This window comes from Suricata suricatta, chromosome 1, assembly GCF_006229205.1.
Source record: "Suricata suricatta isolate VVHF042 chromosome 1, meerkat_22Aug2017_6uvM2_HiC, whole genome shotgun sequence".
Classification (NCBI taxonomy): Eukaryota; Metazoa; Chordata; class Mammalia; order Carnivora; family Herpestidae; genus Suricata; species Suricata suricatta.
In genome coordinates, this window is record NC_043700.1 from 49,342,145 (window position 1) to 49,413,907 (window position 71,763).

Here is a 71,763-nt window from a genome sequence, read left to right on the forward strand (position 1 = left end):
CCTGCTCTGAGGAGGGCTGTGCTGATAGGTTAGAGTTGTTTGGTGTGGTCTGAACTCCAGAAAGTGGGGAGCTATGAAGAAAGCTGCTGCCTGGAGACTACAGGTTGCTCTGTGGACCTGCTGAGGATGCTGGGAGCACCTGGAGAGTCTCAGAATCCCAGCACAACCCCTGTTGGCCTCCTGTCCTGGGGGAGGAGACAAAGGTGCATCTCAGCCCAGGGGGTCTTCATGGCCCTGCACCCAAGAGAAAGAAAAACTCATCTAGGCTGGGTCTACTTCAAGTCCGGCAAGAGAGCTAAGCATCAAAATTCTCTGCTTCATCAACTTTTTAAGACCTTTAAGGAAAAGATACATATATAGATATGTATTTGTGTATAGTATACCTATATATACATATATATGCCCAAGATTGGCATATTTATGTATCTAGCAGTGATTCGTAAGCTTAGAATGCAGTTATGTGATCATGTACTTCAACTGGGCTCCTTAGTTCTGCATAATTTGCAATAATCTCAGAATCTCAGATCACCTCATAGTTTATGTGGTTTCCAGTGTGTGCTCTCTCTCTCTCTCCCTCTCTCTCTGGCATTTCATAATCACTATAATTTTAAGCAAATAAAAATGAAGCCCTAAAAAATAAGGAGGTGTCATAGGTTAGCCTCCATGGTGAAATTGGAGGGGACCCTACCACTGTGTGAGCCATCGCATTGCACAGGGCTTTTTGCTATGTTGATGCACTAAAAGCCCTACATAGCCCAGGGGGTTTGAAAAGTGTATGTTCACTCGAAGGCCCATATTGGCCCCATAGGTTACCAGTGAGTGTCCCCAAATGCTGAAGGAATACAGTCAGCCCCTCCCTCCTGCCCTTCTTTCATAAGTCTCCCTCAGAGCCCTCTTACAGAGCCACACCTTTTAAAGGCATATATATGTATATAAATGAAGAAAGAAATGTAGCCTGTCCTTGACCTCAGCCAGGCTGGGCCAGGGGAGAAGCTGGGGCCATAGGTCAGATGAGGGGAGAATGACACATTTGTTGGAAGCATGCAGCAACAGAGGAGTCAAGGAAAGGGAGAAGGCTAAAGGAGTTGAGTTTGGACAAACAGCAGACCTGAAGCAGTGTGCATATAAGGATGTGCCTGAGGGAAGGAAGACCTTTTGGAATGAACACCAGAGGTGGGAGCAGTCGGGCACAGGCTGGAGAAGTGGCTAAGAAGAACAGTATGATCTGGGGCCAGGCAGCACCCAAGCTGAAGAAGTCCCTTCCTCGGGTCCTAGGTTGGAAGGAAAAGTACTCCTTAATACCTTGGGTTCCTACGCAGACTCACATGGAGCTTCCCAAGTCCTGTGTCCAAGGTGACAAGAGAACCACTGTGGACCACAGGGTCTTACATCTTTTCAAACCAAATAACCTTCCCTTTCTCTTTGTCCCTTCTGGCTTCTTAAAGGAAAAGAAAGTAATCTTTTTCTTTCCCTAAAGACGGGGATCATATAATCATTTTCAAAATAACAAATGGTTTCACTCTGGTCCTAAAACACAGAGGAAGCCCCCACTGAGCTCTGACAAAGTTCTTTCTGTAGCATGGAGATTTTGGGGGGCGGGGGGTGGGGGGCGGGGAGATACCCCTACTAACACTGAATGAGCATTCGCAAAACTAAGCTCTGGGGCACTTTCAGGAAGCTTCACCTTGGGTCTGGAATTCCAACCTGTTTAGCTCAATAGGTGTTTGGCTATTTGTAGAAACTAGCAAACTTTAGGCACAGCACTCAGTGAATAATTTGAGATGTGCTATATTTTAGAGTATTTAAGAATCCAGACTTGATTTCTTGAGTGTGTTCGGGAAGGGAAGAACTTTGCACATGGAAAAACAGATGAGAAATTTTAAAAGGCTTTTGATAGCTAAGCAACTGAAAACTCCTCCCCCCACCACTGAAAAAAGTTTTTAAAGACAAGTCACATGTTTTGATTTGTTTTCTAGTAAAGACCCTTGTCTTTGGAAGCCAAGACTTCCCAGCAAACAACAGAATACCAGACTCTCCAAGGATACAAACCAACCAAAACATATTCAGCTATTGTTCCAGCACAGCATAAGCAAACTGTTCTCTGAGTCTGGAGAGAGAAGATGAAGGCTATGGGAATACTGAGGCTGAGCAGGAGAAATTATTGAAATAATAGAACCGTATCTGCTGGTCACAGGATGCGCTCACTGAGATTTGCCTTCATTTTCCCCCAAAGGGAGGAAACCAACCAATATTAGTTTGCTTCTTAGAGTAGAATTCTCTAATGGGAGTGAAAGGATTTAAAGTCCTCCCTTCTCACCCAAATATTTGGGGAGGAAAGAAGAGTAGCCTTTCTGGGTGGAAAGACAGGGAACATCTTTCTTGACCCACATAGAAATAACTCTGTATTCTGTCCTCCTGTAATCATTTTTAAAATATCCATTAATCAAAAAAGAGGAGAAGAGCTAGATCACCTTCCCCTTCTTCCGTGGTACATAGCATGGTGCCTTGCATACAGCAGGAGCTCAATCAAAGTTTAAAAGGATTTTAAATAAGAAGCAAACTTGATAACTATAATACTTTTATCCTCAAAGTGCTTTACCAAGATGTTAATTACTTTATCCTCACAACACCCCTGTGAGGTAAGTAAGCAATACTCTTTCCATTTTACAGAAAGAGAAATTGGCCCCAAGAGTGACTTGACCTAGGTCCACAGAAGGATGGAGTCCTGGATATTTTACTTCTAGTGACATGATCTGTTCATGAGAACGTGCCTTTCTTTCCTTGAGATGCTTTCTCTGACCCTTCCATAAAACAATAATGCTCAAATATGTCACTCAGTAAAATTGATTTCCTCTGTTTGAAAAGAATATCCTTTGCTATTTCTGCCCCAGAGTGTGTAGGAAGTAACAATTAGATGGTTGCAAATATTTTCTTTCCACATACTTCCGGAAGACTTCCTCTTCTTTATCACTCTTCCTACCCATCTACTGAGTCATTGTATTCTCTGTGGTTCCACATGTCCATCTTCGAAGTCCTCATTCATAAATGCTATACAGTTCATTTGCCATCCATCCCAGTCAAAAGAGGAATGCCGATGAGAACAGGGAATCAATTGGAGGTCTCATTTATTCCTTCCTTCAGGTAACCACCAGAAATACCTTGTGGAAACAAATAATCCCGGCAGGATTTGGCCTATCCACAGAATGATCAGGTACAAAATCAAACAGAACTCATTACTGAATTCCAAACTATGGTCTGGTCCCTTGTGCTATCAAAACAATAATATTAGTCTTGGAGAACAGAGTCAGAGCAGGTGGGAAAGGAGTTCTTGTCTGGGATCCACAGCCAAAGAGCAGGAGGATTTGCAGCAACAATTAGAACCTGATTGGGTGAATTATCTGTTCCTTTGGGACAGTCTCAGAGGTGCCTTTTTTAAAAATAGAATTTTATATTGAAATACACCTGAACTCCAAGGAAAGGGCCAGAGCCAGGTTGACTGATCTAGAACAGGTAAAACTTCTAGAATTCTCCTCTCCAAGAAGGTTCTAAGAGCCAATAAAAAATCAATGTTGCAGCAGTCCTCCTGGAGTGCTAGTGTTATTCTCCACTGCTCCCACCTGCCCTCACTCTAGTTGAGTCCTAAGAACTTAGCATGGGTTCTTAGCATGAGTCTGTTTTCTTGCTCAAAGGGTGTCTTGGTAGTTGAATTGATAACAGTCAAACCATAGTAAAAAGAAAAAGAAAAAGAAAAAAGGAAAGAAAAAGAAACTCAATTAAAATTTCCAATTCAAATGTTAAGGAAAAAAAATACCCTGATTTGGATAAAAATCAATAGTGACATTCCCCAGCCCATTTGTCTTAGAATCTTTGCCTGCAGGCTCCACTCAAAGCACACCAGGGAATGATTAAAACCCACCATTGGGACGCACATTTTGGCTGACGGATGTTTAAAAAAAAAAAAGTTTGTTTCTTTACTCTGCAAGAGGCAAAGAGAAGGTGAGTCCATTTGATGAGGTGAGCCTCAAGGTTGAAAAAGATTGTGAGGAAGAACAAAAGTGCGGGATATTTCCTAAAGAGCTTTCACCCACCTTAAAAACCACCCAAATACTCCCCATGCAACCATTCTCTTGTCTGCCCAAGGCTAAATGAATATCAGTTTTCAAATTGATCCCCCCATATATTCTCTGATACTTTAGGAAAAATTAACATCGGGACATTTGGTTTAGAATTACAAGTGGCTGGCTTGAGCTAGGTGACCCTCGGTCACCTGACCAGAGTACCATTATGCTGGGTTCACAGTGCTGTGAAGTATCTAAGAACTACAGGTGTGTGAGACTTCTCCCTATCCAGCTGCCCTGCTCATCCAGTGGTCTTCCAGGTTCCACTTCCTAAGTAATGAGGTCACCACTATTCCTTATATGATGCCTTTGCTACAGGCAATAATGACTGAGTCCTCACAGCATCCCTGAGCAAGAGAGAAAGAAGAGGTTAGCCTTCTCTCTCTCCACTTTACAGATGGAGAAACCAAGGCACCAAGAGGTGAAGTGAGTTATCCATGATCACAGTGGGGACCCTGAATCAGCCTGTGATATTTCCTGAACTTTCTGGGTCTAAAGAAAAGCTTGTAGGAAGTCTACAGCTAAAACAAATCTCCTAACCCCAACTCTAGCCTGAGGACCCCAGAGCTATGTTGGGGAATAGAGAAACAGACCAAAAGAGTTCATGAAACAGGTGACCAGTTGTCTATATCCACCATGACATAGGGCCAAACACTGCTTCTAGAGAGATGTTCACTGGCTTACCAATTGGCACTATACCCAAAGGAAATTATTTTTATTGTCCTCCTTGGCGGACTTGTCCTCCATAAGGATGGACTTTAGGAGTAGTCCTTCCTGGATGAGCATGGGTGAGCTGACTGACTTCAGTTTGTGTTGTGGGGTCTTGTGATTCACGTTACGGATTGGCAGGGGCAGGCATCTCCTATCTGGGCTTGCATATTGTTCTACATGGGATGGGGCAGGCCAAGGCAGGTGCCCCTTAGGTTCTGCCTGCTCATTTCCAATTTGGTCTATTCTTAGCCCTTGACACAAGGTGTTGGCCATGTACAGGGGGATCTCCTATGGTTGTCCGTCTGCTGCCCTCAGGAGCTGCCATTAATAGCACTCCCAACCTTTGGCTCCAGTACATACCAGCCATGTCCCGCCAGCCACTGCAAGGAAAGGTACAGGGAGCAAGAAGGCACAGCTTCTTTCCAGGAGGTGGAGAAGAAGCAGATGGTGCCCGAGAGAGTCAAGTAAGGCAGACAGAACCAGGCAGGCAAAGAAATAAAGCTGCAGGCAGATCAAGGCAGTGCCTTTGTCTTTTGATATTTGGCCAATAGCACAAGATGCAGTGTTTTAAGCAAGAAACAAAATTTTTAAAATAGCTAAAGATGGATGAGAAAGAGGCTTGTGTTGTAATTGCAGGAATGCGTGTTTTTCCCCAGCGAGGGGCTTCAAAAAAATCTCTGAGAGGGCAGAGTTTCCTCTTTACAAGTTTTACAATTGGGACAGGCACACATTGATTTAAGATGCTCTGGGGACAGCCTTCGTACAAACGTATGGTTTTGTAGCCTGTGATAGGTTAACCACTGCAATGGGGATGAGGGGATTATGCTATAGACTTTAACCTTGAAGAACTTCCCATTTTATTCACCTCATTGACACCTGGACTTTAATAAGAGGAACTAATGTTGACTTAAATTCACAAATATCATAGGATACTTGTGTGTGCTTCATAAGGAAGGCTGCCCAACAGAATCTAGTAATCAATAAATGTTTGAGAATGAAATGAACAGAACTGCTACCTATAAGGCTAATCCAGCCACTGGGATGAGTCTGCCTATGCATCTGTGTCCTTTTCTTTCATCATTCAGGATCTTTTTCAGGTGTTCTGTGAGCTCTTCAAGACTTTCCTGGCAGTTTTCTAAGTCTACACTAGGAACATCACTTGAAATCTAGGTGAAATTACTTGCAATGAGCTCTTTTTGCACTCTCCAAATTTGCATGCCACCACACCAAATCTGGTAGGGTTGTTTGAACATTTTTCAGTTTAGCAAAGAAATTACAGATTTTAGCTTTTTTTGTGTGTACACAAGGAGTGCCCCCTCATCCAGGCCACCACCTGCAGGTGCTGTCATCACACACAAGAGGCCTGAAAGGGCTCACTTTGAATAAGGAGGCACTTTCCTTGGAAAGGAAAATGCCATCTTGTGTACTAAGCAAATGTTAGGTGACCCAGTTCACCCCATTGGAGCTGGGAGCCAGAGGGTGTGGATGCCATAGACAGAATATACCCCAGGCCCATTCTCCTTTGGGATCTGACATCCTTTTCTCCAGACCAGAGGCTCTAACCTGCATGCTACTATCCTCTCCTTACATCTTTTCCCAGGTAATGGAGAAAATTTTGCTGCAGTCTCGGGGCATCAGGTCTTGGGGCTTAATATAGATCCCTCATTCCCCAGGAGCAAGGAGCAGAGTAGACAGGGAAAGGGGAGGTATGCCCTCTCTATCAAGCACATAAACACAGGGAAAGAAGTTTCAGTGTATACAAAGGAGTGGAACCATGTTAAGAAGTCCTCCAAACAGGATCAGCATCAGAAACCTCTGCTTCTGCCACTATGACTGTGTGGGAGGGGGAAAAGTAGAGGGAGACTTCAGAAAATGATGTCATTTAGTATTTTTTAAAAACCTATAAATTTTTCTAAGAATAGGGCTCCTATTGGGATAGGGTCTGTTGTCTATGGCATGAGATGCCACAAGGCCAATAGAATCATCATCATGGCCATGGTCTAGACAGGTATTTGTACTCTTTTAAGCCATTCTGAGACTCAGAGGGGCCGTGGCTATTGAGGTGATGGTAAGTTAGGCCACCAGGGCCAAAGACTATTGACTGAATTTGTTTCTGGGAAGGTAGATCTGGTAGGAGTTGGGGAGCCCCCGGAGCCATAAAGAGGTGTTGTCCTCCTCGACTGGAAAGGGATATGTTGGCAGCATGTTCCATCAGAGAGATGGAGCCTGTTCCCTATAGTACCCCTGGTTCCCAACTTGTTTGGACAAGTCTGACCCCACAGAGCAAGTTGAATTTTGTGGAGACAGAGTGGAGAGGTGTTTTTGAGATAGGAGAAACTTTGGGGGTGAGTGAGGCCAGTGGAGGCTCATCTGATAAATTTAAACCCTCTTTTCGCCCCTCATCATGGTCTAAAGAGACATGACATTCTCAGTTGGGATGTCACAGACTTATGACAATGATCTCAGAGGACATCACCTGAATGCTGAAGAGAGCAATGTTTCCTTTCATGCCAAGGCCCAGAGAAGAGGCACACTTCCTGAGCAAGGGAGAAACAGAACTTGTAGAAAGAATGCTAACAAAATCAGCCAGACTTTAGCGATAGTACCTATTTCTGAGAATGAAGAGCCAGTCTCTTTGTGGGGTTGTGGGCAGATTTGATGAGGGGAGTGCCAGTAAGTAAAGAGAGGGGATTAGCTTCCTGTTTTATTCTACAGCTCCTGGTACAGTGTGCTCATCTCCCACCAGAGCTAAATATAGAGAGTTAATCAGTTTTCATCAAGCACTCCCCTGGGGTCAGCAGGGGGCAACAGCTCCTATAAGAGGTTTGCCAGGCGCTCAGGCAAACGGCAGGCTAAAAGCAGATTCCTAGTGTGGGATGAGTTCACCGCTGCTCACTGAGTGACCCTGCCACAGAGCAGCCTGAAGGGTCAGGTTTGTAGAACCAAAGTCTTCCATGGAGAGAGACAGACCTCCCAGGAGTGGCCTCTGAGCAGAGGAGTGTGTGGAGTCTGCCAGCCTCCAGCAGCCCCATGGACGGGGGAGGGAGGGGGAGGGGGAGAAGACCAAAGGAACCTACTGGTTGGGACTAGTGGCCAGAGGGTCTCCAGGGTATTGGAAAGCATAAGGACCTGCTGTAGGCTGATGGTACTGAGAAGGCAAATGAAAACTGTCCTCTAGTTATTTTCTTTATGTGTCCCTGCCACCCTTCCATGTTTTTTACTTCTTTCCAGACTTTTCTTCCTTCTTCTGTTCCTCTGAAAAACCAGATTTCCCTGCTCCTGCTCATAATGCACATTTTCATTTTCATCATTAAGAAAGTAACTGGCATGATGGAGAGGTGGGGAGTAATGTTTCATGGGACAAGTGTGCCCTCCTGCCTGAGTCTTGTGGAGCTCAGCCCAACAGAGATCAAAAGAAAGGATTTCTGAAATGCCTGTGGTCTTCTCATTTGCTCCCAGTGGCTAAGAACCCAGAGGGCCCTCCCTGAGTTGGAAGTTGTCACCCCAACTTTTGGTGCTCGAGGTCCACGAATGTTGGTAATTTTCTCAGTTGCATGTAAACATAAATACACACACACATAAACACACACACAAACATACGCAAGTGTGTACATGCTAAATGTGGAGTAGTAGAATACAGGTGACAAATTAAAGCCTGTGACTGTATCAAAATGAAACAGAAAAGGAAAGGACAGGCAAACAAGCCAAAGTGGCAGAGGTCCCAAAGGGATGCACAGCGGACAGTGTCAAGGACCGCTTCAGCGACAGATGTCTATAGGGCTCGAGGCACACACAGCCCCAGAGCCAAGGCAGACAAGAGTTAGGACCACAGTGATGGGATGGCCCCTCTCAAATGGCATCACCTCCTCCAGCCTCAGCAGAGTAAGCAGGAAGCTAAGCCCTCGGCAGGGAAGCAGAATAAAAAGGAAAGCACCTTTGACCAGATTGGAATTCCCAATTAACTACTGAATGGCCCATGGGCCTGTCCCTTGGACGGATGGAGACAGTCCTGCATGGCTGGTCTTTGCCAAGGCCTGGGTATGCTCTGTGCATCATGCTTCCTAGACAGCCGGGCACGAGGGCCACAGGCTCTCTGCACCTCTCCTCCCTTCCTCCTTTCTGCCAGGGAGGACCTGAGGAGACAACTGAGTCAGGTAGGGGGACAGGACAGTGCTGCAAAGTTTAGTAATAACAAAGGAAATCAAAGGGACCTGAATAAAAAGAGGAGCATCCAGTTTACAACTGAAAGGAAATTTAAACCTTGTTCTTTTTTTTCTTTTTTCTTTTTTTCTTTTTAACAGATTTAGTTAAACAATAAAGGGGGTGGGAAGGAGAAGACTTTTTGAATAATAATTTTTTTTAAAAAGCCACAAACATAAAAAAAATCCTCAGATTTTGAACTTCTTTTGAGAATAGTTCAATGTGAGGTCTTGCACCCTAAACAGTTATATCTGGAATTAAAAAAAAAAAACCTCAGCTCCATACAGCAAAGACAAACAGTATTTACTGAAAAATATTGTGTATCTGTATATACATATATATATATACACACACACACAGAGTTATATATAAATATATATATAAGCATGTATATATTTATATATATCTTTTTTGTGGAGATTTTTTCTTTTTGTGATTTTTTTCTTTTCCTTTTTTTTTTTTTTTTTTTTTTTTGTGCCCAAGTAGAGATACAATGGGATTGAAAAGATGTCCTAGAACAGAATATTCCTTACAGGAGCAATACTTTTTGAAAAATAACATTTAAAAATGGTTGAACATACTTGCAACACCTCCAGAAATTCAACTTGGTACAACGTGAAAATAAATAATTGAATCACATCTTCACCCAAATGACGTGCCCCTAAGACCCAGAGTATTGCTGCTGGTATGAGTCTCGCCATCCAGACAGGGGCTGATAGTCAAGCACCATCCCCTTCTCCCTGTTCCCACTCCCAGCACCCTTATACTCCACCTCAGCCATACCCAGAGTCTGTCTTATATCAGTTTTCTACATTTCTGGCAAGACCTTGCAGCAGACACATACACACATATAGACGTGTGCTATGGCACACTCACACACACGCACACACACACACACACACTCACTACACACACAAAATTTTCCACTCAACCCAGATGCACCAAGTGAGCTGAATGACTTTCAGCCAACCACAATGGTGAAAGACAGAAGCACCAAACAGTCTTTGAAATGGGTCAGTTATTACAATTTGACTTTTTTTTATATTCTAATTTTCCTCTTTTGTTAATATTTTTTAAAAGCACAAATGAAAAATGAAGAATTCTTTCCAGATCAATTTAAGGCTTCCCACCAAATGGAAACAGAAGAGGCCTTACACAATATCACATGTGATAAATGTATACCTTTCACGGCCTTAAAATGACAGAACAAATCATTTTTTGCCGGTCACTGATTAAGTATTGTGCCTTTAAATTGATGTCATTCTTTTTGCTACTATGCTGAGTTTTATTATTACTGATGTTCTTTGATTACAGAAATGGAGATCTCCTTTAATTTGCTTTAGAATTTCCTGTTCTTACAGAATTATTGGGGTGGCTTTTCATTTTGTTCTGTGTTGCTGTACACCGGGAAACAAATGTGATTCTCAGTGGGCAAATGCTAAAATGGCACATAGTCAACCTTCAAGTAGCTTCTCCAGCCATTTGGATTTCAAACAGCCAGACTTTGGCTCCTAGAAGGTGCTGATAAATTAGGGGCAAGGACAGGAGACTGGGAGACAAATCAAAAAGGAGGGGTTTCTATGCCTTTGCTTTTGGTAAATTTGTTTTGTTCAATACAAATAATCAGATAGGAAGAATGATTGCTTTGTGGGCTTTTTGTTGGTTGGTTTTTGTTTTGTTTCTAGATTAGTTTCATTTGATTGTTTAATTTTCCCTCTCCTGGTGCAAAAATCACCAGAGAGTTTTGCATGAGAAAACGTGACAGTACTTAATGAAACTCAGCACCTAAGGGCATAAGGCAGTTGAAGGTTTTTTTGTTTGTTTGTGTTTGTTTTGTTTTGTTTTGTTTTGTTCTTTCAATCAGCACCAATCCCGTAAATGATCTACACTTGGTGTAAGGTATAAAACTTTGTTTTTCTTTTGGAGTGGAGACAACTCCTCCTTCTCCACCCTATGAACCATAGTGTGGGATTTTTCAATACTGTTTCTTATGTGTAAAAAACAAAAGAAAAGTTTTCTTTTTGTTTTTACTTACAAAACATAGAGAATATCTTTGTATACATACAGCGACTGGAAAGAAAGCTTATCTGAAGGGGTTGTGACTTCTTTTCTTTTTTTTTTTTGTAGCATTGTTGGTGGTGATGGTGGTGGTGGTGGTAGTGGTGGTGGTGGTGGTGGTTTTGTGTATCAGGGGAAGGGAGGGTTATATTTCTTGTAAGCGGTGTTTACCGCAAACCAAACCTAAAGGTCCCCTTCTCAACTTGGGTCAAGATGCTCTTAGAGTGAAGACTCATACTGTAGCAACTCATAGAGGAGCGGTCCGTCCCGATACCGAATGCCTACTGCGGTGGGGGTGACATACTGCAGAATGTTAATAGTCCTTCTCAACCTCCTGTCTACAAAATGAGCATCCCAAGCGGGGTATCTCTTTCTTGGCATGTCAATCTTAATGAGGGGCCCTTCTGGATGGTAAGGACGCCCCGACGGGGTCGGGGGCCCCATGGGTCTCACTTGGAAAACGGGCAAGCAAGTGTCAGCCGTGAGATCCTCCTGTTGTTCCGTTACGGCTCTGGTAGGCGTAACCTGGGTCCCCCGGTACCCAGGGGTCTGAGGCGCCATGGGCTCAACATCGGGGGGCAGAGGGATGCCCCAGAGCAGCTCGGCACAACAGGAGCTGGCAAAAATCTTAGCTCGCGGCCCCATGGGATGCAGCACACCGTAATATAAGAGCATCAATGCGATCCCAGCCACAAAGCTAATAAAGACACAACACAGTGCTGGCACCGCATAGGAGTCAGTGGTCTCCGGGTTTCTGTAAAAATACCAAAGGAACGTCAAGGCAGCATTCTCTGTCAAGACTATCGTATAATATGCAAACATTCGATATCGAGTCCGCCCTTCCTTGACGTTAAACCAGCAGAAAATGTACACGATCCCTACCACCATGTTGAAGAGGATCTCCTCCCACTTGGACATACAGAAGTCTGTTCCGCCATGGATGATCCAGAAGGCCATGGCACACCAGTGAACCACCACGAAGATCCCGAAGTAGAGCTGGAATATGGAAGCAAAGAGGGCAAAAGAGATAACTCTGGATGAGATGGTGAAGAGGCGCCAGAAGAGGTGGATGAGGGCCCCTCTGTAGCTCATACTCTTCTTGTCGTCCCTGGAGTCCCGCAGCAGCTTGTGATAGGAGGCTAGCACCCAAGCCAGGGACATCAGGGAAGTCACAGAGGAGACACCTGCCAGAAAGACACAAACCCACACAGTCAAAACCTTGGACATCATGTGCAGGGCACAACAGGGCTGCCGGTCAAGGAGATGCCCACACACACCGAGGTCTAAAGGAAGAGGGAGAAAGAAGCACACAATCAGGAATGGGCCATGGAAGTCACAGCTGTTCCCTAAACTGACAACTTTTGAGATTGACTGTTAGTTTTTTAAGGCCCCAGTCCAGAACTGCTGGGGAGCCACACATCAAGAGTGAAGCTGGGGCTGATGTGCCTTGCCTGGGGAGACAAGAACTGGGGCCACTGTGGTGGTTCCTTACATCTGCTGTGGGCTGGGCGGCACATGTTCTTTCTGAAGGGATCATGAGCTTGTGGGGGATCCTTGTCGCACTCTAACATGTGGTCAGGGTTGGTGTACCTGTCATTAGCAGCCTATGTTCTCAGAAGAGCCCGTAAAAGGTATCACTGATGGTGAAGACCGACAGCTTGCTCACTGCCACAAGCTGTACAATTATTCTCTGCTGGGAAGACACTGACATCTCTCTTGCCTTTTCATCAGCTTGCCCAATGCCTCTTAACTGAAACTTTTGCATTTAGCTTCTCCATCCACTGCCTTAGGCTACCCTGACCAAGAACTGTGGGATCTTCTGTCTGTTTGGGTGGCTGCCTTTCTCATTCACTCCTTTCTCTCTCATCCTCACTCAATCCTTACTGCTTTCCCCACCCCACCATGGCTCCAAGTTCTCTGAGGCCTTGATTTGGAGGCCATGATTCTCTGGTCTTTGTCCTGACTCAGGAGTGTTTCTCATGCTTTGGAAACACTATTTCCACTCAGCACCCCTGCTCATCATTCCCCTGCGTTTCAGTGATAACTTCAGTCGCTATGGAGCAATATTATTTATAATGCTGCCTATTTGAACTGAATCGAACTGAACACAACAGTTAGTTACTGGACTCTCTCCAAATCAGCCCACAGCAACCAGCTATTAGTCAGGTATTATCATATAATCTCCTCTAAGGCAAGACTCCCCATCATCCCTCTACTCCCTCACACATGTTCTCCACTCCATCCATCAGGAGCCTCCTTGATTTTCCCTTTCTCCTCAGATTTCAGAACTAAATGCAATTAAATTTGGTTGAGGTCCTGAATACTGTCTCATCAAGAGACTCATTAAACTGCCTTTGATTTGTCTTTCCCTGGGCCCTGATCACTGCCCCACTCCCCTCTAAGCCTAGTGAAGAGTCAAAGTCATTTTACACCCTCCCTGCATCTGTCTTCCTCAACCACCTCACAGAGCTTCCTTCCAACATTTCACAGAGACGCTCAGGTTCACAGCTTGCAGAACAATATAGTACGATAACAAAAACCATTACACTGGTGTGAGCCTAGAAAAACACCCCAGACTGTCAATTGTTACAAGGAGTATGTGTTGCTTTCATAATAATAGCAACCAAGATTGAAAACAAATGGGAGAAACCATTACAATTTTGAAAGCCAATCTTGAAAACACCTAACAGTTTCCTCTCACCTTTCTGGAAAGTTCTGAACATGATACTTTGTTTGTCTTGCTCTGCCCGTTGTATGCACAGGGTATTCCCACCACCATCTGCTGAGGCAATGTGTGCTCCATAACCACGTCACCGTAGTCATGCTAACCTTTCAGAGCCTCCTGTGTTCATGCTGTCTGGTCGGGTTGGGGCAGATAGGGGAATGGGTGCTCTTGGGAGTCACATGATTTAGGCTGTAGGTTTCCAGAGGGCAGGGAATGTGCAATCACCTTGGCAGTCTGTGCCAGGCTTATTACCAATGCTGGAGCATTATCAGAAGTTTCCTTTAAACAGGAACTGTTTATGACATCAACCCCTCTCCTGGTAAACTCATTTCTTGCTTTTAATAATCTTGGTGGTACAGCTCTCCTTTAATAATCAGATGGGAATTCTACAGAAGCTGAATGGCAAGAAGCCTTGATTTTTTTGTTTCTTCTAATAAATCAGAATGTATTACTCCTGCAGTTCAAAAGAAAAACATGAGTGCCTAGCTTGAGAAATAAGAAAACGCAGCTTATCTTTTGCCAGAGCATGGTCTCACTCGGTCTTACACTGGGTGTGCTTTTGAACAGACGTGGGGTTCAGAAGCAGGACAGCCCCTCAGCCCTCACCATGCTGATCTTGATATTCTGTGTGTTGTGACATTAGCCCCGTCCATGCCAAATATGAATAAACAGTAATTCAGATGTCCATCAATGTAGTGAGCCAAATACAAATAATTGTTCCTCATTATTCTATCTTCTGGTTACCTCTGCCATTTCCAGATTTGTCCCTGTGGTTTTGAGGGCTGTGTTCTGCTTCCCCCATCATGAAGTGTTACAGAAAATGCTTCCCTCCGAGGTGACCCATACACTGCCTTGGATCTTGGTCAGTGTTTCTGGAATTGCTGTCTGGAATATAGTATGAATGTTTCCCAAACAACATTCATGCTAATTACAAGGAAGACTTGGGACAGAGGCACATGGGAGACACATCTGAGCACTCAGCTGTGGGACTGCTCATCAGCCCCAGTCTTAACTCTCTGTCTTATCTGTCCCAATTTGGTATATTGTACATCACCAAACAGAATATCCACAGGCAGTTTCACAGACCATGACTTCAACCCACTCATTCAACAGAATGCAGAAGTACAGGTATGTGGGTGCCTTGCCTAAGATTACCTGACAACCACTGACAGTAATGTTAGGCCCACAGTACAGCTAGCTCTCTGCCTGCCTTATCACACTGGTCCCAACACTCCATTTTTTTCTGCATCCTCTACCTTTGTCAGCTCTGCTCTCCAGAGATCATCAGGTAACGCCTTTCTTGAGGTCATTTGTAATAAAGGCCATCAACCTTCTCTAATGGCAGGTGTCTATTATAACACCAAGCTGTTTGTACTTCAGGGCCTTGAATGCCAGGCCACATCCTTGGCATTGTGCAAATGCTCTGAGTTAAAAAGAAAGAGAAGGTGGGAACTTCTGATACCTGGCTTATGTGCAGGGTGCCCAGGGCAGAGGCCCTGCCCAAGACCAAACATAATGCATTTTTTGGGTCTCTCTTCTCTTCAGAGCCTGAGCATAGCAAGCAGGGACAGGAAGAAACATGAGTGGGGGCAGCATTCCATGCCAAGCCTGCCCTACTCTCTCTGCCAGTAGCATTGACAGAGATGATCCTTTGGAAGAGGAATGTCTGGGTGTGGCTACTTTATAATTCACCACATTCACCAAAGAATTCCCTCTTCTGTGCAAATCTCCAGACACATTTTTGGGGGATCCAGAGTCAGTGCTGCTGATGGGCTGAGTACATCTTAGAGACGAGTCCAGAAAAATCAGGCCCACTTTAGGAAGCCATTTGGGAGTTGAGTTTCTTGCTGGATGCTCAATACAGAGAAACACTTGCCCTCCAAGGGCTCAAGAACAAATGGTAGAGGGCATTAGATACACCTGTTATCAACTCATCTCCAAGAAACTTGTCTGGACCCCATCTATGACATTGGTACATTTGTTACACTTGATCAAGGGATTAAACACCTCATGATTTGCCACATTTGCATCATTTCCCTGGACAAAGTTTATGGCCCAAACCCACAGGACTGTAACAGCATCTCTTCTTTGAAGGACTGTCAGCATAAAGTGTTTTCGGGGAAGCCAGCTAATTCTGGGGGCTCAACTGGGGCAGGGGAGGGAGAGAGCCTTAGATAGGAGTGTTCCCTAACCATGTACCTGACTGTCCCAGAGAACACAGCGTGATTCACTGACCTTGTAAATGCATTATCTTATTTAGAAGAACCTTGTAATGAAGGTACTTCTTATGGGATGAACTGTGTCATCCTTCCCACAAAAAAAAATTCATATGTCGAAGCCCTAATCCCTAGGACCTCAGAACATGGTTGCATTTGGAGATAGGGCCTTTAAGGAGGTGATTAAGTTAAATGATGTCATGAGAGGTGGCTCAGATCCAATCCAACCTGTATTCTCATAAGAAAAGGGGATTTGGACATACAGAAACACCAGGGGATGTGCTCACACAGAGGAAAGGCCATGTGAAGACACAGGGAGAAGGTGGCCCTCTGCAAGCCAAGGAAGGAGGCCTCTAGAGAAACCAAGCCTGTCTCCACCTTGGTCTTAGACTTCTAGCCTCTAGAACAGTGAAGAAATAAAGGTCTGTTGTTATAGCTACCCAGTTTGTGGTATTTTATTACAGCAGCCCTAGGAAACTAATACAGTGCTCTGATTCCATTTTTTATATGAAGAAACTTAAGATATTTTTCTTTTTTTAATTTTTTAATGTTTATTTTATTTTTGAGAGAGAGAGAGAGAGAGAGAGAGAGAGAGAGACAAGGAAAAAGAGAGAGAGCGTGCATGAGTTGCAGAGGGCAGAGAGAGAGACACAGGATCTGAAGCAGGATCCAGGCTCTGAGCTGCCAGCACAGAGCCCGATACAGAGTTTGAACTCACAAACCATGAGATTACGACCTGAGCTGAAGTAGGCACTCAACCAACTGAGCCACCCAGGTGCCCCAAGACATTTTTCAAAATGCATACATCTATCAAGCAGAGTCAGGATTCAAACTCAGAATTTGACTCCAGTGGCCCTGAAAGTAACCACTGTACTAATGAGCCCTCCAGATATGGCTTCAGAAGGGGGCTAGGTGACAGGACAGGAGAGAAAGTCTAGGTTCTCTGGGCATGAAGGATTTGAATCTTTTGCTGAGTGTACAAGAAGTGTAGTAGCCATGGGTATCTGAGAAAGGCCTTTGATTTTGGAGATAAAAACCAAATTTGCACTCTAGTCTACCTTCCGCAGGAGAGTAACATTCAAGCCATAAAGAAAGAGGTGATTCTGGTGAGATGGCTTTCCCTCTGTCAAGTGATTAATCTTCAAAAGCCTGCAGTGTATTCCATTGCAGAGAGAAGAGGTGCAAGGTTTTCCTTCACTGCTGTGGCTCACTTGAAAGATTTCTGTCTCGCCTGAGGTCAACCCAAAGTCAATGCATTATTCTGGCCAAGACCCAAGCCTACAGAAACTGGCCTTGGAAGGGGCCTTGTGCCCCTGGTGAAATTCTCAGATAGGCTGGGAGCCTTATGATTTGTTCCCACTATGGCCCGATCAGTTTCTGCATTCCAAAGATCAGACTGGAAATTGTTAAACACCTCACGTTTGGCTGTGACAAGTTCTAGGCAGTGACCTTCACAGCTAGCTCACTTTCCCTGATGCAGACCAGGAGGCGGGGTTTGCTGTTGGCCCACTGAGTGGCCTGGAGCCCAGCTTTACCAGCTAGGAAGTCACCTAGCTGGATCCTCCTAGGAGGCCACTCCCTCCAAGAAAAGCTTGGGAGAGGGGCCTTCAGACTCTGATCACTGGACCCAGGGTTTAAGATTTCCAGAAATGGAATGGCCACATCTTATGACCTATGGAACAGAGCATGAAAGACTGCAATCTGCAGTTAGATACCCCTTGCCAAGGAGGGTAGTCATCAAGGAAGGCCCAATTTGCTGGTGTCAATGCAATACCCAATGGTCACTGTCAGTTGCCAGTTGGGGAACAAAACAAAAGCTGTAAGTGTGGATGTCCCATCATGTGAGAAGCATAGTGACATGGTGTCTAGGGAAGGATGAGATTCTAAAATCAGAGGGGAAGGGGTAGATGAAGGGGCAGAATCAGGAGGAAAGATGTGATGCAGTGGAAAGGATCAAGGCAGAAGTAGGGCCCAGCCACTGGGGTGAGATAGGGAAGCTGAGATATGACAAACCAAAGCAGGGCCATGATCAGGATGGGGCTGCACCAAGGGGATGGCAAGCGGGAACCCCAATACATCAGCAGAAAAGAAACTGGAAGGAGAAACCAGAACACTACAATATCTCACAGGGAGAACACAGCATTTGGGTTCAAGGAGTACTCAACCCCCAGGGGTATCTAAAGATGGCCATAAGGCTTTCAGAGCAAGAGTAGAGAGGTCAACAGCAGGATTTGGTTTTGGAGGGTGGGATATGCACACCCAGGTCTGTTAGCACCTGCCGTCCCCCACCTTTCTGCTGCAAGTGCTCCATTCCACCACTAAATCACATGTTAGGAAAACATTTAGAAGAGGGATGGGAAGGCACACTAAGCACAGGATAGAGCAGGGGTAGGAAGTCAGCCATGCAGGGACCCCCAGTCCCACTCTCCTGGCTGCTTCCCATCAGCATATAACTACAGTCAAGTTACTCCTATCTTACAAACACTAGCTCTTGGGACCTTGCATTTTCTGCCAGTGAGATCCCACCTCTCTTTGTCTCTTCTCCAAACTTCTCAAGGGTAATCTCCTTGCTTCCCTTAACACCCCCACCTCCCCTTTACTCCTGATCTCCAACCCCGATGGGGTTGACTCTCTTTGAAGTCACCAATTCCTCAATGCACCATACAGACAACTTGTCTGTCCTCTTGACTATGTGTGACATTTGGCATTTGGAGCCGATCTGTCCTTTACACTGGACCATTAGCTATTCCCCTAGTTATGGCGTCCTTTCTTTGCTGGGCTATTACGCACATTTTACAGGTGAGGAAACTGAGTCTGAAGTTAAGAGACTTCAATGTGGCTGCAGCCATGTTCTGACATTACATACTCACATAATGTTGGGGCCCATCCAGCCAGCAGTGCTGTGTGGCCTATTGGGACTCTGCTTCCCCTACTTGAAAATATGTGCGCTTGACTGCTTGACCTAAGTGGATCAGAGACTGGGGTTAGTTCTCCTATTATTCATGCCACTTGGTAATTGTGATTTCAGTAATTGGGCAGATTTTCTGATTGAAACTTCCCCCCCTAGTTAGAGGCACTTTACTCACAGACTATTGTTTGAACTTTTAAAGAAAAATAGCCTTGTCATAAGCTTCAGTTAATATTACACTATGTATGCAAAATAAGACTCCCGCTGATGTATTTTTAGTGATAAATTATGTTTTTTGGTCTTCTGTATTGTACTTCATTTCTTTCTTTAACTTTCTGTTCTCTCTTCCATGAAAACAATGATCTTTTCTGAAACATGTGATTCCTAAGAAGTTACAAACAATGTAATCATTAAAAGAAAGATGTAATCACCTATGGTATATAAAACACCAAGTTTCACAGTAAAGTGTGGTCTCTTCCACCATTCATGTTGTCTGTGTTCTTTCTTATAGATATTTCGCCGACACCAACCCCCTACTCAGAGACCCTTAGACTCTGGTGCGTGGGCTGGTCCCCCGCAACATAATTTGTATGGTATTGTACCCCTAGAGGTTCCCCAAACCAAGAAACATGCTCAACTGGCTATTTATCTACCTGCACGTCAAGGTCAACATATATGTGTTTCAACCCTTCTCTCTTTCCTGAAGCTAATATTTGGGGGAACTCAACCATTTGCTCTTCAAATTCTCCCTGTGTATTTTCCCCACACCGAGTTCCTTTGAGATGGGCAATTCTTTACTTTCCACTCATCCAACCTCTATCTTCCTACATTTTTAAAAAGCTCAGTCTCTTCTTAGAAATGCTCCCAGGAAAAAGATAAAGCAGCTGTGTGCAAGTTCTGTAAACATTCCTGCCTGTCTCCTGTCCTCACCTCCACCCAGGAGACATAGCAAGGAAGCACGGGTACAAAGTTATTTTCTTATTCAGGCAACCACAGGGGGAAGAAAACAAGCCCCACAGATGTCACCTATAAGTCTGGCCCAAAGACGTTGAATAACTTACCCAAAGTTACGCAGGTGGGAGGCAAGAGCGTTAACAGTGAAACCTGGGACTCTCTTGCTCCTCAGGCATGATCAGTGTGCTCGCCAGCTCATTCTGGCTCATGACCTCCTATTGTTAAATTTGCAGGAATTTTGCGGGCTTGCTGAGGTCATGTTGAAGGCTTGAAATAGGCATGGTGGGAATATTCACACCACAAAAATTGGCAACTGCTACAAACCAGGGTTCCCCCAATTCTGCTAAGAGCTGGTTGTTAAGCATTTACTAGCACATCACTTAGCAGGATCTAGTATCCTGCTTGAAGAATTTGGTGGGCCTCATTGCACATTAGATGAGACCCACATGGCTGTCCTCTTTATTCCAACACCACACTTCTAGGCAAACCAGATGCGTTACTGGTCATCAGTCAGAATTATACTTAGTAGGCTTGAAGTGAAAGCAACAAAGGAACCAATCTCCTTTTTAAAGTAATTCACTAAAAATACATTCATGGTAAATAATTGAAGATCTGACCATTTTCTTCCTGTTCCAGTCATTTGCAGGCATTGGCACCCTTGTTTTCATCACATTTCTGTGTTTGGATACAGTGTGACACCCACATGAGGTTACCACATGGGGTGACCCTAAGACACCCTTGATATTTCCAGACTGACCCTTAGGAAGAGTCAAAAAAGAAGATGGCATCCACCATCTGTGGATGTAACCCTCAGGACTGACAGATGTTTGTGGCTGAGTTAATGTGGAAAAAATCCAAGGGCAATCAAAGTGGCCTGATACAAACATAGGAAGGGAAGACTGGAAGGTCTCAGGAAAGTCGACATCTGAGAAACCATACCATACCCTGGCTAAAGAAAAAGCTCTTTAACATCAGAGGGATGGGACATAGAGGACTGAAATAAGATTCAGCTACTACAGCGATAATCTCTGTTGTAGAACAGCATCTTACCACGGTTTATAGGAAATATCTCTTTATTACCTGTATCCAGGCTGATCATCATCTGCTAGTCTCTAATAAAGATTTCAACAACAATGATCTCTTCCCTTTACTGAACAGCTACTTTGGCCTAGACTCTATGTTAAGCATGTGACAGATATTAACTCAACTATTCTTCCCTACAAATAGATCTGAAGCAGGGTACTGATTTGAAGATGAGGAAGACTAAGGCTCACAGGTTAAGGAAATTTTCTGTATCAGGTAGTTAAGAAATCATAGAACTAGGATTTCAATGCAGGCCTGCCTAACTCTAAAACTCAGACTCATTTAAAAAAAAAGTATATATATATATGTGTGTGTGTGTATTTATATATGTATGTTTATTTACTTATTTTTGAGAGGTAAGAGGGGAAGAGAGAGAGGGAGACAGAGAATTTGAAGCAAGCTCCAGGCTCCATGCTGTGAGCACAGAGCCCAACACAGGGCTCAGACTCACGAGCAGTGAGATCATGACCTGAGCCAAAGTTGGACACTTAATCAACTGAGCCACCCAAGTGCCCCAATCAGATTCCTTTTTTCCTTTTTTTAAAAATTTAATTAAAAAATTTTTTTTGACATTTATTTATTTTTGAGAGACAGAGACAGAGCACAAGTGGGGCAGGGGCAGAAAGAGAGGGAGACACAGAATCTGTAGCAGGCTTCAGGCTCTGAGCTTTCAGCACAAAGCTTGATGTGGGGCTCGAACTCACAAACCATGAGATCATGACCTGAGCTAAAGTCAGACGCCTAAATGACTGAGTCACTCAGGCACCCCCAGATTCCTTTCTTAAACACTGGGATAGGTATGTCTCCTCACCCATACCCACAGATTAATGAATGAGCATTCATATTTATACACCAATTTCTTATCAATTTGATTACCGTGTGGCAGCTCTCTGATCATCTCTGTGAGTGCTGACAAAATCAAGTTTGTAGGCCTGCCAACCTCAGGACTCACCCCTCGAAGGCCTTGTCTAGAGTGTCCCAGTGTGTGCAGAAGCAGTGACATCTCTATTCCATGTTGGAATGGCCTCCTAACTCATTTCCCTGTATCTGCCCTTGTCCCAGAAATCTATTCATTAGGTAGCCAAGTGACAAAGCTAAAGCATGCCCCTCTGTGTGGCCTTCCAGGCACGAGAGGATGTCAGTGGTGCCTGATTTTCAGCACCTTTCCCATGGGAGGATATGCATTCCTGTCCTGCTGAGCTCCGGTTCCCAACTGTGGCTTGTTCTGACCAGGGAAACAGGAGCAGAAGTATGTGTGTCACTTCCAGGTAGGAGGCCAGGCTCTCACATGCTCCAAGAACAGGCTGCCCCACCTGCGACCTGTGATAGACATATTGCAACAAGGAGGAAATAAGTCAACATTTTAAGCTACCGGAATTGTTGGGGTATTCTCCATTACAGCATGGCTAGCCTATCTGGACACACATGCCATCTTATTTGGTGTTAACTCCATGGTGGGTCCTTTTAAAGGCCCTCAGGGCCCTACATGATACAGCCTGGGAGTTGCAAGTGTAACCTGTCAGTTCCCTTTTTGTGCCCTTTAGTAATTCCCTTCTCCAGTGGGTGCAAATCTAAGTTCCTTTCATGGCGTCAGGCTTTCATGCAAAGCCCTACATGAGACAGCTCCTTGTCCTCCCTAGGGGGTCACCTCCCACCAGCTCCTCACACTCTGCCTGGCATACCTCCAACTCAGGGCACACGCACTTGCTCTTCCTCTGCCTGAAATGCCATTCTCCCAGATATCCAAGTGCCTCATGGAGCCCTTGACTCAACGATCAGCTTCTCAGTGAAGCCATCCTTGACTATCACACTGAAAACTGCAACTCCCCATACCACCAGTGTCTCCTCGCACTTTCCATGCTTTATTTTCTACCTTAGCATTTCCCCCACCATCTTGATAGACTCCCTTATTACTCTATTATTTCCTCTTTTTTGTGTTTATTTATTTTTCAGAGAGAGAGAGAGAGAGAGAGAGAGAGAGAGAGAGTGAGAGAACAAGCAAGGGAGGGGCAAAGAGAGAGGGAGATGGAAGATCCAAAACAAAGCTGGCCCTATGCTGACAGCAGTGAGCCCCATGTGGAGCTCGAACTCACGAACTGAGAGATCACCCCCTGGGACAAAATCAGATGCTCAACCTACTGAGCCACCCAGGTGCCTCCTTTCCCTGCTTTGCCCATATGTTCCAAGGGCAGGACAGCTATGTTGTCTGGTCCTTCTGAAACTATGTGCAAAACTGTGTGGGTATTTTTCTCATAAAATGGTCCATACTATCCTCTGATTTCTAAGTGGACCCATAAAGAAAGAGGCCTCTGACCCCACCAGCCATCACAAGTGCCCACCTCTAGTCCTAAACGTGGGAGAGGAAAATTTTTCTGGGAGCCAATATTTATCCCTTCATCCTTCAGGAAGAAATCCTTGAGGGGAGAAGAGAGAGATGAGAAAAAACGAACGTTTATTGAATGCTTCCCATGCATTAGGCATTATGCCACATACTTTGTATTTGTTACTTCAATAACTGACAATAATCTCATAAAATGTCTACTGGTGTCCCATTTAACCGATGGGGCAACCAAGGCTCAGAGAAGTAAAAGGATTTGCCTGAGATTCCTTTATATACGCATGTCCTTTTATTCACATGCTTTAATGTCTGGGGCCCTGCTACTCCTGGGAATGGCAAGCAACTGGTGCCCTTCCACATAAGCCAACCAGTTGAGGCAGGGGCTGCATTCAGCCCCAAACACCCATAATCATCCATTTAGCAGCAGAGCAAACATTCTCAACAGGGGAACATGTGGCAATGTCACTGGGAACATGTGGCAATGTCACAACTCTGAGTATGAGTGCTACTGGCGTTTAGGGGGCAGGGGCCAGGGGTGCTGCTAACAATTCTACAATGCATAGGACAGCCCCCCAACACACTGTGAAGACTTGTTGGGTCCTGGATACAGTACTACTGAGGCTGAGAAGCTCTGTGATAGGGTATTCCTATTTCCTCATTATTTTGAGTAAGTCAAAAACCAAACTGTGAACTTGGGTGTTTCTAGTAGCTGGAGACTGAAGCTTTTTAGAGAGTTCTTCCTGAGAAGTGACTATCCCAGAAGAGGTCCATGGGGCGCAGACACAGTGACATTGGGAGAAGCCGTGAGAACAGCATCAGTCTAATATCTGTATGATGAGTCTCTTCTGAGCAGCAAGCCATGAGCCTGCAGCCACTTGGGGAACATGGTGGACCACAGCAAGGTAGCAGCACTTCAGGGTCAAGTGTTGATATTTAAAGGACGCAGCAGGAGGAAAGCTAGAGCCAGCCCTTTGCTTTGCTTGTCTCTTCTTACCAAGATGCTCTCAGCACTATCAAAACATTATCTTCACAGCCAGCTGGAGAGAGACAAACTTTAGAGATTCTAGAACAAATGTCAGCCACTCAGCCAGTGTAGCACAGAATTCACAGATGCCTAGATCCTGGCTGGCCTGGAGCACATGGTGAAGAAGGCCATCTGCTGTCACTGGAAAGTTCCAGTAAATCCCTTCTCATTGAAGAGCAAATGGCCAATGAGGCTCAATGCCCTGATGCTCCCAGAACGAGTGCATTTTAACCCAGGTCATGAGATGCCCTGGAAAGGACATGGGCCCTGGTACAAACAGATCTGGATTTAGCATATTGTTTGTGAATCATGGGAAAAATGTGGATTTGGAGGATTCAATAAGTTATGAATATAAAACATACAGGCACATCTTTGATATATATACATGTATACTATATATTCATATGTCTATATATAGTATGAATATATCCATATATCTATACATAGAAAAAAGACATATAGTGTATATACACATATTGAATACATACTGTGTATTCTGTGGTGCCAAAGATGTGCTTACATGATAGTCATGACAACAGTGCTGAACCTCAGGGCTTAGCAGGCATAACAGTAAGACCTGCTTTCTGGAGCTGCTGTTCAGGTAACACAGCCTGATGAATGGAAAGTGCTTTGGAAATTGTAAAATGTCTCATGTGCATTAGCTCTTATTACGTTTTGGTTGTTGTTGTTGTTGTTTGTTGTTTTTGAGAAAGAGTGCTTGAGTGGAGAAGGGGGGAGGGAGGGAGGGAGAGAGAGAGAGAGAGAGAGAGAGAGAGAGAGAGAGAGAGAGAGAGAGAGAGAATCCCAAACAGGCTCCATGCTCAGCAACAGAGCCCAGCATAGCCAGATCCCACCACCTGGGATTATGATCTGAGCTGAAATCAAGAGTCTCAACTGACTGATCCACCCAGGTGCCCCAGCTCTTATTAAGTTTCGATGTTACTGATATTAAATTAAATTAACAGCCAAGTCAGAGGGAGCAGAGAACCTCAACATGGAAGTGGAATGGCTTTAGAGACTGCTCAGCTTCCTAGCTTTGGTTTTCCTTTGTTTTGGGTTTAGAAAATCTAGGACTTCAAGTTTTTGAGTTTTGCCATGGGATGTCAAAAGTGCTGTTCCTGGCCTGTTTGGAATATTATAGGATGTGATGAGACCTCTTAAGGCAAAAGCAAAGTTCACTGCAGCCTTCTCGTCCTGTCCCCTGACCCTTCAGAAACCTGATGGTGTAGGGGCTGCAGGCTTTGCATAGAAGGGGACTTGGAAAATCATAGCCATTGAATAGCTAATAAAATCTTTTTGTTTTATTTAATTCTTAATTTCTTAAAGTTTATTGATTTTTGAGAGAGAGAGACAGACAGCGTGAGCAGGGGAGGGGCAAAGAAAGAGGGAGACACAGAATCTGAAGCAGACTCCAGGCTCTGAGCTATCAGCACGGAACCCAATGTGGGGTTCAAACCTATGAACCGCAAGATTATGACTTGAGCCAAAGTTGGACGCTTAACTGACTGAGGGACCCAGGCTAAGCTGATAAAATCTTTATAAAAGGCTGAGAGTCAGGATGGATCCTATCTCCCATGGCATGGGATAAGATATGGTTGTCAAAGCCCTAGAAATTCTGTCAGCCAAAATGGTCTTGGGTTCCTTTACCTGAGGCCACTGACGCCCTGAGGATGCCAGGCCTTTATTAACTGGATGGAGCTGTGACAGAAGCTCAGGAGGAGTAAGGGGCACCTGGTGGCTCTCAGATACTCTTAAGTTCCATGACAGCTCATGTGGGCAGTTTGGCAGAGGGATGCAGGATTGCTGAGCAGGTGAAGTTGGTGTATGCCTGTGCGGGGCTGACTTGGGAGTGGTCCTGGCCCCTTAGCTCAAATTCTCTATGGTCAGTAGTCCTGGATGAGAAAAGCCTTCCAGGTAAAACGACATGGTACAATCAGAGCCTTGCTGAGGATGGCAGCCATGTGTGCCTCCCATGGTAAGCAGTAAATACTCGCCGCCATTGTCAGAGCACCTCCACTATGCCAAGAACAAATGCATTTCCCTTCCTCCTGATGAAACCTCTCTGAGGCAGGAGCTACACAGATGAGAACCCTGAGGCTCAAAGAGTAAAGGCCTTGTTGGAAAGGATACAGCCCCTATGTACAGAGCAGGCGTGTGAAGCCAGGCCTATGAGGTCCACACTGGGAGCTTTCTACACTGCAAAACGGGAGCAGCACTTTGTCCTGCAAGTGAGGGTCTCAGGAGACCACCACGCAGACAAGCAGAACAGGACTCAATGTGCAGAGCTGTCACTGGTGAAGGGTGACAACATGACAGGGCCCCCATGTTGTCACAGATGGGCAGAGTTTCCAACTGGCAGGTTCCTCAACTCTGGCAGCCTGGGATACACGGGGTCTGAACGCTCAAGAAGGCCTAGAACTAACAGAGGGCTCAGCTCTCCTCTGGTCAGCTTTAGACCCACCTTTACTTCCGGTTGGCCTTAGAGTGAATGCCACAGCCTAGAACTCCTCTGGATGTCCTGACCGGCCTCGCACCTCCAATTGGGTCCTGACTTGAAGGAGTCCCTGGGGGCAAATCTTACAGATGAAAAAGTTGAGGCTCAGAGTGAGTGATTCATCCACAACCATGCAGGAAGGAGAACAGCCTACGGGGGTCACTCCTGGGGCTTTCCTTCTCAGAGTTTCTGTCATTCTGCTCCCTCCCCAGTGGTGATAGATGGTGACACAGAAAGGCATTGCTTGTGAAACTCATGGGCTTTCTTTCCTTGAAAATCTTAAGGAATAGAAAAGATCTTTTGAAATTTTTATGTTCTTTATTTATTTTTAAGAGACAGAGAGAGACAGTGGGAATAGGGGAGGGTCAGAGAGAGAGGGAGACACAGAATGTGAAGCAGGCTCCAGACTCTGAGTTAGCTGTCAGCACAGAGCCCGACGGAGGGCTCGAATCCACGAACTATGAGATTATGACCTGAGCCAAAGCCAGATGCTCAACCGTCTGAGCCACCCAGGTGCCCCAGAAAAGATGTTTTGAAGATCACTTAACTACGGTCTTTTCCTGGACCTGGAAGTTCCCGTGAGGCTTAATGTTTGCAATGGTCTCTAATGTGAATGTCAAGCCTAATTAAAAATCGCTATTGCCCTAATTTCACTTTTCCCCTCCTAACAGTCACGGGCTGCTGGGGCTGACAAGGTCTTCAGGAGCCCCTCCTGCCCTCACTCAGAGTAGTGTGAGCCAGGCCCAGAGAAGATGAGGTTGCAGGCGTCCTCACACAGCAGACTCACCATGTAGGGTGAGCCTTTTCCCTATGCAGGGAAGCCGGGGGAAGGCCTTACAGGGAGGCAGTTCTAAGAGGGGTGGAGTGTCTTTGTGAGGAAATGGACACGTTCTCAGATGAATTGGAGTGATGTTAACAACTCTGTGAACATGCTAACTTCGGTGACTTGTACACTTCAGGTGGGTGAACTGTGTGGTATATAAACTGTATCTCAATAAAGCTATCTAAATTTTTTTCCTTTTTTTAGTTTATTTATTTGAGAGAGAGAGAGAGAGAGAGAGTGCACACAGGAAGGGCAGAGAGAGAGGGAGAGAGAGAATCCCAAAGCTGGCTCCGCACTGTTAGCACAGAGCCTGACATGGATTTGAACTCAAACTGTGAGATCAAGCCCGAGCCAAGATCAAGAGTTGGACGCTTAACTGAATGAGCTACCCAGGCGCCCTATTTAAACATTTTCTAAAAAAGAATAAGGAGTAGTTCTGCAGACAGGCCTTCTGGGCAAGGGTGAGTTACAGAAGCAGCTGAGACACCCACTCAGCCGACCATTGGAGGCACTCTCTTAGCTCAAGCCCTTTGCCCTTGGCTGCTCCCTCTTTCTGGCACACTTCCTTCCAAAACCTATGGGGCTGGCTCCCTCCTGTCCTCACATCTTTGCTCAGGGCTCACCTTACCCAGGGAAACTTCCGCAGCCGCCTCACTAAAAACTGCCCACGGCTCCGCCCCCTCCCATCTCTGCAACATTGTCTCCCTTAATGCCAATCATTTTCTAATATTGAAAATAAAACACTTGCTTTTTAATTGTTTGCCTCTCCTTACAAGAAATGTAAGCTTTGTGAGGGCAGGACTTTCTATCTGTTTTGTTTATGGCTGTATGGGTCCCTAGCTCCTAAAACCATGCTTGGCACATTGTAGGTGCTTGTAGTTATTAAGTGAATAAATGGCCCAATTATAGTTACCGCTCAGGCTTCTGAATCTGCATCCCTTAGAGCCTTCCCCTGTGAGGTTGTACTGGTCAGCCTGTGGGTGCTCAGGAAGCCTTCCTGGAGTCCCTTCCCATTTGAGCATTTGACACACAAACATTTCCAGGTGGCCACTTGCTATTTCATTTGGGGTAACTAACAAAGTCAATTTAGTTTGCCTTTCTCATGTATTTTTCTGCTGCTCTAAGAAGTCTCTTTTGTATGTATGTACTAAAATTCTTTTGCTCTTAAAAATTTGAATTTAAGAGGCGGATTTCACACATAGTGTTTGTACTACAATTGAGAGAGAGAGAGAGAGAGAGAGAGAGAGAGAGAGAGAGAGAGAGAGGGAGAGAGAGAGAGAACTCTGCCTCTCTTTTTCTCTTGCTGGCTGTTAGGGGCAATCTCAGCCAGGGCCTCAGAATAGTCTGATTCAAGGTGGATTGTGCACTGAAAGGGTTTAGGTCTCTGCCTAAAATGCTTTCAAATTCTGTTTGAAAGTGTAAGGTTTTAATGTGCTGTTTAATGAGGAGCCACTGGTTGCTGATGCAGGACCGAGCTCTGGAGTTGGCTGGTCAGGGAACCCTGTGTGCAGACACCAAGGAGACATTGCATAGGAGAGAAGGAGGGCATCTCCTCAAAAGGAGCATAGGAAACAGCTGGAGAGAGGCCATCGTCGGGGACCTGGGAGAGGCCATGCTTGCATTCTGGCCAGAGAGCGCAGTCACACTTGTGTGCCTCTCTTCGTTTTAGTTATAGGTGAAGATACAAGACAGCCAGGAGACAGGAGTCAACAGGGGATATTGTGCATCCTTTCCTTTCTTTATCTGCTCCCGGCTAAGACACAGACATGTAATCAGAGGCCTGGAAATTGCCATCAAAAGCTGGAAGACCTCTGTACCAACTTGGTCTGAAACCCTGGACTCCAGCTCAGCACAGGAATGAGCTAGGGCGAAAGACTCTATCCTTTGGTAAGGGATGAGGGGCCCTGAAGGTCCCTATGACTCTGGGCAAGGTGATTCATTATCCAACTTCTTTGATGCAGTGGGCTGGTTGTTTTAACAGCCAGTTTTACTTCTTAGTAATGAGAAAACAGAGTGGGAAATTCATAGCTCTGGTGTAGATCCATCACCTTCGGGCCACACAACCATATTACCATCACTTTTTGGGTGGCAGGATCACCTAATTGTAACCAGAATCCTAAATGATCAAAGAATTAACTTTTGTGTCTCAGACATAGAGAGTGACAGCTAATGTCCATATGTACAGGACTGGAACGAGACCAGAATGCAGTTTTTCAAGTAAGTAAAAAGAAATCTACCAAGAAGAGGGACATGGAAGTTTTCCATTGTGGGAGGAGGGCGGGCTGTTTAAGCCATCAGACAGCTAAGAAGCAGCCCCTGGGCTTTCCCCTCACCTGAGAGCCCAAACCAGGTAGTGTGCTCCCTCACATGGAAGGGAAAGTTGGCCAGAGAGATGGACGCTGGAGAAGTGTCTTCTGGGATGCATTTCATCCTCACTCAGGAAAAGAGGAAGTATTTGGGGAACTAGCAGCTGCAGACAAAGACACAGACAGTTTAGCTCAAAAGGAGCAGAGAAACAGGAATGAACACTTGCCTTTGTGAATCTTTGGGAGCAGTCAGGGCTCTTGCTAGAAAAAGAAGTAAATGAGAAACTCAAGTACAAGTCACTAGAAGGGCTTTGATGTAAGAGGAGCCAGCAGGGAAGTTAAGAAAGAAGACTATTATGGAGGTTAACACAAAGAGACAAAGAGAAAAGGCCCTAATTGGATCTCAGAACTCAGCATTTGTTTAAAAGAAAACCAGTGTCTAAAGACAGAGTTTAATATATATCTTCTCATACTTCCTTGTCTTAGGAAAGATGTTTGTTTTTATATAACTCTGGCCCTGGATCCCGTGGTTATTGATGGTTAGGTGTGGGGGGAGGGTAGGTATTTGGGGAGGAGGCATGGTATTTGAACTATATCCTGTAGATGCCATGCTACCATCTCAACTGCAAGCCCAGTGCAGCAAGAAGAGATTTTCCTGGGAGCCTTCCTTGCTGTGTGACCTCGGGCAGCTTACTTACCTCTCTGTTCTTTGGCTTTCCGTATGTTAAACAAGGACAGTGGGTTAGATGGCCTAGTCAACCTCTTCAGTTCTAAAGATTCCATTGCTCTAAATACCTGTGGAAACTGAAGTCATGAGATTCAAGTTTTTTCACACCAGACGTGCCTTTATAAGTACCTTCGGCCAGCATCTGCCTGACCTCCACTCACAGGAGTCTTAGAGCCCCTGCAAAGTTTTGCACTGTGCAGTGTCACCTGTGAGAACAAGTCAACTCTGCTTTGATCCTCTCTGGGAGGAGCTGTTGCCTTCGGGAGAAGCGCACCCCCTGTGCATGCCCTTTGAGCAGGACTGGTCTGCACTGTGCCAACTGGCTCTGTTCTGTGGTCAGAGGTGGCCTCCCAATTGAAGCCCTTGTGGCTGTCTTGAGCCTCTGGTCCCATCCAGGGACTTCCAGTCTTGCCCCCTAGTTGAATTCGAGAGTTGAGGGGGACACACATGGCTCAGAGGGTATTTGGGGGTGCCTGCTGTTTGTTTTCTCTAAGGATTTGCAAATGGGCTTAAGAAGACAGGAGGAACATGCACCATACAGACATAGGGGCCACTGGATTTTAATAGTAAATTTCTCTCTCTAATTGGGTAGGCCACCCACTTGTGTCTGACCTAGCTCTCTTGATCTCCAGGGTTAGAATAGGAACTAACCTCAAAAAAAAAAAAAAAAAGCCAGTTAAAGGGCTGTGTGTCTTTCTCGCCAAGAGGTGTCTTGGGAGCTGTGACAGTCTTGGGTCTTGGACCTATTCCCTCACCCCTTGGTCAGGCAAAGCTTAGCTCCATAGTAAGACAGCAAGTCTTCACTCTGCATGCCTAGTAGAGAAGGTGTACACAAAATGCTCTGGATGATTAAGAACATTTTCAAAAGCTGATCCCTGAGCAGAGACTTCAGGGGCAAGAAGCAGAAGTATCATCTTCTACTCTTGTCAGAATAATTGCATCTAAGATACATAATCGCACATGTACACACATGTACACGCCAGAGCTGATGGGTCCACAGTGCATCTCAACCTCTGCTCCCCCCCTGCATCAGTAACGCCTTCCCCAAGAACCCGCGAAAGTCTGTCTCTTCAAGACTCAGACACAGCAGTCTTGCTAAGGACTTGCTAAGGCATTGGAGCCCAACTACCTAGGTAAGGATCCAGCTCTGTTGCTTACAAGGCTTGCGGCTGTCTCATGCTGTTACTTAAAGTCTCTGGACCTTAGTTTCACCACTTATAAAATGGGAGCAATCAAAAGTATCCACCCATTGGGTTGCCATGGGACCTCAATGGATTAATCTATGTAAACCTCTTAAACTAGTCTCTGGCACACTGTGGAGCTCCCCAAAAGTCTTAACCAGCATTGCCAGCATCATCCTCATCACCCCCACAGCCGGTCCCACACTTGCTGCAATATACTTTATGCTCTAGGTGCCCAGGACCACTCATTCCAGGTCTACTCTTTGCTCCCCCAGGTGTCCATTTCTTGGTGCCTACGGTTCCCCAGTCCATAGGAGCCCCTGCAGTTCTCTTTCAGGCAAGCTCTTGTTCATCTATCAAGATCCAGATCAAATGTTACCTACTCTCTCATGCTCCCAGAAACAGCTATATATGCACCTAGCACAGACTTTAAAATGTGCTGCACTAGACCATAAACTCCCGAAGGGCAGATGTCTTTGCAAGCTTGTTCCCAACTCAGCGCCTGGCCTGTGGTAGGTACCTGACAAGGGGTGATGGCGTGATGCCAGGAAAAAGTGCTAGCAGAATCCTACTTATAGGATAACTCCACAGTGTAGGCTTAACCAAGAAAGACAGACTCAGGTGCTATGTGGGTCCAAGGGGCCCACCCCCTGCAATGTTCACGTGGAAGGATCAGAAAAGCCCAGAAGTAAGGAAAAGTGATAGAGCTACGAATTCTTGATTCAGTCTCCCAAAAACTGTTTCCTGATAAGGTCTCTTCCATCTTTACCTATCCAGTGAGAAACCACCATCTCTCCCATCTATCACTGCCTACACCAGTCCTACTCAGTCTTATTGGTTCGATCTCCAGAACAGCCCTCAAATTCATGCACTTGGTATCATTTCCTAAATGCTCTCAACCCCATAATTTCATCTCTGGATCTCTTAGCTCAGCCCTTGCTCTCCACCCTAAACAGCAGCAGAGGGGATCTTATTTAAATGCAGGTCCAGTCCTAGAGCTTTCCTATGTAACTCTGCCCAGCATACTTGGTATCAACCCAAGCTCCTTGTGGGGCCCTGCAGACCCTGCCTGATCAGGTCCCTGACTTCTTCTCCATCATCCCCTAACATCACTTTCCTCCCCCTACCACCAACCTCAGCTATGCTGGGTCCTTCACTTTTTGGAACAAACTAGGCTTTTCCTACTTCAGGGCCTTTGCATATGTTCTTCCCACTGTCTGGAAGGCTGTTTCTGTTCTTCCTATAGTGGGCTCCTTCTCTTTGTTTGTCCTCAGCCTGAATGTCAGCCCCCTGGAGAGGCTTTTCCTGACACTTCTGCCCAAAGTAAGTTCTCTCTACCCCTCATCACCTTATCTGTGGTCTCGGCACTAGATTTGTTTACTTCAAAGCACTAAACATGTGTCATCGGTCTCATTGTTTATGTTCTGTCTGCTCAGAAAAATGGAAGATTCATGAAGAGGGACCACGTCTGTTTTGTTCTCTGTTGCCCCTGAGCACGTAGTATGGCAGTTGTTGAATGGTAGATGGTATCAAGTACCCATCACATGACAAGCAAGGTGCCGTAGAAGTGTATGTGCAGCTCATTAGACCTTTACATCAACCCCAAAGGTAGTTACTATTCACACTTTACAGATCAAGAAGCCCAGGTAGGAAATGAATTGGCCCCAGGCCATACAGTCAGTAAATGGTAGATGGTGGTATTGACACTCTGTCTCACTTTTCTTGTCCTGCCAACTACTTTCCAACCCTGTCACTACCTACAATACTGACAAAGGTTTCAGCAGACACTACCAGCATCACCACCAGTGTAAATGACATGTCAGAGTAATCTTTCTTCATATCTTTATTCAAACTTTGAAGACATCAGATTTAAGGAAGACCCTGCTGAGATGCTTAAGTGACTCTAGCATATTTTTATGACTGTTTTTTATTACCATATTTTCACTTGAATCTGATCTCATGGGGAAATTGGATACAGTGCATCTTGTAGGCTGAATACCACAGGGTTAGCCCAGCGATAAGTGAGGACCACAAGGAGGAGAGATGGGAAAGGTTGAGAAAGGTTGGCATTTGGCAAGATCAATGGAAAACTCATGTATTAAAGTGATAGTGGTGGTGTCCCTGGGTGGCTCGGTTGGTTAAGCATTCAACTCTTGGTTTCAGCTCAGGTCATGATCTCACGGTTCGGGAGTTCAAGCCCCGTACCAGGCTCCGCGTGGATAATGTAAAGCCTGCTTGGGATTCTCTTTCTCTCTCTCTCTGCCCTTCCCTCCTCCCTGCTTTCTCTTTCTCTCTCTCTCTCAAAATAAAATAAAACAAACATTAAAAAAATGAAGTGGAACTGGCAGTGATCTTCCTAACCATTTACTAGTATTAAGAGTATAAGTGGACTGGTATGTCATCAAAGGCCACCAAAGCAAGGCCAAATAGCCATAGACCCCCTTGTACAGCTTGTAGTTCAATTCAGAAAGTGTATCTACAATAAAAGCTCTCCCACCACCAACAAAATGGCCAGATGTTGTACCTGGCATGATTTGGCATGTCATCAAATGCTCATAACAACTCTTTGTGCTACTAATATTATCCCCATTTCAGAAACAGGAAAGCTGAGGAACAGAAAGGCTCAGTAACTTTCCAAAGGTCAAACAGCTACCAAATATCAAGATGGGAGTCACCCACATCTTTCTATGCTGCCATGCTCCAAGCAGTCACATGGCTGGAAGATTCCATGTCACCATGTCTCTTCCAGGGATGCAGACTTTCTTTCCCCTCCTCACATTTCTAATATTTAAACTGGTTTTCTTTAATGTGTGTACATTTCATACAGCTTTTTATGGGAAAAGAGAAGGAAGGTACCTGTTTCCAAACAAAATTGCCCAGTGATGAGAAGACGTTCTACAAGTTAGTAAGAGGGAAATGCCACGCCCTCTGCTCTGCAGTCTGTGCTCAGTGAGGGCAGGTTTCCTTCCTTCCCATCAGTCCAGCTAATGCTGGAGACCCCAGGCTTGTCTTGGGAAATCACATTCCAACAGCAAAGACTGCCACTGAGCCCAGCAGTTCCCACATGTATTTAACCATGAAAATTTCTTTGAAGAAACATCTATTCCACACACCAAGCACATGTGGGGGAATTTTTGCATGACCTTTGAGGGAGCTTCTGGCTCTAAAAGAGGGGTGTGTGGGAGAAAGAGACAGGGGGAGCTTCCCTCGGGCAAAAGCCCCACAGCAGCCTGATCTTCACCACTCCAGCTCCTCTCCCAGGGTGCCTGCTCACGGCAGCACACCCGAGCAGCCCCTTGGCCTTCACGAACTTGGCCGTGTCAAGAGGACCCTTAGGGAGCAACATCTGTTGCCCCTTGAGTTTCTTCTCCAGGGATTTCACATTCAGCTTCTCTCTGTTTACAGTATGAGCAATGATCATAGAAAAGACAGTCTCAGCAAGGAGGCTGGGACAGGGATGCCCCAAAACGAGTGGGGGTGGGGATCTCCCTAGGATCTTACCCAGGCCAGTCACCACCAGGCTCTGGAGGTGATAAACACACTCCCTTGGGTGCCCTTAGAGCTTGACAGTTTATGAAGTGATCTACATGCATTACACTATTGCATCCTCCCTAAATATTAGGTAGTACTGTCATCTCCTCCATTATACCAAACAGAAAATGAGTCCTTGACAAGGTGAAGGGTAAGGTCCAAAATCACAGCAGGGTGTAAGTGGTGATCAGGATCTCAGTCTGGGATGAATGCCCTTTCAAGAGCTCACCCTTTGCATCACCCTGCCACCTATCTCATCTACCTGGGGTGCCTGGATGTGGCCAAGGGTGCAAGAAGGATGACTTGGCTGCCCTGGTGATTCTGGGCAGTTGGGAGAAGACCTGAAACTGAAACAGCAAAGGACAGTTCAGATGGGGGTCTCAGACAGCAACACAGTTGGAAAAAGGAGGGCTCAGATGGGAGAGAAAGAGGCCTTTCCCAGCCCCCAGCAAATCTACCCCCTGGAGCATGTTGCCCTGATCTGGAAAGTTATAGCCAATGAACTTAAGGGCTATAACTGTGGAGGCTCTAGAGAGCAGGGAGGGTCACTGTGCCTATCACTGAGCACCTCAGCCCATCACCAGGGTCCCATGAGGGCTTCCTCAAAGCTTGCAGAGCAAGGCTGTGCATATCAAACCCTGTGACATGTGTTCTTCCAGAATCATCCCTTGAGTGGTTCTCTTGGTCCTGAAACAAATGACACTCTCTGAATGATGCACACTTTTCTCCAAGGTCCAGAGAAGCAGGGGCTCCTGGGGCCTTGGCATGGGCAGTCACACCAGATCATTGCCCAAGCAGATGGCTTGGCTCTGCGAGCACCCTGAAGACAAGGTCTCCATGTTTCCTAGTTTTTCCAATGCCAGTGGCAGTGTGTGTGCATGTGAATGGGAGTCTATCCAAAAGAGAAGGGACAGGCCAGACGGACTGTCAGCGCTGCCTTCCTCACCGTGGCTTCCTGCTCAGTGTCCAGATGCCCTAGTGGAGCTAGACGTCTATTTAGCTCCTTCCCACTCTTCTCCAGGGTGGTGCCTCCTAAGAGTGGGCACTGCCCCCCAAAGTTTCCCACATCCCTCCCTCTCCTTGCTTCCGTGAGGGGTTCTCAGGACTGCAGCCAGTGCTCTCTGGGACAGAGGGATCTTCTCTGAAGCCTCTTTCCCTTGGGGGCACCTCCAGCTGGAGCTGTGCTGCTTGGGGGTGGGCAGGGGGCTTCGCCAGGGAGTCAAGCTCCTATAGGGTTGGGGGCATCTGTTGGTAGTGCAGTTGGGCTCAGAAGTAGGTGGTTGGGCTCTAAATGTCAGGAATGAGTTCACAAGCCTGAACAGCTCAATGTTCTCTGACTGGCCTTGGAAGATTAAACTCCTTTTCTGCATAAATTACCAGGGGAATGGACATTGCAAAGGGCTTGCCAATCTGGAAAAAGTCAGGAGGGAAATCTGTTTCATGAAGGCCAGAGCTTGGCTGCTCTTGACAGACCACAAGGTGCAAGGCTGGAGAGGGTGAGGTTTCCACTGGAGAGTGCCTTGCAGATGTTCATGAACATGGTGGCACTGTGGGTGCATTGTAGCACCTAAAGGAGCTATGGGACCTGGAGGTAACAACCTACTGGCCAGGGAGAGGTGGGGCATGGAGAGCAGAGTCTTCTTCCTCAGTTGTCCTTCACACCCTCTGAAGTCAGGAACCTCTGGTCTGAGTCTCCTCAGCAACATTTCTGCTTGAATATTCCTAGTGTCAGGAAACTCATTACCTGCTGAGACATTCTTTCCAATGGCTCCTGCTGTTTGAAATATCTGCCACATGGTGCATCAATAACACTCTCCCTATAGCTCCCTTCATCTTTTTGGGACAGCCATTCATCCCCATGACATCCCTTCGAACGCTGGGATTCATGCATCTCAAGTCTTCCTCAAACTAGACCTTCCCAGCGTCCCCCACAGGATGCGTCCTTCAGCCCCTCCTCATCCCAGACCTGCTGGAGCTCCAGTCCCCCTGAAACATGCTCTGAGACACAACCATGCTGCTTGTCGTCTGTCTGACCATCGGCGACCTGGTGTGAGACTCTGCCTTGGCCACAAAGTCTAACCTCAAAAGGGCTCCTCAGGCAACCAGGAGGTGCCTAGAGACTCCCCGCTGTGGTAGGGACCAGTGCTTCCCACTGGGCTCTGGGGGCTTCTGGGGCTCCTTGGAGGCCACCTGGGGCCACAGCAGGCAAAAGGGGGATGGGGTCAGTGGATGGGGTACGCCTGGCTCTGGGTACCCCATCCCCATATAACTAGAGCAGAGCTATTCTAGCATGTTTTAAAATGTGGCTGCGACATAAACTTTGATGTGAAGCAACAGCACCATGGCTTAAAAATGTCTTAAACTGCTGGTGTTGCCTATTTAGTCTTCTGTCACATGCCATCCCCAGGGCGACTCTCCCATCCTGCACAGGTATGTGCAAACCCTTCGGCTCCGGCCAGCACCAAATAAAAAGGGCCACTCCCTTCAGATGGGGAGACCCAGAGCCCTCTGTTCTGCTGCTCCCAGGGACACTTGGGCTCCTGGCTCTGCTCTGTTCATGGGGACGTAGCGGTCGTGACCAGGCACAGCAGCTGGCACTTGGGTATATGAAGAACATCTGTGCCAGTCGCATGCTCTTGGTGTGGACTGGGTCAGCATCACATGGGGGCCTGGGCATCGTGGGGACTCAGGGGTCAGGATGGGCAATGCCCACAGGATGTGCCGGGCACTAAGTGTGCAGGCTGCAGTCACCAGGTGGCCCCCAGATGGAGGGTGGGGCCCTGTCCCAGCCCAGGTCGTTCCCGGACTCTGGTGGCGAATGGGTGCGGGACACTCACAGGGCAGAGTCTCGGCGCTGTTCTTCTGGATCATTATGCAGAGCTGTAGCACCAGTTGGGGGGCGCTCTCCAGGAAGGTCTCAAGGAGGCGCAACATGTTGACGTCTGCATATTCATACATCATAGCCCAGTAGAAGCGTCGCTGGTGTTCCTTCTGCCGCTGGCTCTGAATCCCCAGGTACATGGTGCGGATGTACCTGCAGAGAGAACAGGACAGAACAGAGTGTGTGGGTGGGGGCAGGGAATGCGGAAGGATCATGCCACTCCCCAGAACCAAGGCCTGCCTGTGCCGTTGTCCCCTCCATTGCTCTGAAGTTTTCCAAGGGCTCGGACCAGGGTTTTTTCCAGCCCACAGACAAGGTGCTAAGGCTTTGGGGTGAAGGAATTGGGGGTGGAGGGGGGCAGGCCAGGGAAGGGGTCGTAAGCAAGTTCTCCCCTTCCTGGTCTTGGCTTGTTCATCTAAAAAAAAAGAGAGAAATGAAAGAGCTGAACCAGATGATCTCCCAGGCCAGCCAGTGAAACATCACAGGTGAGCTCAGAAGACACATGACCTTTCTGATGTTCAGGACCCCAGGGGGAACATTCCAGCAGATAGTCTCCTCTACTGCACAGTCCTGTCCCCTTTCTGGAGGAGGAAGGGAAGGGAGTTAGCATTTGTGAGGCTCCTATTAAGTACTACTGGCTGGCTGGCCGCAGGGTGCCAGGTGACAGGCAGGTGTAATTCCCATGTAAGACACAAGGGAGCCGCTGCACCACACTGGTACAGGCTCCATAGCTGGATGGTAGACCAAATAGGAGCTGGCCCCAGACTGCCAGACCCCAAAGATTAAGCTCTACACTAGGGAGCCACAGAGGCTGCAATAGAGCCTTTGTCCACAGGTGACATAGGACACAGTTGCTCTGATGTACTGACCCTGCTCCATCAGCAAAGAAAGTGGGTGTAGGGGGAGGGCATGGGCTCTGGATTCAAATGGAGACTCTGTCATTTGTTAATTGTGAGAGCTGGAACTCATTACTCCAACTTTGTGTCCTTGTTACCTTTCTCTAACATGGGGAAAAGAATCACAGCATCACAGGGCCAGTGGAGGGATCAAGGAGATAAGATGTGTGGTGGACATGCATCCTGCACCCCCTGGGCCTCACTTATACCTGAACTTCAGGAAGCTATCTCTAAACCACAGTCAAGGAGAGGATTAAAGATACATGTAAGTCAGCCAGCAGTCTCTGAGGCTGAACCTGGACCAGAGAGGCCAGCAGGGCCAGGGCGAGAGCAGGGGTCAGAAAGCACGGTTTTGTGGGCCCAGTTAGGATCAAGAACATGAGCCATAAACCAGGGACCATGGCCAACAGGACAGAGGCACATGTGTGACCTTGACTGTCCCCTAGAAATGGATATCACGGTGCCCTGTAAAACACTAGCCTGAATCAGAGGGGTCAAGAGAGCATGGCTGACACACTGCATAGTCCCCATTGTCTTCAAGCACTGTCAGGGGCCTACTGGGGGCTCCCAGGTGGTCCCTTCTCTCTGTCCCCATCACCACCCCCAGCCTGGTCTCTGCCATCACCCCCTTTCGCCTGAATCAAAGCAGAAGCCCACTAGCCAGTCTCCTGGGGACTACTTGTGCCCCAGAACAATCCTCTCTTCACACGGCAGCCAAGGTGCTTTTTGAAAATCATAAATGCAATCATGTCATCCCCACACTTCTTCCAACCCTCCCCCCACGGCTTCCCATCATGCTTAGAATAAGATCCAAATGCATGCTCACAAGACCCCCCTGCCCCTCCTGCCCCACCTCCCACTCTCTCCTACTGCTTTCTTGTGTCTCTTCTGTCTCTCCTGGGGCACGAGAGCTTGTGTATTGTTCACGCCATCACCCCCGTGCCTATAGATGCAGAAGGAAGACTCCTGTCCTGCAAGGCTGAGGGGTCCTGGTGGTACAACACTGTCATTGTACTCTGAAGGCAATCCGTGCCCACATTCGCAGCAAATTCATGAAGAGCTTCATAAAGCCAGTCACTAAGAGGGGCTCTGTATTTCCCTGAAGCAATGGGAGGAGTGGGGCATTGCCCAAGACCTTATATCGATGTTACAGAGAGCATATTTTAGAAGCAAAGATGCAAAAGCATGCATTTATAAAATGGTTTAAAACTGTAAAGTGATGCTCCTCTTTAATTCTAAAATGGTGGGTCTCCCTCCTGAGCATTAACCATGGACTGGATCCCTCAATGAACAAATGTTCCAGGGTCCCCTAGACTGTGTATTGGGACACCAAGCAGCCCCACTGAACCATTGCTGTGACCTTCAACAAACACCCTGCTGACAAGGAGCACCAGATGAGTAATATTGGGTCTGTCTCTCTAGATTCCTAAGAGCCTTTGGGTGACCGTATTTCTGAAGAGACCCACCCTGGGAAGCTAGAGTTCCTTCCAGATGCACTACCCACAGTGAGCGGAGCACCAATCCTGCTGAAGACTAACGCAGGGGAGCCTGTGGGTGAAGACCAAGGGCAGGAATGCTCTGGGTGGGGCTGGTGTGGGAAGGACAGGTGCACCAGGCTGGCCATCTGCTGGAGTCCCTGCGGTGCCTTGTGGGGCAGGTCTGATTACTGTCATTTAACTCAGGGGAAAACTGGGGATCTCAAGTGAAATGAAGCATCAAATTCTGGTTCTGTTACAGGGTCTGGCACTTACTATCTGTGGTATGGCCCACGAGTCATTTGCCCAAAATCAAGGGACGAGGCAGAAGGCTTAGAAAAGGGCAAGGACATTGTTGTAAAGCTACAGGGTCACTGAAAGAGAGACGAAGAGACAGAGAGTGAGACAGGGAGACATAGAGCGAGAGATACAGAGGTGAAGAGACACAGAGCAAAACGGAGAGACACAGAGAAACACATACACACCAGAGAAGAAATACAGAAAGAGAGAAAGAAAGAGAAGTGTGAGGGAACTCACAGAGAAAGAGAGAAAGGAGAGGAAAGCCGTATCACAATTTTGGGCCTGAAGGAGAGGACCAACTGGAAAAAGCCGTGGTAAAGAGGAATTTGGGCAGAGGAGGGCTTGCTGAAAGGACATATGGTCACGAGTAGTCTGGGAGGGGTTGAGGAGCATCAAGGGTGGAGGGAAGAGTCAAATTGGTCATATCTGAAGGTGGCCTGGGAAGGCAGAGCAGTGGAGGACAAAGGTGCACCGACTGAGGTTAGGGCTGTGAGTCCAGAAGCTCCACATAGCACCCAGAACAGCCATGTTTCCAGGGAAGCCTTGGTGCCTTGGGTCTCACAGGTCAGATGTGGCCTGAGCTCTACCCACACGTGCCAGCCGTAACACACAATGCCACAGGCCACAGACTCCCCCAGGAACCATATCACAAATTTATACTCCCTCAGGGGTACACTCAGACCACGGACTCTGCTTCTCTCAGCCTCCCAAGGTGGAGAAATGATTATGTGGCGGAGCCGAGCCTACTCGTCCAGGCCCCAGGCCAGGGAAACATCAGCACTCAGATTCACCTAGGTCCTACCCTGCTATGGCAAAAGGAACACTTGATGTGTCCCCCCAGCTCCATTTTCCCCAAGCCACAGGCCCCTCTGGCCATCATGCCCATGCAAATGGAAAGCAATGAGCCCAGAACATGCTGACTCAGCTAGAGTGTCTGCCAGAGAAACCAGTCTTGAATTTCTTCTGTGAGAGCATCGCAAGGGATGGGAAGAAACGAGGGTGGGAGGGAGCTAAGCCAGAGCCTCTCCCACCATGCTGATGAGCAAACAGATGCTGGCAGTCCAGAGTGCACCAGGATGAAGTCCAAACCCAAATCTGGAAATCATGCCTCCTGAGACACCAGCTCATACAACCACACCCCCTGTAATGGGAGCTGCATCACAGAATCCAGTTCAGGATTTCCCAAGCAAGTGCCTTATACCTATTCCACCTTTGGTTCCTGCACCCTTCTCCTCTGTCCTTGAGTCTCTGGGGTCCCAGGAGGCAACTGAGGTATGTATAAAATCCAGAGTGGGTCTAGGTGACCTGTGGGGCTGTCCACGTAGCTCCTTCTAAGCTTCCAGCTCCTGTGCAAAGACAACTTTGACCTGTGGCCACAAGGTGGCGCCAGACCCCCAAGCAACAGAGGAACGCTGCTCCAAGAGGTGATCTCATCCCCAGCAGGCAACCTCCTAAGGTCTGCACCTTTCCACGTGGCAATATTGGGGTGCAGGCGGTGCAGGTGAGGCCCAGGCTAGGGCCAGATATGCTGAGTCCCCACAGGAGGGACTGCTGCTTCTCCAAACTCTCATCCCCCCCGCCCCAACAACTTCCCTGGCAAGTTCGGAAAGCTCACCATCCCCTGGACATTGGCTTAGGATAGAAGACATCCAAGTCTCTTCCCAGATTTGCTTCCACATCTGATGGCACCTGTCATGCCATCTCTCTCCTAAGAACATTGGATCATGAAATGCTTGGGTCCAAAAGCAGGGAAGTGGCATGTTATCATAGAGCTGGACTTGTTCTAGAGTCCGCAGGAGCTGCACGGCCTTGGACAAGTCGCTCCCTAGGCAGGGCCTGTGCTATTCACCTCCTCAGAGGGCAGACCAAGCTTCCCCCAACGTTTTCACAACTTTATCCTTTTTTAACTGAGTGGCTTCAGAGAGCCTGGAGTGAGCCTTTATAAATAATAATACCTAATGTCTGTGTGGCACTTGTATGCCAGGCGCTGCTCTGAGCAGTTTGCACTTATTCATGTAATCCTCGCAACGACCCGATGAGGTAGAAGCAACATGAGCCTCATTCTGCAGATGGCAAGCTGCGGCAGGGAGGTTATGCTCCTCAGCTTACCCAGCTGGGGTGTCAAGCCAGCGTCCGGCTCCAGGGCCAGCGCTCTTAGCTCCCACCCACGTGCTGGTCAGGGACAGACCTCTTTCCTTCTGAACTTAGTCCAGCTGGCTCCCCTCACTACAGTGGAAAAGCAAACCACCTGCGCCCTCTTCCTGTTCTTTTCCGGGCTGTGTTATCTCGGGGAACATCTCCTAGCCTCTTGGGGCCTCGGTTTCCACATTTTTCAAACCCCAGAATTTGTTGTGAAAGTAAATACAATCATGCCCCCTCGGAGGGTCACAGAAGTCTCACCTGGGTGTGAGACTGACTGGGAGACCAGAAGGCTCGGCGGCAGCGGCTCCTGCCTCCCGGGGGGGTTCCGCTCCCGTCCCTCCCTCTGTGCACTCTGCTTATTCTCTCCCAGCTCTGTCTCTGCCTCTGACTTGGTGAACCATGGAGTTGTTCAAAGCCCCGCATATCTGCCTCCAGAAGAACTTTCTAGTACTCTGAGCACATTCTCACCAGCCCTTTGAGGGAAGATACTTTGTTACCTTCTTTTTCCCATTGGCACATCTGAGTCTCAGAGAGGTGGGGTGATTCCCCTCAAGGCACACAGCCAGTCATAGTTCAGGCAAATCGAAGATGGTCTTACCCAAATTATGTTGCCTTCCTGGGAGTTAGCTATAGCTCTGCCTAAACCTGGCTGGGGTGGGAAATAAGTGATTTCTACAAGAGGCAGGAGGCTGAACAGGTTTGGTGTCTAGGCCTACAGTCACCTGCTGCTTCTGGTGACACTCTCAGAAACAGAATTTTGAAACCTCTGATTATAGAGAAAAACCCACCCTCAAAGCCCTAAATGGTTTTGTGGGGCCTGAAACTTAGATAATCCCTTTTAAGAAAAATAAAGTCTATCAAACATTTAAAGTAGAAATAGCACCAATTCTGCACTTTTTTTTTTTACCAAAAATTCAAGAACACTTTCTCATTCATTTTATGAGTTTAGCATTACCCTGATATCAAATCCAGACAAACGCTTTATAAGAAAATAAAACTACAGACAACACCTTCATAAACACAGATGCAAAACTCCTCAACAAAATATTAGCAAATTAAATCCAGTAATATATAGTAAGAATGATATACTGTAGCCAGTTGGGTTCATCTTGAGAATGTAAGGCTGCTTCTCTATGCAAAAATCAACCCCTGTAATCAAAAATATTGGTAAGACAAAACACACATTAATTAATTAATTAATTAATGCAGAAAAAGGGCATTTGACAAAATTCAACGTCAATTCACAATTAAAAAAAAAGAAGAAATTCTCAACAAACTGGAAATAAAAGAGAACTTCCTTAACCTGACGGATGGACACTTACAAAAACCCACCGTTAATATCATACACAATGATACAAGTTGAATTCTTTCCTCTTAAGATCAGGAGCGAGGAAGTGATGTCTGCTCTTACCACTTTTTTTTTTAACACTTTTATTTATTTTTGAGAGACAGAGAGTGAGTAGGGGAGGGGCAGAGAGACAGGGAGACACAGAATCTGAAGCAGGCTCCAGGCTCTGAGCTGTCAGCACAGAGCCTGACACGGGGCTCGAACTCACGAACGGCAAGCCGAAGTCATGACCCGAGGCAAAGTTGGCTGCTTAACCCACTGAGCCACCCAGGTGTCCCTCCTCTTATCACTTGTACTCAGCATCAGATTAGAACTCCCAGTCAGTGCAATAAGTCAAGAAAAAGAAATAAAGTATGTACAGATTGCAAAGAAGGAAGTCAAGTTGTCCCCATTTGAAAATTACACTCTTGTCTAGATAGAAAATCCCAAGGAGTATACAAAAAATTCACAGAACGAATTAGGAAGTTTAGTAAAGTCTTATGACACAAGGCCAGCACATAAAAATTTAATATATTTCTATGGACTATTAATGAACAATTAGAAATTGAAGTTCTAAATTTTAAAAAGATATGCCACTTAGGAGCACCTGGGTGGCTCCGTGGATTGAGCGTCTGACTCTTGACTGCGGCTCAGGTTATGATCCCAGAGTCATGGGAACAAGCCCTGAATTGGGCTTTGCAACTGGGCATGGAGCCTGCTTAAGATTCTCTTTCAAATCTCTCCCTCTGCTCCTTCCCTACTCACATACTCTCTCTTAAAAAAAAAAAAAAGGTGGCACATATATAATATATATATACATATATGTAACTTAAAATACCTCCAAAAACTGAAATGCTTAGAAATAAGTCTAATAAAATATGAAGCTACAACACATAAAAATAAGTGAAAGAAATATAAATAATAGAGAGACATACCATGTTCATGGGTTGAAAGACTTAATATAGTGATGACATAATGATAATTTTCTTCAAATTAATATATATATTTAGCATGATTTCAATAAAGATCCCAGCAGGGACTTTTGCAGACACAGACAAGCAGATTTCTAAAACTGATACGAAAAGGCAAAGGAACTGGAATAGCCAACACGATTCGGGGGCAGGGGAAAAGGGCAAATTTAAAGAACTCTCAGTACTGGATTTTGGAACTTACTATAAAGCTATAATAATTAAGACAGAACGTTATTGGCAAGGAGAGAGAAATGGATCAAAGGAGCAGACGAAAGTCTAGAAACAGAACCAAACATATATGGGAAACTGATTTTTGATTGAAAGTGCAAAGATAACTTAATGGAGAGAAATAGTCTCTTCAACAAATGATGTGGGCACAATTAGTCCTTCCCAAGCAACAACTAATTTAAAATGTATCAGAGATTGAAAGGTAAGACTATAAAACTTTCAGGAGGAAATCTCTGTGACGTCGCATTAGCAAAGAGCTCTAAGGGCACCAAAACATGATCCATAAAAGAAAACAAGCGATGCATTGGATTTCATCAAAATTAAAAGCGCTTGCTCTGTGAATGACATTAGGAGAATAAAAACACAAGCCATGGAATGAGAGAAAATATTTGCCAGTCACATATCTGATGAAGACGAGGGAGAACTTGTTTCCAGAATATGTGCAGAACACTCAGAATCGCTTGCTCACGAGGAGGAGGGCTGCAAGAACCACAGCCAAGGAGAAGCAAGAAGACTTCTGCCTCACCTTCCTTGGGCCTGGCCCTGAGCACCTGGCCGCTGAGGACCGGACTCTGCTGAGGGAGCCCTGGGCAGGAGGAGCAACAGCCAAGGGGCCCGGACTCACCCCCGTGGCTGCCCTGAGCCTGGGCAGGGACTGAGTGCATAGGGGCTATAAGGCTCTCAGGCAGAGCTGGCCCCACAGCCCTTCCCCCAGAGGCCCTGGACACAAGCAAGGTGCTTCGGGAGCGGCTGGGGGGAGGCCAGGGACCCAGGCAGGGCGGAGTTAGCATGCCCCAGCTCTCGCAACTCAGCTAGCACCTGGCTTCTTCAGGAACCCAATTCTGTGGAATCTTACATCCCACCTAGGGAGTGATGGCCACCTCAGATGATGCCTCAGGCCACCTCAGATGGTGCCTCAGGCCTCCGTCTGGCCTTGCTTCCAGAAGCTTCCCTTAGGAAGGGATGAAAGGACCTAAGACGAGGGTGGCATCCTGAAGCAGGAAGTACAATCGTAAGCAGGGTCTTGCAGGCACACGGACAGGGCTCCAATTGCAAGTACCAAACACCCCCAGGTCTGCCTTCCTCCTCTGCATGCAAGTCTCCTGCTCAGAGCCAGCTGGTGTCACTGTGATAAGGCTCTTCCTCCAGGGCTCACATCCCAGTCAGGGAAGGGCTGTGACCCCAGGAAGCCACTAGAAATCTGCTGGGCATATGTCAGGTGGAGGCTAAGGCAGGCCCTGCATCTGACCTACAGCCCACAGGTGCAGAGGAAGCCCCCGTGGGGAGAGCTGGCCAGATTCTCCCAGGCGGGGGTGGAAAGTGTCAAACTTCTTGCCTCACGGGCATCTGCAGACGCAATCTGGTGGCAGAGCCGAAACAAAGCCACACAGCACAGCTCCTGCCCCGCCATCGGGTTCCCAAGGGCTCAGCAGCCACTGGCGTCCCTCTTTGACAGCAGTAGTGTTTACCCAGAACGTACAGAACTTATGCACAAAGACCATAACACCTTCCCCCTTGGCCATGAGCTAATGAACCTATCCCCAGCCAGCAAATCCCCAGCTCGTGGGGGGCCCTGGGTTCCCTGATCCTCTCCAGCCAAGCCACAGGAAGGGCTACTTCTTCCCTTTAGCCACCAAGGGTTGCGGTTGATGCTATGCAATGGTCTGTCCTCCTGGGCCCTGCACCAGCATGCAATTGGCTCAGTACAGATGAGATGCCAAGGCTGAGGTCATGCGAGGACACAGCCCTGTGCCCTCCTGGCTGCCAAGCTGCCAGGAGACCACAGGGCTGGGCCATTAGACCAGGCTCCTCAGACACCAAGGGAGGGGGACAGTAGAGGCCCAGTGGCTCCAGTAGGAAGGCCAACCTCAGTGGGGAAGAGCCCGAGGAGGGGGCCGTTCCTCCTTGCCTTCATGGTACCAGGAGCCTCTCTCCCCAGGCCCTGTTCTCTCTCTCCCCTCCCCTGTGTCTGCCCTCCCTGCCTGCAGCCGCCCACCCCGAGCTGGCCAGCGTCTTGCCTTTCTGGCTCTTCTTACCTCCCTCCTCTCTCTGAACACCCCTCCACTTGCCCTCACTCCCCCAAACGTAGCCTCAGCCCTTCACTCCCAAAGGCTATTAGTTGCTTTGGAAGCCCCACACTGCAGAATCTTCTGCAGGGCTGGTACTTGGAGGCAGGAACAGAGGATAGTATGACAACGACATGACAAGTCAGAGTAACTTTAACAGCCACTCAGCGTGCACCAGGCCCGAGAGGCTTCCTGCACCATCTCATTTAACCACACCCCCTCCCCCAAGGGCAGGAGGCGGGCATCATTACCTGCCTCTGGAGATGGGGAGGCTGAGTCAGGACCTTGCTGACCCCAGGTGTGCTGACCTCGTGTGTGCCCTCAGAGCCTGTGAACCTCTCTTTGTAGCAGTGACCACGGGGCTGCTGGGTATGTGTGTGAGTGGTAGTTAAGACCTGCCGTTAGGGATGGATGGCTGGAATCTACTCCCGACATCATTATTGCACTGCACGCTAACTAACTTGGGTGTGAATTTAAAATTTAATTAATTAATTTTCTAAAAAATACCCTGTCACTCCTGCAGGACCCTATGCCCAGAAGAGAGACGAGCTTTGCACCTCTTGTGTCCCCAGCCCCTGGGCACAGCACCTCGCGCACAGAACGAGAGCATCTGCTGACTGAACAAGGCAGCGGGGCTGAGCCCGAGTCCCCACCTCTGGCCCTCTGAGCCCACCAGCTGTGTGGCCATCCTGCCGGGTGGCTCCCGTGTGCCCTGAGGCATGGAGGCTGGAGAGGCCAATGGTCTGAGGGCCACCCCAACTGACAGGGTCTTGGCTCAGCCAGGAGGGCCCTGAAGCCCACAGGTGGGTCTGGGCTAACTCCACAAGGGGCACTCAGTCCCCAACAGCCTGTCCAGGGCTGTGGGCCCCAGAGCCAGGGCTGCCTCGACCACTGGCAACCGGGCCTGCATGGTGGCCACACCTGGGAGCCACACTCGGCCCCCTCCATGGCCAAGAAGTGTTCCAGCTCTTTCCAGAGAGACTCAGAAAGCTGACCTTGAACTCAAGACACACTTTTTCTCTGAAACCAATAATAATATAGTCATTCACCTGGACAGCTCTTCACACTTGTTAAAAAATGTCTTTAGATTTTTGTTGCATTTAAATATAAGTAACCATGCCTCCAGGACCACAGTGAGGTACCTTTACTTTTACCCTGGTGGGTGCGGCACATGTGCTCTCTCTCTCTCACATACATGTAAGCAGCTGCTTTCATATGCACATCACCTTCAAGAACCCACTCCACACCAACACCACACATAGACATGCATGCACACTACCACAACGTACTCACACTTTGCACAGAAACTTCTCCGGTGTGTACACGCTAACTACACATGAAATTCATACACCCACACAGCCACACTACATAGATGCACCACGCCCTGCGGAGCACGGAGATACACACGTACAAGCCACCATGTAACGTACATGCCTCACACGCCTAAGCCCCAGCTGTAGGGACACCTGTAGGCACACAACGGCGCCCCTGTGTCACAGCCAACCCAGGATCGCAGAGGGGGTGGCCTCCCACCTATGCCTCCCCTACTGCCCCCCAGTCCTTCCTGTTCCTGGCCCCTAACTGTCATTATGGCCGCCTAGGGAACGGGCCAGCAGACACAGAGGACAGAGAGGCAAAGCCAAAGCCGCATCAAAGCACTGAGCTGTGAACCAGCTCAGAGAACAGGGGTCCTGCAATACTAGTCAGATGAGAAGTAAAAGGGTACAGGGGTTTGCAAGTCCAATGACACACTGCCCCCAATATCAAGAACAAAGCTGGGCTAGCTGCCACCGAAGCCCCCGGGGGCTCCCTGCTAGCCGAACTTGCAAAGTGCCCCTCCAAGACCTGCTCACACGTATTCCACTTTCCCTGGTTGATCTGGGAATCCCGACTTGTCATGGTAGCAGTCGAGGTGCTAAGAGCCGCTGTGACACTGTAAGATCCGCACTCTCACCGGGCCCGTCCTTCTGGGGGTAGGAGCACCACCTCCCAGGTGTCCTCTCCATTTCTGACCACACATCCCAGGACAGGAAGGATCTAGGGCCGGCGGCCATGCAGTGGCCAAAGGAGAGGATGCACCAAAGGACGGGTGGGGGAGCCTTCAGGGGGTTTGTGTGGAGACCTCACCTGTCTGGGGCTTGTCGCCTGCTGAGAAGTGCTGGGCTGGGTCCCCAGGTCCACTCAGGAAAGTGCTGACTGGGAATTCTAAGGCGCCTCTTCCATCGCAGCTGTGCTGCTCCCAGCACTGGACCCCATGCCCAGCTCCCTGCGGTCCTGGGGCAAAGAGCAGGCAGCAGGACAGAGCTGAAGTCCCTCCAGTTCTTCCAGCTCATTCACCCAGCTGAGGGACATCAGCAGACAGGATGGGGGAACAGTCCGCAAGCCTGTCTGGTTAGGACTATCACCATTCCCATTTCACAGATGAGGACATTGAAGCTGACCTAGGCTTAGTAACCTGGGTGGCTCCCCATCGGCTCTGCATCCAGGATTCAGTCACCTGCCTCCTCTACCTCCCCCACACCTGCTCCCTGCCCCCAGGCCCTTCTGGTGTGTGCCTGTCTCTATGTCTTTGTTTATTCTGTTCCCCAACACCTGGAGAGCCAGCAAGGCGTGGCTCTGTGTTCCTTCCCATGGAGTCCATAGCCCACAGGCTGGAGCAGGAGGGCCCTGCTGCCACATGCCTTACTCCATGTCTGGATCAAATGACTTGCCTCCACATCCTCCCATTATACTGAATCCCCAGTAAAGTAAGAGCTCCCAGGTATTGGGTTTCCTCTGCATGCCGGGCACAATGTAAGCACTCTACAGGTATTAACTCATTTGACACAAAAACTTTAACATCGTCTACACTGAAGAAACTGAAGCAAGAGAAAGCCCAGGACATGGCTACTGGGATCCACCCCGGGTAGCTGGAGTCCAGACAGGTTGCTTCTAACCCAGGACACTGTATCTTCCTTCCTGTTCCTTATCTTTCTCTCATTCCCCCTCCATCCCTGTCTCACGTACTCCTTTCAACAACCTTGTGTATTAGATAATCTATTATCCCCATTTTACAGATCAGGAAACTGAGGCTCAGAGGGATGAAACAGGATACCCAAATTAGAAAGTCAAATTCAAGCCTGTTTGTTTGGCTCGGTTTTCCACTCCTGGAGGCCCCTCGCCTCCACCACCATAGCTCTGCTCACAGCCCACGCTGTGGCAAAGTCACTTACATAAAGAGATGCCTCCCAGCTAGCTTTGAACCCCCAGGACAGGCATCTGTATACCCAGCAGCCCTGGCCCACCATGGTGAACATCCAGCAGAGGCGCTAAAGTGGGTGTAACCCCTGCTTTAATGGAACACTGGTCTCATTTGGCCAGGAGATGCCTGCAACCCTAGCTTCAAATACATGAAGTGCAGACTCACCAAGGTAGATGGCCGGAATGGGGCCAGGAACTCACTGAAAAAGCAGGAAAGATTTGGGTTGTGCACAAGAGAAAACTTAACCACCAGCACGGCAGGATAACGCTGCAATAAGATGGGTTTTCTGCCCCTCTCCGGACAGCTGAGGAAGGCAGGAGCAAATGTGTTGGGGCTGTCAGATGTCAGACACTCCCAGCTAGTGAGGATCACAGCTGCGCCAGCCAGGTGCCCTCTTGGGGAGACTTTATCACAGACACAGCACAGCGCACCCAACACCCACAAGAGCACACACACGTGTCCACACACAAGTCTGCCTGCAGCTTCCCCCAAAACCACTTGAAATGCCAGGTCCAGGTGGGTTGAGGGTGCCTCAGGTCTGGCACAGGGCAATGTTTGTGCCCATGCAGCCACAGCTGTGGGCCACAGGCTCTCTCTGAGTATAAGCACAGACTCTAGAACCTTCCACTACCTAGCTGGCCCTGGAAGCCTCTGCCCCCCCCAAAGACACCCCCCATACACACACTCCCATTGAAATGCCCTTGGTATAGAGGAAAGGTGGAGGGGCTAGCCACCAACTCACCCCTGAGAGCACACATCAAATCAGAGCTATTTTTAGCCCTTCTCTCCAAAGCCCCTGACATCAGCTGAGCAACGGTGGTGGGCACGGGGCATGTATCTGGGAAGGCAGGCATCAAATGGCATTTCTTTGCCAGAGCCCAGGGGAAACAGCAGGGGAAAGCAGGGAAGGGAGGTAGAGTCACTGAGTGTCATCTACAGTCCCCCTGGATATGTCTTGGTTGAAGGGTAGCCTAAGCATCCTCTGACATTCCAGGGCTCAGAAGAGTACAGCATGGGTGACAACTGCCCCACACCACCCTCTGCCCTGTCTCCCCATCAGCACAGAGGGGCCCAGGCTACTTCCCTGAGACCTTGCAAGAACTTGATTAAAAATACTGAAACACCTTGGGGCGCCTGGGTGGCTCAGTCAGTTGAGCATCCAGCCCTTGATTTCAACTCAAATCACGGTCTCACAGTTTGTGGAATCAAGCCCCACTTTAGGCTCTGGGCTGACAGCCTGGACTCTGCTTAAGATGCTCTCTCCCACTCTCTCTCTGCCCCTCCCTTGCCCATGCTCTCTCTCTCTCTCTCTCTCTCTCTCTCTCTCTCTCTCTCTCTCAAAATAAATAAATAAACATTAAAAAATACATATTGAAGCATCTTGAAAATCTACATATTGGAGAAATGCTTCTTGTTCCCTATTATAAGCTCCCAGAAAGCCAGAGACCAAGTTTTGGGTTTCTGGTTTATCTTTGCATACCAGATGCATGGTACATTGCCTGGCACTTGGTAGGCATTCAGTGTCTGTCTCATGAAAGAATGAACCAATCAGACAGCTCTGCAAATACTTCCTTGAGCTCTAGAAAGTTCATACATTTATATTCAAAGTGCCCAGGGCAGATTTAAGGAAAGCCTCCCTACCTCCAGGCTCGGGATCATCCTGAGTCTCCACTGGGACATCCAGGACCTGGACCTGGAGCAGCTCGGCAGGCCTTTTCCCCACCCTTCCTCCCTCCCTCTCTTGTCTCTGAGCCTCACTCTGGCCCAGCCCAGGTCCCCAGCCCTGACTGATTATGTGACTGCATTTGCTTCTTTGCTCTGACCAGCACATGCTCTTTCCAACCAGGCAAGAAAGCTCATCACTAGCACTGCCTTGTGCTTTTTCGCTTGGAAGGGGAAACACTGCCATGTCCACAACGGGGAAAGGCGACTCTGCTGTTCCCAGATTTGAATGAAGACTTCTGACAACAGGCCCCCACCAGGATTGCTCTGCCTGCATCCTGGTAAAAGGGCATTGTTGGGCACACAGGCTGCAGCACTGGAATGGGAAAGATCAGCTCTGCCTAAATGAGGGAAATCATTTGTGGCTGTAAAAGTACCTCCCAACTCTGAGAGGGGCCCATCGATCCAAGGTGAAGTCACCTGCACTTTGCCAGGGGCTTTGAATCATGTGATAAACATATAAACATGACTCTCCCCTTCCCCACCAGTGCAGTGACCCCAGGAACCATAGGCACACCAGGCAGGAGGACATGCCTGTGCCTTTGTCGTAAGCCTCAGGTGCAGCGTGTGGCTAAAACACTCCAGTATCCCCTTTCTAGCCCACAGTGTATCTGCGGTGCAGGAATTGAATTGAATTGAATGAAATGAATTGAGGTAGCTCTTGGGAATCATGTACCCTGGTGATTTATTCTCTCATATTCATCCCATATTCATTCATTTGCCCCAGCTTTTCCCTTTCAGACTCTCACAAGCAGCAACCCAGACCCTCCCATTTGTATTCAAGCATTCGACAGACATAATTGAGTTCCCACTGCATGCCAGGTGCTGCGCTAGGTACAGGAGACCCACCCTAGTCCCTACCATTCTTCCTTTGATCGTGCCCTCCTCTCCCATCCCACGGCTCTGTCAGTTCCAACGGAAGATATAATCACTGTCTCAATGATGCAGGAGTTTAGTACTTAGGCTCTGGCTGTGAATGCTGCTGTTGGTGAGTGAGAAATGGACTGAGGAATCTATGTGACAACTCACAGATGGACTTGACCCTGGCCTCGAGGCTGTTCTGCTTCTGCCATGTCCTGGCTGCTGTGTGACCTTGGGAACACCCGTGCCTCCTGTGTTTCCTTCTTATTGAAAGGAGTGGATGAGACCAAATGAGCTCTTAGGCCCTAATGATACATTGAGCCTGCAGGCCATATAAGGTCTAGTCTGCTACTCAGAGATCTTTCTGAATCAGTGGACTACAGGACTCGGGCTGTTCCTCCCAGGCCACGTCCATCTACCCACCCTAAGGCTGTTGTCCCTCATGGAAGGGCCTCAGCATCTCCCAGGAATGCAGCCTCTGCTCCTCCAAGTCCTCTTCTATATCCAGGCCTGTCTCCTGCCTCGGAAGCCAGACAACGTCATGTGTGCTATTTCCTGGGGCCACCCAGGGAAGTAAGCTAAAAATAGGAATAGACGGTGGCATTGAGTGGAGTCTGCACTGTGCCAAAGCACATTGCCAGGTGACGCACAGCTAAGGTCCACTCATCAATGTCCTGGGCAGTCCAACCTCCCCAGGAGGCCCCCCCAAGTCAGGTGCAAGAGAGGTTGGCAAAGGCCGGGGCATTCTCCTGCACCCCCCAGGCCAGACTTCTGCTGCCTAAGCCTCACACTCCGGCTGTTTGCTCCCTGACAGTGTCCCCATTCTGGGCTGGGACAGCAGGGATGGCAGGAAGAGCACCGGCTGAGAGCCAGGAAGCCTGGGTCCCACGGCTGCCTCTGTAGTTGACTAGCTTGAGGGCCTGGGACTCCTTGCCCCCTTTGCCTGACCCCAGACCCTCACCTGTAAAATAAGGAGATGAATGATAATTCCCCAGTTCCTGTTCTACAAGATGCAGATACGCTATAACTATTCCATACCCTGCAGGGAGAAGGGTCCCTCTTGGTGACCCAGCTCTGACCTGCCTTTCCCTTTCTTGACAGCAGTGCCATGGAAGAGGTCACTGGAGGTGGGACAACAGCTTAGCCATATGGACAGGGGTGAGATCATAACATTTGCCAGCTCCACGCTGGCTGAGGGTAGGCGTGGGAGACGGTGTCTAATTGGGCTTGGATCCCCTTCCAGGTTGGAGATGCCTCACTTCCTGGGGCTCCAAGGCCAGGAGGAAGCACGAGCTTCTTCTAGGAGCCTGTCGTAGTCGAGAGCACCCATCCTATGCCACCCAGTCCTTGGCAGGGCAGAAGGCAGCCACACCAGGAATTATGGGTGCAGGCCTTTTCTGTCATTTCCACTGACCAGCCCGGAGATGGCCAGAATCATATCAACATCCTGACCCTCAGTCACTTCATCCATAAAATGGGGATAAAGATCTCTTGTGGATTCTCATTTAACACATTGCAGGTGCAAGTGAAGAAAATGATGTGTCCGTACAAGGATCTTCATCTAAGAACCCATAACAAGAACAGAAACAGCCTTGTCTCCTCCCTCAGACAGAGAATGCTTAATAATTCATTCATTCATACCTCAGCACATTCGGAACAGAATTTGAGATGGCAGCAGCATATAATACAGTTGGCCAGCACCACAGACTCTTCACTCACTGGCCACACTATCCCTCTCCTGTGAGTAATTGTTGAACGTTTTCTATGAGGTAGGCAGTTTGCTAGAAGTTTCTCATATGCCATCTTATTTAACCCTCACGGCTGTCTCATCAGACAGATATTATTACCGTGCCTTTCTACACAGGAGCAATCTGAGATGGTATTTTACTTGCCCAAGGTCACAGAGCAAGGATGGGGCAGCTGGGACTCACGCCCAGGACTGATTGTGAGCCCTAGAATCTCAGCAGCGTGCTCCACAGTCTCTCTGTGAAGGTACTTGCAAAACTGCTAAGTGCGGATTGGGAGTATTCACCCATCGGCTTCCCCAGGAGAAGCGACCCTGGGACAGTCCCTGGACCAACATGGCGTCCTATCCTCAGCCCCACCCAGCGTTTGACCCTCCTGTTCCAGGTACAGACAGAAAAAAAAAAAAAAAAAAGGAGCAAATAACTAACATCATTCTCCACGGTGATACGTGCTGCAGGCAAAATAAAGCAGTTAAAGGGAGGGAGTTGGAGGGGCACGTGTGCGCGCGTGTGCGTGTGTGCACACGCATGCGAACCCAGAAGGGGAAGGGGCCGCAGACCTGATGGGGAGAACCCCAGACCCGAGTGGAGTGAGGGGCTGAGTCACGCAGGAGTGCTGGGTCCGCTGCCCAAGAAGGGGACTGGCTAGAGGAGAAGCAGCCAACGCTCTCCCCTCCAGGGGTCTAGAGGCTGGGCAGGCAGAGGAGGTGGGATTACCTGGGGCTCCTCAGGGGAGACCTTGATTTTAGTCCTAAATAATAGCAGTAGCTTCTCATACATTACATACGGCGTTGTTTCTTTCCGATCTTTGTCCCCATGTCTCTCTGCAACCTTAACACAAGTCTTTTGACTTCTCAGGACCCTGTATGTTATATATCCCAGATACCAGTTCCTTACTAGATACGTAATTGGCAAATATTTCTCCCATTCAACAGGCTGTCTTTCCATTTTCTGGACGGTATTCTTTGAAACACAGTTTTTAATTTTGGTGAAATCCAACTTGTCAATTTTTTTCATTTGTTGCTTATTGTTTTGGTGTCATACCCGAGAATGCTTTGCCTAGGGGCGCCTGGGTGGCTCAGTTGGTTAAGTGTCTGACTTGTTTTCTGCTCAGGTCATGATCTCACAGTTTGTGAATTTGAGCCCCACATCAGGCTCTGCACTGTCGGTGTGGAGCCCTGCTCGGGATTCTCTCTCTCTATGGTAAAAAAAATAAATAAATAAAATTATCTTGTTTATTTATGTTTCACATACTAACTGTTTCCCCCACTAAAATAAACTCCATGGAAATAAGAAAATAAATAAATAAATAAATAAATAAATAAATAAATAAATAAACTTAAAAATTTTTTTTTAAATAATGTTTTGCCTAACCCAAAGTGATGAAGGTTTACTCCTATGTTTTCTCCTAAGAGTTTGTATGGTTCTGGCTCTTATACTTAGGTCTATGGTCCATGTTGGATGGGTTTTATGTAAGACATAAGGTAAGAGCCCAGCTTTATCCTTTTGCATGGCAATGGCCAGTTGTCCCAGCACCCTGTGCCAAAAAGACTGTTCTTTCCCCCATCGAACTGTCTCAGCACTTTTGACAAATATCAATTGCCCATAAATATAGGGTGTATTTCTAGACAATTCTGTTCCCTTGACTCACATGTCTATCTTCATGATAGCACCATACTGTCTTGCTTACTACAGCCTATAGTAAGGTTGGTAAACAAAGTATAATTGTTCCAGTTTTGTTATTCTTTTTCAGAATTGCCTCTCTCTCTCTTCCTCCCTCTTTTTCTCTCTGCCTTCTAACATATATGGAGTTCAGGAGTTCATACCTATGTCAAATATAAGCTTAAGTGCATTAATTGAATTAACATGACCTATGAGGTAGGCTCTACTGTGGTCCCATTTTGCAGCTGAAGAAACTGAGGCACACGGAAGTTATGTAACTTGCCTAAGGCCACACAAGTTAAGTGGCAGAGTTGGGAGATGAACCTGAGCCATGTGGCTCAGATACCCATGGTGACGCCAGAAACATGGGAGTGAACCAATCTGGGCCTCCCCTTGTATAGAGAAACACCTGCAGTATAAAGAGGCTTGTCTAAGTTTCACTGCGAGAGAGGCAGGATGAGATCCGGATCTACAGATCCTGGTCTCTTCTGCCCACACTGGCCACTTCCTGCTTCCAGGCAGTGCTGCATGTTCATTTCAGCGTGAAGTTACCTTGTCAAAATACTGACACAGTGGCCATGTAGTGATTCCTTTGGCTCCTGGCCAAGAGGGTGGGGGCCATGATGCTGGGCCAGACCCTACACAGATCCCTGGTTCTCCTCAGAGGGAAAGGGGCCTAAACTTACTCCCCAGGAAGCAAGTCCAGGACCAGGACTGCATGGGGTCACTGTTCCCACTGTACTGTACCACCCATCACTTCCTGTCTAGTAGTATCCCTGGAGTTTGTCTCCTTCCTGAAACCGTAAGCTCTAGGAGTTTAGTGGCCCCATTTCCCATTCTTGTGATCCTGCTACAGACAGCCTAGACCCCGGCAGGCACGTGGCAGGCCTTGGCTGACACTGGCTGAACAGGGTGACTGAGTCATCCTTGCACCCTCCCTCATTTGGGACCTAGTCTCCCTGAGCTGTTAGTCAGCAGCTTTCATTGGATTGACACTGCCTGGACCTCCCCAGTGCTGGATGCAGCCACCTCCAGGCTGCTGTCACCCTTGCAGAGAGCCTCACTGGACAGAGCCTGGCCCTGAAGCCACATCTGTCCATGAACAACAAACCTCCCCAGAAGGTCAGGGCTGGAGCAGCCGACACTTCCCCTGCTCCAGGCAGGAATTAGGGCTGCTGACTCATGAGCCACCTGCCTCTCACCTCCCTCCTGTCGGTCCCAAAACATTCCCCCCTCAACACATCCTAAGCCACACCATTCCTCATTCCTTTTGTTCCTACTCTGCAGACTCCTGAGGTGCCCTTTTCCCTTCAACTGATTAACCCCTCATTATCCAAGACCCAGCCCAACTATTGTTTCTGGGAATTCACTCTGATTCCTTCCCTCATCCCCACTCCCCCGGGGAGAGTGTGGCTTCTCCCTTTCCCCGTCTCCCCCAGCACCTGTCACTGTGGCACTCAGTGCACTATAAAATAGTCTTAGTTTTGTGTTCTGTGTTTTGTTTTTCCTTTGGCCTTTTTTTTTTTTTTTTACAAGATCATGAGCTCCTAGATCAGGACATGTCCACACAAGGCTGGGCTCATGGCCATGCTCAGCTACTTTCTGAGAAGGGAGAAAGGAAGGAAGGAAGGAAGGAAGGAAGGAAGGAAGGAAGGAAGGAAGGAAGGAAGAGAAGGATGAAGGAATGAAAAGATGGAGGGAGGCAGGGATGAAGGACTGAGTAGAGACTAAATCAGTGGATGAATGAGACTGCAGGTTGCCCCATGGAAAGCACTAGAAAAGTCACTCATTGATCAAGCTAGTCTTCAGGCAGCTTTTGGTGGATTGTTGCTGCCCAGACCACCCAGCTGACAGCTTAGCAAGCTTCCTCCCACCCCTGCATGAGCCTCCAGGGGCCAGTTGGGAACCCACCTGCCCATCTGGGCCTTTCCTTCTTCCCACATAGTCAGGACTCACATGCCCCTCAAATCCTTCCTGTCACAGAGAAGTAAATTTTATTAGACTACTTCACACTAAGATGATAATGGCTTAAAGGATTATCTCTCCAAAAAGAGGAGCTAAATGCTTGGAATAAAAGGAATTATGGGTCTTGGCAGCCATGTTTCAGACAATGCAATGGGCTCCCATTGCAGAGTGGACTCCACTCTCCTTTCTTCCACAAGAAAGACTGACTTTGCTTATTCTCACAGATATCCTTTCTGTAGAGAAGTCTGTCTGATCAACTACAAAAATCCATCCTTGGACCAAAGACACACCTCTCCCCAAGCCAGACAGAGTAACAATGTATGCAACTTCCCATTTGTTGTTTCCCTTGAGTCAATGATGTAGATGAACTAGGTATTATTATTCCTCCTTTACAGATGAGGACGCTGAGGGCTGTGAGGTTTGGACTCAGTGAGTTTCACCCATGGAGATATTTAAGGTCATGCACTGCTGGACAGGCTGGTCTTCTTGGGTTCTCCAACATCACCCCTGGCTTCATCCATCACAGTCATCCTGGAATATCAAGTCATTCTGTTTATGGGGAAGTCACTCCCAGAAATGGCTACAGGAGTCCTTTATGAATTGTGTCCCCTGAAAATTCATATGTTGAAGTCCTATCACCTCAGACTGGCTGTACTTGGAAACAGGATCTTTAAAGAGGCAACTAAGATAAATAAGGTCATTGGGGTGGATCATTGGGGATCCAATATAACTGGTGTCCTCATAAGAAGAAGAGAGTAAGACGGACACAGGCAGACTGAAGGATGACCATAAGAAGACACAGTGAGACAAGATAAAGAGAGAAAGGGAGGAAAACCATAAGAGACTCTTAAATACAGAGAACAAACTGAGGGCTGCTTGGAGGGGTGCTGGGTGGGGGGATGGGCTAAACAGGTGATGGGTATTAATGAGGGCACATGTTGGGATGAGCATTGGGTGTTATATGAATCACTGGATTCTACTCCTGAAATTATTACTATATATGTTAACTAACTTGGATTTAAATAAAATGTAATAATTAAAAAGAAAAGAAGACACAGTGAAAAGGTGGCTGATATGGACTGAATTGTGTCCCCCCAATCAAATTCAGCCGTAACCCCACTGTGACTGTAGGGGGTAAGGTCTTTGACGAGGTAATTAAGGTTGAGATCATGAAGGTGAGGCCCTGATCCAATAGGACTGGTTTCCTTATAAGAAGAGACACACACTGGAGATCTCTCTCCCTCCAAGCACACATAGGAAAGAAGGCCATGTGAGGACTCAGGGAGAAGGTAGCCATCTACAGACCAGGAAAAGAGGCCCCACTAGAAACCAGCCCTGATGAAACCGTGGTCTCAGACTTTCAGCCTCCATAACTGAGAAAATGAGTTTCAGTTGTTTGAGCCACCCAGTCTGCAGTACTTAGTTGTGGAAGTCGTCATAAACTAACAGAGTCCTAGGACCATCCATGTAGAGAGGGAGCCTCCATTTATTCATTTAGCCAATGGTTGCCCCATGAGTGCCAGGCCTGGTGCCCAACTGGCAAGGAGATGAAGTGGGGTGCAGAGCGTGGGTGAAGCGGTTCTGAACCCAGAAGTTCAAGCTTCAATCCCTTTCTTGCTGCCATACAGTCATTCCTTTGACTTAAGCCAAATGAGGTAACACATCCTGTCTCACTTAGCAAAACTAACAGAAAGTTAGTGGTAGAATGGAAAGGAATTCAACTCCTTCTTTTACGGATGAAGAAAACTGAGGCCCGTGAGAGATGTGCCTCACTGCAATTTGTCCCCAGTGTCCTGGCTCCTAGCCTGTGTTTTTTCTGCCATCTGCCACATTCCCTTGCAGGTCCTCTTCTGGGGCCAGATGTTGGCAGTAGGGTGCAGAAAGGAGAGCAGGGGCCACTTGGTTAATCACAAGTTGTGAAGACACAGAACACCCCTCTGTGGCCCAAGGACTAGATTACCTTTCTCATCTCACTGTCACCTCCTTGGTTTTGTTGCTCTCTATTTTTAGCCCAGCCTGAGAAGCACCAGCAGGTGGATAGTGGGGGTGGATGTTAGTGGCTTGCCATATCTCTACCCTATCTGGGGCCTATCTTCTCCATCCTGGGGCACCAGTTCCATCCTTCCTACAAAGTGGGGCCAAAGGCCTGCCCCACACTCTGAGAAGTCCCCTCCAAGTAAGCAAAAAGCTCACCCTGACTGACCTGAGACGCTGGCCAATTATCAGCAGGGAGGGATACTCAAGGCATAATGGGAACCCAGCAAGCTCCAGAGACTGGGGAGTGTGCAGTCACACAGGGCATTCCATGAGAAACTCAGCAGGCACCAAAGAAAAGAGAAGGTCGAACCACTGGCTTCACAGAGGGCACAGCCAATTAGCACAGCAAAATGGCTGGCTGCCCCCTCTGCCCTTCCCGCCCCACCCTCTACCCCAGTGGGTCCTGCGGAGAGACTGGACTAGAATTTGGAATTAAACTGCCTTCAGCTTCTCAGATACAAGTGAGGCCTCTCTCACATCTGCATCCCCATCAGAGGAGCCGATTTTCTCTTTACAGGTCTGTCTGCACAGCTGGGCACCTCGTGTCTGGAGGGAGCTATGAGAAGCAGACCTGAGGTCCACCGCATGCCCCTCACTCCACTTACTTCCCTTCACAGTGACAGACCCCAAAGGATGGGGAGATTAAGCGCCAATGTCTGGCAGCCTCCCAGGAGACAGACAGGCAGACCCTGGGATACTGATGCTATAGTCACAGGAAAAAAATAAGAGGGAGTGCAGGACAGATGGAGACCTCACCTGCCAAGAGTCGCTGGCTCCCTGCTCTGATGCCTGGTCTCACTCGTCAGAGTGTCCTCATGCTTCCCCAGCCATCCAGTCCTGCCAACAGGGACGTTCACCTTATCCCAGGACGGGCTTCTCCTTCCCTCCTCAGAACCAGCCAGACTGGGGACTGGGGAAATCCATGCAGACCAGAATTAAGATTTTTTGATGCAGAAACTTGAACTCAACCAAATTGAGACAACAGGCATACCTAATATTAGAATCATCCCAATATTATTATTCTTTTTTTTTTACTGATTTTTTAACGCTTAAAAAAATGAGTGAATTATAGATTTGTAATTAAATGTTGACATTTTCTAAATGTACTAAAACAAAACAAAAAGAAGAAACCCACAGTGATTTGCAAAGTGTGTTGGTCCAAGGATGTGCTGTATGACCTGGGGTAAGTCACTTGGCCTTTTTGGTCCACAGTTTCCCTTATTTATGTTAGGCTAGAAGGTCTCAATGGCTCTTCCTACTGTTTATTTAATCCATAAATCTCAAAATTGTCCCTAATGAACTCTGCACAGCCTTCCATAAGGTTCAGTTCTCTGTCTGGATGAGAACCAAGACAAGTCATCTAGAAAAAGAAAGTTCTACATGTGCCATCTGTGAGGAGCCTGGGAAACAGAGGACTGAACCCTAGGACTTGGGGAGCCTGCTGACTCTTTGGAGCCGGCACTAATGTGATTATGTGATTAGGGCGTTCATCTTGGTTTTCACTGTGCTTCATTTGGTTAAATCAAAAGTGACAATGAGCTGCCAGGTGGGTGATGCCATTCTCCCAGGCGGGCCCATTTATTCTGGGCAGGGGTCATCTGAGATGTGAACACCCACTAGCAAGGCAGGCAGTTTAGGAGGCTTTTGTCACCTGGGAAGGAGTGTGCCTGCTTATCTCAGGGGTAGAACATAGAAGGTGGGGGCGGAACGGCCCGGGTCACCCCCAAGACAACCTTCTCCTTTTCTGGTTGGAGAAACAGGCCTGGGTAGCGAGCTGAAAAAGGTGGTGCCCATTTGTACCTGCGATTTCTCTCATCTTTGAATGGAGTGACTCACTCCTTTCCCCTGTCCTGCAAGAAGAATAAGGAACTCAACTGAGAAAGTAACACTGAGTCAGAGAGCTTCAGGAGAGATAAAACAGAAGGATGCGTTAGGAGGGATCATTCTCATTCTCTAGCCTTGATCCCTGGGCAGCAAGTCCTGGGAGCATCACTGCTTTGGGGCATGGGTCTCTCTGGGAAAACATTAGCCTAAGAAGGGGCCCAACCGCCCTGGAGACGACAGCACACAACTCTCCAGGGCTCCTGTAGCCAGAAGTAGGGCACTGACCTCCTGAGTTCTGACCACCTCTTCTGGGTCACACTAGGTATATGCTTGCTATGTAGCTTCCCGGACACGGGCTCACACAGAAATAATGATGGTTCGCATGTTTTTCCCCGTTCTCCAAGATGGCCAATGGGCGTTCTCTAGTAATTCCTCTTTCGCTGCTCCCAGGTGAGCCTGGTATGGAGACTACAGAAATGAGAGAGAGGCAGGGTTCTCCCTGCTGCCACACAGAAAAGGGCTTATTCTCTGAGGTCCCGAAGGGTGGGAGCAGATAGGAGCAATGGGCAGATGTTCCAGGGAAACTGGTTTTGCCTAGTTTATTAGTCAGCTCTAGCTGCTGTAACAAAATATGGTACATTCAGTGGCTTACACAACACATAGATATTTATTTCTCACTGTCATAGAAACTGGAAGCCCAAGATGAAAGCACTGGCAGAGTCGGCTGGTGGTGAGAGCTCTCTTCCTGGCTTGTAGATGGCGAGCTTCTTGCTGCATTCTCACAAGGTGTCCAAGGACACAGTCTCATCATGGGGGCCCCACCATCATGGCCTCCCCTCACCCTAATTACCTCCCAAAGCACCGCCATCTCTAAATACCATCACATTAGGCTTTGACACGTGAATTTGGGGGAGCAAGGACACAAGCTATCAGATTCAGTCTCTCACAGCCTGTATCAGAAAAAAAAGTAGGAAGAGGCAGAGGAATCAACCACATATGCAGCTGGACCCTACATTGGGCCCTTTTCTCTGTGTTCGTGTGGCTCTGGGAGGAATCTGAGAATGAGTGGGAAGTGGTTCTGAGTGTCCCTTCCAGAGGTGAGCTTCCATGATCAGCGAAGGACTAGAGTAAAGACCTGAGGAGCAGACAGTGCAGAATTTAAGGTGCACTCGCTCTCAGGTGAGACCCTGAGCTTACCGAACCCTGAAGGTCAGGGCCTCCTCACATTGGTGCCCTGGTGCCTTGCTTGACTCCTACAAGTCCTGGCCCTGTCTTCAACCTGCCCCAGGGTCCTCCCTGCCTCAGGAATGCCTCTTCCTAGGCAGGGCAGTTCAGGTATAGTCTCCTCCAGGCAGTGTTAGAGGCATTACCTTGACAGCATCAGCCCTCAGGGGAAGGAATCCTGAGCTCTCCTAAGGCAGGAGAGAGCCTGACTAAAGTGACAGCTGAGACCTTCCCTTTGATTAGGGAATAATGCCAGGCGTCCACTACAGAGGAAGAAAATGAAAACTCATCACATGTCCACTGTGTGTCGGGCACTTATGCACAGTTATCTTATTTGACCCACAATGCAGTCCAGCAAAAGAGGGTCTTTCTCAATTTACAGATAAAGAAACAGAGATTTGGTGATGTAAAAAGATTTGCCCAAAGACACAGAGAATCGGAACCCCACGTCTGACACATAAACCAGCTGCCTCAAGGTCCCAAAGCCTGAATTTTCATTTATTCTTTCACTGCCTCATCGACTCATCCATTCAGTCCCTCAAAGAAAGATTACTTAAGGGCTTACTGTGTGGCAGGAATTGTTCTAGGAGTTTGGGATAGAGTTGGCATTCTAGAGATAGGCAGGGAAGAGACACATGAGCTAAGCAACTGTGCCATGAAGAAAGCAAAATTGGGGGCACCTGAGTGGCTCAGTCGGTTAAGCATCTGACTCTTGATTTTGGTCAGGTCATAATCTCATGGTTCATGAGATCTGCACTGACAGTGTGGAGCCTGCTTGGGATTCTCTCTCTCTCTCTCTCTCTCTCTCTCTCTCTCTCTCTCTCTCTTTCTCTCTCTCAACCCATCCCTGTCTCTGCCCCTCTCCCGCACTCTTTCTCTCTCTCAGAATAAATAAATACACTTAAAAAAAAAGAAAGAAAGCATAAACAGGAAGACATGATAGAGGACAGTCAGGGCAAGGCCAGGCTGGACCGACAGGTCAGTGAGTTCTCTCTGAGGAAGGAACATTTGTCCTGAGATCTGAATGACTAGAAGTCAGCCACACTGAGGTCCAGGGTAAGAATACTCAAGGGGGAGGCCCCGGGGAACCTGGGGGACTGGAGGAAAGGTCAGAATGGCTGAGGCATCTGTGCAGGGGACAACAAATGACGTAAAGCAAGGTCAGAGAGAAAAGCAGAGGTGAGTGCATGAGTCCACTTAAGAAGTCAGTTTTTCTTTAAGTACATGTGGAAGCCACTGACAAGATTTAAACAGTGGAGTGACACACAGTCCAATTTGCCAATTAAGAAGATCACACTGGCTTTCATGTGCCATCAAGCTGGGAAGCTGGGAGGCCACAGGGTAGCCGATTGGCTACTGGCAATATTCCAGACAAGGGAGGGTGGTGGCCAGAATAGGTGTGGGAGCTGTGAGGTAGAAAGATGTCAGTGGTACAGAATGGCTTTCAGACAGGAAGCTGCATGACTTTGTCACTGACACGCTGGGAGCTGGTGGCAGAAATAGGAATCAGGGTGGGGACTCACGGGAAGACAGAATACAGACACCAGCTTGACATTCAGAGCAAGACACAATCAACATCTGACAAAGGAAGGAAGGAATCCAAGGGAATTTGAAGACTGTCCCTTCGGGCAAGATCTCACTCATGTGGGCCCGCCCAGACAGAGGACAAATGTGGCTTGAGCATGCTGTATGGACCACACTACCATCCAGGCAAAACTGCATGGGGGCCCCAGAGGGTGGCGACCAGGGGCCAGGAATGTGGAAACCGGAAATGTGCACTCCGGTTTGCTGCTTTTTACCCTTTAAATGTGGGGCTGTGGTCACTTTGCTTCCCCACAACTCCCCTGTGGCCCTGCTGTCATAGAGGACTTCATAAGAGAGAACGAAGGCCAGTGAGTGGGGCCAGAGCCTTTCAGCATGCTGAGGGCCACAAGAACTGTTCTTATTTCATTGACAATAAAAACGAGGCCATGTCATAGTCATCAACCACAAATGCATGTCTAATTATACACCAGCTTTTTCAGAGTAAAAGCTATACTTTTTATTCAGGGGGAGAGCATTAAGCTCCTTCTCCCTTAAAATGCTGATCTCGCTGAGCGCTGTTCTTTGAAGTACAGGGAAGGAAGCCTTGGTCTTTGGGGGGGGGGGGCAGAGTGGGGAGGGGGGAGGGCCTCCTGAGAACACAGAGGGGACTTATTTTCAATCTTTTTTAAGAGGTAAGAAAATGCAAGCCATAAGTAGGCTTAAATGCTTCTTTCTGAAGCATAATATTATCATACAATGGAGGGGCTATTAAACGCATTATACAACATAGTTCTGTGCCCAGCTTTGGGAGACAGAATCACACAGCGCTTCTGAGGCCCCCAACTTGAGGCCCAATTTGCCAGTGTGGGGCTTGGAATCCAGCTGTAGTGAACCCCAAACCCTGAGAGGGGCGTCCCCAGGCGCTCTGAGAGATGGAGGACTTAACTGCCTCCTTCCAGAGTTGTGGTCCAGGGAGAATTTTCTCTAAAAGGTGCAAATGAATTTTTGTTCATCTTTCATGTTTGCACCTTTGGAACTTGGAAGGGGGATTAGGTTCAATGTCTCTTATCTCCCTTGCTCCATTTTTAGGCTAATATTCTGGTTCATCTGTTTTTAAGGCTATGGAGGATCTCAGATCGGGCCCCTCTCCAAATTTCCAAGTATCAAACTGTTCTTTGACTCTGAGCATCCTCAGTAGTCTGCCGACAACCACCCTGGGCCCCTACAGTCAGTAGACTCAGTACTCAATACAGCCCCCGACTCTGCTCGGCCCCTCCAGTGGCCCACTCAGAGCCTTGGTCTTAACGAAAGCCCTACTGTCTCCCTGACCCTCCCCACTGTCCCCCTCATTCACGGCTCCAGTCACCTAGGCCTTACAGGCCTGCTTCTGCCTCAGGGTCTTTGCACTGACTGTATCCTCTACCTAGAATGCTATTATCCTCATTGATTAGCAAGGCCTTTCCTGACCACCTTGTTTAAAAGCTCAGGCCTCCCCCTGAATGCTCCTCTTCCCTTCTCTCCTTTATTTTTCTCCAAACCATTTTTGTTGTCTCCACTTCATTATACCGTTTTACTTAGACACTTGTTTATCACCTGTCTGCTTTCACTAGAATGATCACATCATGAGGGCAAGGATTTTTGAGTCAGTGTGAATTTCCAGGGCCTAAAACAGAGTCTGGCACAAAGGAGGCCCTTAATAAGCATTTACTGAGGCAATGAATGAAGTGAGCAGAGCATGATCATGGGGTCAGTCCTGGATTCAAATCCCAGCTGATAGCCATGTGCTACTGGGCAAGTTAGTGAACCTCTGTCTAAATGTTTGTCTCCATGTCTCTAAACTGGGTGGCATACAGGGCACCTGGGTGGCTCAGTCGGTTAAGCGCCCAACTTCAGCTCAGGACCTGATCTCACGGTTCGTGGGTTTGGGCCCTGCATTGGGTTCTGTGCAGACCTCTAGCTCAGAGCCTGGAGCCTGCTTCAGATGCTGTGTCTCCCTCTCTCTCTGCCCCTCGCTTGCTCATGCTCTGTCTCTCTCTGTCTCTCAAAAATGAATAAACATTAAAAAATTTTTTAATAAAAAATAAATAATGGGTGGCATAACACCCACCTCAGAAGGTGGTTGTGAGGAACATGTAGACTGTCCAGCACAGCGAAGGGCAAAGAATAAAGAGTCAACAGATGCTAGCGTTCTGCCATCTCTTGCACACCCCACCCCCAACGTCCGTGGCTGCAGAATTCACTGGCAGTCATGGAAGAGCTCAGTGTGTGCCCCTGATGGGGCATCGCCAGCCGTCCAGAGTCCACAGACTGGCAGGGGCCCTGAGCCCTCCCTGAACTCCAAGAACACTCTTCTGGGCATCCTGGCCTACGTTTACTCCCCCAACCCACCTCTCCAGGGCAAAGGCTGCTTACAGGCGTTATGTACCCCAGGGAACACCCTGCATGGAGAGCTGGTTGTGGGACAAATACGTGGTGGAGTCTATCAACCCTAAACCCCACGCCCTCCCAGGGCCTCGGGAACACGGGTCTCCTCAGCTCCTCTCAGCTCTCGCCTCAGGGCCTGTGCTGCTAACACTGAGCCTTATTCAGGGCGGGAGCTCAGATCTGGAGATTCAAGATCACAGGTGGCACAATGGCTCCCACCTGCAGGGCCCCCAATACCCCACATTCAGGGCATGAGGACAATCATGACACACACTACTCCCAAAGTGAAACCCAGGTCACCTAGAACATGGGACACAGACCCAGGCCAAATGACACCTCAGCCTTCATAAGGCATCCAGGCAACATCATCTTGGTCTTGAACACAAAAGGAAATCCTAGGAATCACCTCCAGAAGTCTCCAACAATCTGCATCTGCCTCTCACCGTGACCTCCACGCACAAGATGCTCTCCGCCCATGCTGGAGCTGGCCCTGGCCAGGACAGGGGTCCATTATCTTCTCGGTTTCTCTAGCAACCACAGCTTGGGATCCATCTTGCTTCCAGACCTGCTCCCGATGCCACAGGCATGAGCCTGGGCTAAGGTCAGCAGCATTCCCTAAAGCCCTTTTCCCTACACAGGGCCTCCATCTGTGGGAGCTGCATCTTGACTCAGTTTCCCTCATCAGCACTCCAGGATCTGAAAAAACCTGCACCACGACATTTTTCCAACCCTCTTCCATAAGTAGCCAAGCTCTGTTCCAGATCTCTTTCCTTTCTCTTCCGTGTAAGGGCCACCCACTCGTGGGCATTCCCTGGTGGGCATGGCTCTGGGTTGAGCATAATCCCTTGATCTGCTCACTGTAGAGTGAACAGAGCTACAACAGAAGGCTGGCCTTCCCCTGAGCACTGGTTCCCTGAGGATCTGAGGCCTGCAGACAGACTTACAGAAAAGGTGGCTTGGAGGCAGCTGTCCCTCTGTTGCCGGCTGGCACCTTGCACGGTACCTAGTGCACGCAGAGTAATTGGCTATGAACGCAAGTAGGAGGAATGCGAGAATATGGTAACACTCTCTGGTCATTTTACATGATAATCTCAGGCTCTTAAGGGTCCCGGGGGAGCAGTTCCAGATTACTCACTTTCCAGAAGGAAAACCAAGACAGCAAACAGCTCACTTGAGACTTGAAGGGTGGGAGGGGCTGAAGGCTTGGTGCCTAAAAGCACTCACTCTCTCTCTTTCCAGCAGCTGCAGGGTGTTGCTGGGGCAACAGACGGCTGTCTGACAGGATTTGGCAATTTAACTCTTACTCGGCACAAAACACGAAAGTGAGAACGATTTAACAGATGTTCCTGCTTCCGACCATTCACGCGATAGAGGGAAGGTTGTGATGCATCTGGTCTGGGCCGCGTAAAGGCACTTCCGACTTCCTCATGGTACTGGCTTACGCCCAGCAGCAGGCTGCCAGGTTCTCTGGGAACCAAAGAATGATCTTCAAAATCCCCAATACTAGGCTTCCTCAAGGGCGCCAAGCGCACTTGCTGGCCAAGGCCAAGGAGACTGAGTTGGAATCTTTTTCAGGCGCAGTGATGCCAAAGGTCTATAGTGGGGGCTCTCAAACCTCAGCGTGCATCAGATTTACCTGGGTGGGGAGAGGTATTTGCTAAAACACATATCTCTGGGCCCCGCTTGCAGAGTTTCTGATACAGTGTGTCTAGGGGCAGAGGGTGGGGGCAGCCAAGAATGTGCATTTCTGACAAATTCCCGAAGGATGTTGATGCTGCTGGTCAAGGACCCCCCTGACCACAGGTCTATATAGCTTTGCCACTCTAAGCATAGTGCCAGACCAGAAGGACCAGCATCTCCTGGACATTTGTAGGAATGCAAGTTCTAAGGCCCTGTACTCAGTTCCCCAGAATAGAATCTCTGGGGGTAGGGCCCCACAGTCGGGGTTTAAGCACGGCCTCCAGGGGATGCTGAGGCGATTCTCACACTCCTGTCTGAGCAGTGCTGGCCGGGGGCAGAGTATTTGAACCTGTGAGGAATACTCTGAGCACTCAGCTGCATTCTGATCTCTGGCGGTGTGTGCAGGCCTCCCTTATGTTTAAAGTTCCCCGGGTAATTATCATGCACTGAAGCCTGAGAACATCTTGTCTAGAGCCTCACTGCATAAGTGTGGTTAGGATCAGCGGCTGAGGATCACCCAGGAGCTGCTTGGAGGTGCGGATGCTCAGGCTCTAGTCTGCTGAGCCAGAATTTACATTTTAACTCGATCTCCAAGTGGTCGGAGGGCACAATGAAGCTTACGTTCCATTCACTGATCTAGAGACCCTTCCGCCCATACTTACGTTGTATGACGTATGAGTAAGGCATTCTTGCTCTCTGAATCTCAGTTCACTCATGCCTTGCACGTGAGCGTCTCGGTAACACTTGTGAACTGCCAGTTCTTAGAAACTGTCTGAACTCTTAAGAAATCACAGTCTTAATTGCTCATACCCAGCTGGGTCTAGCTGGACATGTTACTTAGTGGTATCTAACGCAGCTCAGTGAAAAGGACAGTTCAGGAATAGGTTTAATGAAGACGATGGGTTGGTTCATATAAATTAGTAGGTGGAGGGTCTCCCTATGAATCAAGCAGGACAAGATAAATGTGGGTCCCTGAATGCCTGGGTGGCTCAGTCGGTTAAGCGTCAGACTCTTGAATTGGGCTCAGGTCATGATCCCAAGGGTGTGGGACTGAGCCCCGTGACAGGCTCCACACTGGCCATGGGTCTGCTTCATTAAGATTCTCTCTCTTGGGGCGCCTGGGTGGCTCAGTCAAGCATCTAACATCGGCTCAGGTCATGATCTCACAGTTTGTGGATTCAAGCCCCATATCAGGCTCTGTGCTGACACCTCAGAGACTAGAGCCTGCTTCAGATTCTGTGTCTCCCTCTCTCTTGCCCCTCCCCCACTCATGCCCTGTCTCTCTCAAAAAGAAAAGAACATTTAAAAAAACTAAAGAAAAAAAGATTCTCTCTCCCTCAGCTCCTCTCCCCTGCTCTCTCTCTCTAAAATAAAATAAAAAATAAAAAATAAAATAAAATTTAAAAAATTAAAAGAGGGGCGCCTGGGTGGCTCAGTCGGTTGAGCCTCCGACTTTGGCTCAGGTCAGATCTCAGGTTCGTGGGTTCGAGCCCCGCATCGGGCTCTGTGCTGACAGCTAGCTCAGAGCCTGGAGCCTGCTTTCGGTTCTGTGTCTCCTTCTCTCTCTGCCCCTCCCCCTCTCATCCTCTGTCTCTCTCTGTATCAAAAATAAATAAAACATTTAAAAAAATTAAAAGAGAAAGATAAATGTGGGTCCCTAACTGCACATAGGTGTCCCTGTCCAGAATTCACAGAATTAGAGGAAATAGAGGAGGTGCACTTAGCCCAAAAGGAAGTGCAACAGCAGAGCTAAGGGCTGGCTGGGTGTGATTATCAAAGGCCAAAGGAACCCTGCAATTCAGCCTTGGCGCTCTGAGTTCAAGGGCTGTTGAGGAGGAACAGAAGCACCACTGCCCGTCTCTCACTGAAGGCTGAGTTCAGGTGAGGTCACAGATTCAGCTTTAGCCTCCTGCCCAGGGGCCACGAGCTGCTGACTATGCCAGTGGCCTGCTCCCCCCAGAGAGGGACACGCTCCCTGACTCTCATCCGCCTGGGACAGTTTATCCGGAGTTCAGCCAAAGACGGGAGGCGTCCTGTGGCCTTTGTTCACAACCGCTGTTCAGCTTTTCACCGGATGAGGGGAGTGGGCAAATCTTCCTCTAGGTTCTCACCTGGGTTCTTTAGGAAAACGCCGTGCCAACCCTAGATGCCCAGAGAGCCCCCGAGGTGGC

At 48.0% G+C, this 71,763-nt stretch overlaps 1 protein-coding gene across 1 annotated transcript; it reads right to left on the bottom strand.

Moving 5' to 3' along the window:
* Positions 1-11,003: 11,003 nt before the first annotated feature.
* XKR6 (XK related 6) lies at positions 11,004-54,837 on the bottom strand. Its single transcript, XM_029950468.1, has 5 exons — positions 54,767-54,837; positions 54,546-54,628; positions 54,297-54,468; positions 38,235-38,431; positions 11,004-12,271 (listed from the first exon to the last, which is right to left on the bottom strand). Exons 1-5 carry the CDS (start codon positions 54,835-54,837, stop codon positions 11,307-11,309), a joined length of 1,488 nt encoding a protein of 495 aa, XP_029806328.1. The 3' UTR covers positions 11,004-11,306.
* Positions 54,838-71,763: the final 16,926 nt, after the last annotated feature.

Coding starts and splice junctions, on each gene's coding strand:
- XKR6 (XM_029950468.1), bottom strand. CDS start 54,837: ATGGGTGCTCTCGACTACGACAGGCTCCTAGAAGAAGCTCGTGCTTCC. Junction 54,469..54,545: donor GGGACCCTTCTCCCTGCAGG/GTATGGAATAGT, acceptor CTTATTTTACAG/GTGAGGGTCTGGGGTCAGGC. Junction 12,272..38,234: donor CAGCGCCGAGACTCTGCCCT/GTGAGTGTCCCG, acceptor TCTTTCTGGCAG/GTGTCTCCTCTGTGACTTCC.